Consider the following 53,668-nt stretch of genomic DNA (forward strand, 5'->3'; position numbering starts at 1 on the left):
GGGCGTGGCACGCCTTTAATCCCAGCACTCGGGAGGCAGAGGCAGGTGGAGCGCTGTGAGTTCGAGGCCAGCCTGGTCTACAAAGTGAGTCCAGGATGGCCAAGGCTACACAGAGAAACCCTGTCTCGAAAAACCAAAAAAAAAAAAAAACAAACAAAAATGGGGTTGGGGCAAGATTACATGTCCCCAGTGTGATACACAAGCATGCACGCGCGCACGCGCGCGCACACACACACAAAGAATCGACACAAGGTAGACAGGACAACGTTTATTCCAGTTTTACAAATGAGGAGACAAACTCAGGCAGCCTCTGTGCTCACCCTGGTCAGTGACTTGGGCGACATGGGAACAGACTTCTGACTTAAGTGGCTTAGCACTCATGGGTTCCCTACCTTCCTGCTGCAACCATGACACCAGTTACTTCTCAAAAATGGCAGCACAGGAGCAAGCAAAAGCATTTTCAGCTGTTTCTGACAACCAACGCAGACATCCCCACAACATGGGGCAGAGCTGTGTGTGGCCACACTGCCCTCAATATGGCTGGTCTCATCAGAAACCTGAATCCATACTAGAGTGGAATGCAGGGGGGGAAAAATCAAAACATCATCAATTACTTACAGTCTGAGTTCCATTTATTGAGAGCTTACTCTGTCCAGGCTACTTGACAAGGGGCCCAGAACAAGGCAGACAAACAAGGATTCTGCCTTTGTGAAGCTCATGTTCCAATGGATTCTTCAGCAATTTCACTGTTGGAGGCTCAGTGTCAAAGCATTCGCCCAGTGAGGGGCTGTGGCTGTGGCTGAGTGGGAGAGCCTTTGTCTAGCATTTCCTAGTGAAGGGCTGGGCCATGGCTCAGCAGAACTATTATCTACCCTGCCTGAGGCTCTGGGGTCCGTCCCCAGGACTGCAAAAAAAAAAAAAAAAAAAGAGCAAAGAACAATCCTTAAGTGCCAACAAGACTGATGAGCTGCATCCTCCTACGTCAGTGTTTGGTGCAGTTCACAACAGTGCCTCATTTCAAAGTAAGGTGCCACCATCTAACTTATCTGAAAATGGCAACTTTTGCAGGATAAGTAGCAGCTCCCACCCACTGTGCATCTAAGACACATGCCCACCAGCCCACTGCAGTCTTTACCATTTCCTCCCATCTCACAACCAAGTGACCAGCCTAATTCCCACGTTTGTTACCTACTTGGCTGCCCTTGTCACTAACACTGGAGCAATCAAGGTGGTTTCAGAAAGCGCCAAGTCATCCGAAAGAAAAGCACCAGTGCAACAACAGGACAGAATTGGTGGAAAGGGCTACTTCGGATGGGGTGGTTGAGGAGGCAACCATTTGGAGTGAAAGTTACCAAGGACTGAAAAAAAAAAAAAAAAAGCTAACAAGGACCGAATTGCCAAGTCTGCCAACAGAAAGGATAAATGCTTGCAGCACACAAGAGGGACCAGCCCATATATGGAGTCTGAAAACTGCTTGAGTTAGTCAAAAACAGGAAGAATGGGGTAGATTGGACCACCCACAGAGAAAAATCACAGGAGGGGCTAAAATCCACAGCATTATGCAGGTCACAGAGTTCAGAGGTTTATTTCAAGAATAGAATGAAGCCTTGGAAGCCTTTGGGGAAATAGCATGATCAGTTTTGTTTTCCCAAGGCGGGCTAACTATGTAGAAAAGTGACTTGGAAGTAATGTGCTTGAAAACAGAAGTACTATAACATATAGTATGCAACAGTGGCTAAGACCAGAATGGTGATAGAAGAGACGGAAAGACAGCAGATGCTGCAGGTCGTCTGAATGTAGCAGTGGTGGTGGAAGGAGAGGGTGCCGACAAGGGAGCCATCAAGGTCAACTTCAGGGTTGTGCCTTATTTTAACATTCTGTAGCATTGAGGATGGCTGGAAGAGGCCCTACTTTTAAGTAAGAGATCAAAACTAACTGGGACAGACTTTTTGCTAGATTCAAGCCTTCCTAGATTCCTGATATCTTCCTGACCCCTTGGACCCAAGTAGTCTTCAAATTACCTGTTGGGTATATTCCATTCATCCCTATTATTGTCCTGGAGCCATTATTGTCAAGCTTCATGTCTACATCGCTTGCAACTATGAATGAACAAGAAGCACTTCACAGACAGCAGCCTGAGGTCCTTCCTACCAACTTTTATCTTCGGTAGCAGGCCTAGTCTTGTCTGAATGTGTTACCCAGCATCACTAGCTAGTCCCAGGAAGCAGGCACTGAATTGATGAGTCCAAGGCCTCCAACATAGAGGAACACCATCTTGAGGCAGCATTACTTCTCTAGGAATGTGAACCAAACCACCAAATTTATCCAAGAGGAACGCGCAAACCAAGCCACAGGAAAAGTGTGTTGGTTTGGTTGAGGACCACAGTTTGAGACCAACATTTACCTGGTAGTTTACCTGGTAGTTAATGACAGTGGGCAGCACTGTTATGCTCTATGCCTGGGAACTTTGTAACACTCCAAGCCTCACAGCATCTTTGCAGGAAGGCCACAGAGAGCATACTTCCCCATTTTACAAATAAGAAAACTGAAGCCTAGGGTTAAAAAAAAAAAAAAAGTCAAGGTCTTTTGCCATATGGAGCCCAGGAGGACCTGGAATTCACTATGTAGTCCAAGCTGGCCTTGAACCCTGATCCTCTTTCCTTTATAGAGTGCTGAGATAACAGACCAATCCTTAATAATTTCTTGCTGGTATCAGGAGCCTGGGCCAGATGGAAGAGTCACCTTGCAGCATTATAAAACACATTCTACACCCTAATAAAACAGCAAACTGTCCCCTGGTGACCCTCAGGTTTTACCTCTACACTCACAAACTTCTTTGGGTATTAGGGTCTTTCGTCACACAGTCAAAGGCTTTGCTCTCACTGTCTCTCTTCTCTCTACCTCTCTTCTCAGTGCTGGGTGACAGTAGATTCCAACCCTTGGGCCTATTAAAAAAACAGCACCTTTTAGTCTGGGAAGAGGCAAACAAGAAGAGAGAGAGAGAACGATATCTAAGTATACAAGAAAAGTTTCAATGGGAAAAAGTGTGGGCTACCAGGAAGAAAATTGGTTAGTTCCCCCAGGGGTACTTGGAGAATAGCAGTCACTGGGCCAGCAGCCGGACCCATCCAGAGCCAGAGTCACTTCTTCAGGGCACCCAGGCTCTTTAGGGCCTCTTGGGCCTGGGCCAGCTGTTGCTGCAGCCTCTGGCGAGTACTCTCACTGGATGCCCGCTTCAGGAGGCCCTGCATCTCCTCCACCACAGCCCGGTAGCCAGGAGTGTTGTGGAAGAGCCGCACCACACGGTCCCCACAGGAGGCCAGGAAGCGGCCAGTGATGTCAAAAGTCAGGTCAGCAATAGACTCCCCATGGACACTCTCGAAGCATTCCTCCTTCTCCCCACGCCTGGTGTTGAAGAGATGAATACTGGTGCCAGTGGCCAAGGCCAGGACATGGGTGTCAGGGGAGAGTGCCAGGCGGCAAGGCATGGTGGCTGCCTCTTCAAAGCGGCCTGTCCTTAGCAAGTAGGGGTCCTGCTGCTTCTTGTATTCCACATCTGTGTCCCACAGCTTCCATGTGCCATCCTTGGAGACAGAGGCCATCCTGCAATGTGGAAATCACAGCTAGAGCCTCAACAACCCCAGCTTGGAAAGGCACTAGAGCAGCCTGAGGGACTCCAGCTAGGAAGCCAAGTGTACATCCTGCCGGGAATCAAGCCCTCCACCCTTGTCAGAACTGCAGCCCAGATGGGTAGAAGAACCCCAGACCCACTCACTGCTCAGCCCAGCTTGGTGGTACACACCTATTACCTCAGCACTGGGGACTGAGGCAAGGCAGGAGGATCACTGTGAGTTCAAGGGCAGCCTGCGCTACCAAGTGAGACCCTGTCTAAAAAACACAAACAGAACAAAACCAAAAGCCAGGCAAGTTAGTCCACACCTGTATCTCAGTACGTAAAAGGGAGAGGGGCAAGTAGATCAGGACTTCAAGGCCGGCCTTGGCTATCTGTACTAAATAAGACCAAACAACCACAAGAGCAAAGAAATGGAGATCCACTCACCTCCGAGAGTCGTTGGAGAAAGCAAAACAGTGGACAGATGCAGAGTGGCCCTTCAGTTCAAAGGCTCGCAGCACCTCCTGGAACTCCCCCTTCTTTCCAAAACAGACTTCCCAGATCTTCACATCTGGGGTGAAGCCACACGAACCCACAAACCTGTCATGTAATCCACACTCTTAAAGCTCAAATGTTAAATGGCATTCTGTTCCTAACAAATCTTAGACCTCTCTCCTGAGAAACAGTACTTTTGGGGGATAAGAGGCATGAATCTAGAGTTTCATAAATACAAGGCAAGCAATCTACAGCTACAGCTAGCCATAGCCTAATGATACTTTCGAAAGTGTTTCTGTGTCAGGCATGGAGGTATGTATACCTTGCAATCCCAGCTAGTCTGGAGGCTGAGGCAGGAGGATCTCAAGTTCAAGGCCTTCTTGGGCTAACAGAGTAGCTGGAAGGCAATATGGGTACCTTAGGCCCTTGTCTCTTAAAATTAGTAAAGTAAGACTGGGTGTAGTGATATATACTTTTAATCCCAATGCTCAGGAGGCAAGAGCAGGCAGACTCTGAGTTTGAGACCACCCTAGTTCATACAGTGAGTTCCAGGCTAGCCAGGACTACTGACTGAGATCCCATCTCAGAAAATATAAAACCAAACAGGTGAAAAGAAAAAAGAACAAAGAGGTCCAGGTATGGAGGCACATGTCTGTAATCCCAGTACTGAGTAGACAGATGCAGGAGTATCACAGGTTCAAGGCCAACCTGGTCTACATAGCTAGTTCTAGGCCATCCTAGACTCCATAGCAAAACTCTATCTAAAATAAAAATTTTAAAGCAATGCCGGACAGAGGTGGTGCACGCCTTTAATCCCAGCACTCGGGAGGGAGAGGCAGGCGGATCGCTGTGAGTTCGAGGCCAGCCTGGTTTACAAAGTGAGTCCAGGACAGTCAAGGCCACACAGAGAAACCTTGTCTCAAAAAACATAAATAAATAAACAAATAATTAATTAAATAAAATAAAGCAATAAAAATTTTGTGAAGAGAGGGATGTAGCTTAGTGGTAGAGAACTTGCCTGGTATGCATGAAGATCTGGGTTCTATACCCAGTCCTGCAGGGTAAAGCAAAGGCTTATATACATACTGAGTGTGTGAGTGTGTGTGTTTGTGTGTATGAGAGAGAGAGAGAGAGAGAGAGAGAGAGAGAGAGAGAGAGAGAGAGAGAGAGAGAACACATACTTTTCTTTCCCACTTTTTGAGACAGGGTTTCTCTGTGTAGACTTGACTGTCCTGGACCTGATTTGTAGACCATGCTGGCCGTGAACTCAGACATCTGCCTGGCTCTGCCTGGGATTAAAAGTGTGCACCACCACACCCCTATATATATTCTTGATTCAAGGATATGGTATGCTTTAAGATCCACAGTACAGAAGTATCCCATTTGGGAGAGGACATGTCTAACATGACTAAAGTCCTGCTATCCACTCCCAGCACCATATAGCCCTAGCTTGTGGTATATGCCTATTACCCCAGCACTCAGGAAGTAGGGGCAGAAGGATGGGGGCATGTGGGACGAAAGCATCCTCAACTACATAGTGAGTTCAAGGCCAGCATAGAAAAAAGGAAGATTTCTGTCTCAAAAAAACCCCAAAAACAAAACAAAACAAAAAAAAGAACAAAGATATACTTTTTGTTGTTGTTGTTTTTATTATTTATTTATTATGTGTACAGTATGCACCAGATCACATTATAGATGGTTGTGAGCCACCATGTGGTTGCTGGGAATTGAACTCAGGACCTCCGGAAGCACAGTCAGTGCTCTTAACTACTGAGCCATCTCTCCGGCCCCCTTTTTTTTGGTTTTTTTGAGACAGGGTTTGTCTGTGTAATAGTCCTGGTTGTCCTAGACTCACTTTGTAGACCAGGCTGGCCTCGAACTCACAGTGATCCATCTGCCTCTGTCTCCCCACGTGCTGGGATTAAAGGCATGGCACCAAATTTTTTAAAAGGCCTAGCATGTGCTGGAGAGATGGCTCAGAGGTTAAGAGCATTGGCTGCTCTTCCAAAGGTCCTGAGTTCAATTTCCAGCAACTACATGGTGGCTCACAACCATCTATAAAGATATTTGGTGTCCTCTTCTGGCCTGCAGGTATACATGTAATGTAGGCAAAACACTGTAAACCTAAATAAACAAATCTTTAAAACAAAAAAAGGCCTGGCATGTCAGCACATACCTTTAACCCAAACTCTCGGTAGGCAGAGGCAAATGAAATGAACCCCATAGATGAAGGCTGCATGCTGCGTGGAAGTTGAGTGTTTGCCTAACATACAGTGCTCTAGTTTCCACCCCCCAGTACTGCAAAATAACCACATATGTGAGGAAACAGACACAGGACTATGGGGCACTGTGTGAATCCCTTCACTGTTTGGAACCCCACTCCTTGAAACTGCCTCTGTGCTCTGTGCCTCTGTTCCTCCTCCTTACCTGCTACATGGGGAGATAACAGCGTAACTGTTATTCATCTGGTTGGTGTTGATTGTGGACAGCACCTGACCTTTCAGGTTCCAGATGAGGACAGTCGTGTCACTGGAGGCCGTCATGATGAACTTCCCTGATGAGGAAAGTTGTGAGCCCAGGGATACAAGCAGACCAACTGTCACCTCCCAAAGACACAGTAAGAAGCATCCACACTCCTTTTCCAGGCCAAAGGTTACCACAGGGAATACTGGGCTGAGAAGTGTGGCATACTGCATGGCTCTCATGGACTCTAGGGAAGCATAGGCCCAGAGCTCTTTGGTCACAAGGATGCCAAGCAAAGCTCATTCAACAAACCTGATTCAGACACCAGTAAGATAGCTCAGCTGGTGGAGATACTTGCCACCAAACCTGACGACTTAAGTTCAACCCTCAGGATCCAGTGGGCTGACTGCTGCAGGTTATGACTTCCATTTGTGTTATGACAAACACACAAAATAAATGCAAAAAAGGGAAGATGGAGCCTGAAGAAATGGCTCAGCAGTTAAGAGTACCGGCTGCCCTTCAGAGGCCTTGGGTTTGATTCCGAGCAGTCACATAGCAGCGACCAACTGGCTCTAGCTCTAACCCCAGGGGACTCGCACCCTCTTCTGGCCTCTGTGAGTACTGCATGCAGGCGGTACACAAACATCCATTCAGATAAAACACCATGCATATAGCAAGTCAAAACAACCAAATCTTTCCAACAAACCAAAGAAAGAACAAGTTCTGATGGAGGCCCCTTTCCATGCCTTGAGTAAACTCCATCCACAAGACTCCCCTACCTGTGTCAGCAATGCCGATGTTGATGATGGGTGCCTTGTGCTTTTTAGGGAAGTCCTCTGGGGTGGCTGTGAAAGTATAGCCCCCATCTTCTCGCTTGGACATCTTAAAGACACGGAGGGTGTCTCCATTGGCCAGCCAAACAAGAAAGGCTCTAGAGATAGGCAAAAGAGAAATCATTTCCTCACCTGGTCAGAGGCCTATGTATAATATTCTAGGGAAAATAGAAATTGTTCCTTGTGCCCTACTGTACAGTCTTACAATAGATGCCTTGGTTCAAAATCTTTTAGAGGCTAGATGAGAACATTGGCTTCCCTGAGTCTGGAGTTACAGAGCTGTGAGCTGCCATGTAGGTGCCCGGAATTGAACCTGGGTCCTGTATAAGTCAGTGCTTTTAACCCCTGAACCATTATTCCAGCCCCTCAAAATCTCGTAAAAACCAGAGGGTTAATGAGATGGCGCAACAGGTTTTGTTTTTTATTTTTTTTGGTTTTTCGAGACAGGGTTTCTCTGTGTAGCCTTGGCTGTCCTGGACTCACTTTGTAGACCAGGCTGGCCTCGAACTCACAGCGATCCACCTGCCTCTCCCTCCCGAGTGCTGGGATTAAAGGTGTGCGCCACCACGCCCAGCTAGGTTTTGTTTTTTAAAAAAAGAAAAAAAAAAGCACTTGCTTGGCAAAGCTACTGTGACTTGAGTTCACTACTCAGGAACCCATATATATTGGGAGGAAAACACCCAACTCTGTTGTCCTCTGGCGTACACACACAGACAAACATAAAAAGAACTAAACAGTTCAAGGACAGAGATGGATCTCACTGGTAGGCCCTGGGTTTGATCCTTAGCTCTAAAACAAATAGCCTCCCTAGATAGGCTTTGAAACTTAAGGAGCAGGAAGCTCTGAGAGTCACAGGACTCATAAGACCCCTCCCTCAAGGTGATAGAAATAGTAAACAATTTCTGGGAAGGGAGAACTGTCTGGTGGAGCGAGCAGACTTATAGCTCAATATACAGCTCTAAGAATATGGCATTTTTGAGTCGACCATCACACACATCGAGTTAGGCTTTTTGTGGTTCAGCTCCCAAAGAGTTGCTTCCCCCCACTTTTTTTTTCTGAGACAGGGTTTCTCTGTGTAGCCTTGGCTGTCCTAGACTCACTTTGTAGACCAGGCTGGCCTCGAACTCACAGTAATCCAGCCCTGCCTCTGCGGGATTACAGGCGTGCGACACCGCGCCTGGCTTCTGCTTCCTTCTTATAGAGCAGAACCTCCAAGAGGCCCACGAGGTTCCATACTATCTGGATGTTTTCTTTTTTTTTTTTTTTTAAAGATTTATTTATTTACTATTATGTATACAGTGTTGCCTGCATGTACACATGTAGGCCAGAAGAGGGCATTAGATCACATTACAGACGGTTGTGAGCCACCATGCAGTTGCTGGGAATTGAACTCAGGATCTCTGGAAGAACAGACAGTGAGTGCTCTTAACTTCTGAGCCATCTCTCCAGACCCTGGATGCTTTCTTTACATCACCCCAAAGTTGACTCTTTATCCCCCCCCCCCCCACATCTCACTAAACCCCAAGCGGATATGTGAAGGCCACAGCCAGGAACCGGGTTTGTTTGTTTGCTTGTTTGTTTTTTGGCTTTTCGAGACAGGGTTACTCTATGTTATCTTGGCCATCCTGGACTCACTTTGTAGACCAGGGTGGCCTCAAACTCACAGCGATCCGCCTGCCTCTGCCTCCCGAGTGCTGGGATTAAAGGTGTGAGCCACCACCGCCGGCTCAGGAGCTGGGTTTTTATAGCCAAGCCTGAGGCTCTGTCCTGTCCTACCTGCAGTCAGGGCTGAAGCGCACCAAGGTGGCATGGTCCAGCTCCACGTTGGCTCTCATGCTGCGGTGCTCCCGCTGAAGGAAATCCTTGGTGCTCCAGATGCGGACTGTGCGGTCATCCGCACAGGTGGCCAGATACTTGCCATTGCTGCTGAAGTCCATGCAAGATATATTCCCACTGTGGCTCTAGGGAAAAGGATGAAGGAACTATCAATGATGGGGAGGCTGAACCTACAGCTGCAACTGTGGCTCTGGTGCCTGATGACCAAGAAGCTAGAACAGGACAAAGTAACCCGTGTAGCTGAGTTCTATAACCCCAGCTCCTCAGGAGCTGAAGCAGTAGGATCTCAAGTGCAAGGCCTGCCGGGGCCACAGAGTAAGTCTGAAGCTAGCCCAGGCCATTAGTGAAACTATCTCAAAATTAAAAGTAGGAGGGGAAAAAAGGAGAAAGTGGGCTAGGACTGTAGTTTATTGGTAGAGTGCCTGCCTAGAATCCTCCAGTAAGGTGCTCAACTGCAGAGCACTTATGCAGAAACTGCCAGTCAGGACTGGAGGTGTAACTCAGTGGTAGAGTGCTAGTCTAACAGGCACAAGGCCCCAGATTCAACCCTCAGTACTACAAGGGGGTGGGGGAGCGGGGGGAAAGGGGCCAGAATGGGGTATTTCTAGTCTCTTGATAAGCAGTAATAAGTACATGTAATATGTGCAAATCACTACAAAGGACAAGGTCTGGGGGCGAGACAGTCTTCAAGTACACACACCGCACAAAGTCAGTACCCAGGAGTACTAAGTACCTTCAGTGCTGCGGCCAGAAGGCGGTGGGTGAAGTTGTGCTGCTGAGGCTTCTCCTTGCGACCCCGCTGATTCTGTTTCTGCTTCTTGGGTCCTGATTTCTTAGATTCGCTGGCCTTCTGGCCTAGAAGGAAGAAGGACCATCTCACTTATCCACACACTCACTACTGAGGACCTAGGACTACCCAGACTCTGGGTGGAGCAGCATCACATGACCCAGATATATATGGCCCTTGTCCTTGAGGAAAGTGATGAGTGCAAAAACATGTTGGGGGGGGGACGGACTTAATAACCAAAACCCACATAAAAATGCTAGGTTTGGAGCTGGAGAAATGACTCAGAGGTTAAAAGTACTGACTGCCCTTCCAGAGGTCCTGAGTTCAATTCCCAGCGCCCACATGGTGGCTCACAACCATCTATAATGTGATCTGATGCCTTCTTCTGGCCTGCAGGTGTACATGCAAGCAGAGCACTGCATACAAAATAATAAGTAAATAAATCTTTAAAAAAAAAAAGCCAGGTGTGGTGACTTACACTTGTAATCTCAGCAATGGGGAGGTGGAATCAGGAAAGTCTCCGGGGCTCTCTGGCCAAGCAGCCTGACCTAATCCAGAAGCTCTGGGTCAATATGAGATTCCGTCACAATGGAAGCAGCTTGCGTCCCTAATGATCTCCATGTGGATAAGATGTATGCACATCCACAAGCACACATGTTCGTTTTAAAAGGGGGGTTTGGCTCCCAACACTCAAGCCAGGTTCTAACTCTAGTTCCACAGACTATGGCACCTTGGGACTCCAAGGACACCTGCACAGACACGGACAAATCTGCAGATATATACATGTAATTAAAAAATAATAATAAGCCTTTCAGTATCATTGAGTGGTCTTTACTTACTTCTGTGTGGATTTTTCGTTTTGTTTATTTGACGAGACAGGGTTTCTCTGTGTAACAAGCCCTGGCTGTCCTGGACCTGGACCAGGTTGGCGTGGAACTCACAGGGATCCGCCTGCCTCTGCCTCCCTGGCTGGGATTAAAGGCGTGCGTCTCCACACCTGGCTTTTCTTCTGTTTTTAAAGGCACCTCCAGGACTGAGGAACTAAAGCGCCATGCATGGTAAGGGTGCGTGCTCTCCATCCCTAGCTCTCGTGAGTGATCTTACAGAAGCTGAGTCCTGAGCCTGTTATAGCACCTCTCTGAGCTGACACAGCTGGGTGGGCTCCCAGCCTGACTAGTGTAGTGTGGATCCTGGTCAGGCATGCCAAGGTAGGGAATTGGAAGGATCTGCTTGTGGGTAAATTATTTAACTGTTTCAAGTCTTGGTTTCCTTAAGGAGACATTGAAACCAGGCTTGGTGGTGTGTGTATAGAATTCTAGCACTCAGGAGGTGGAGGCAGGAAGATTTGGGGTTCAGAGTTGGACTGGCTACATAGTGAGTTCAAAGCCCACCTGGACTTCCTTTTTCAAAAAGGAAAACCAAACAAACAAGTTGAGAATTGAAGGAGATAATATAACCATGTTACAAGCCTAAAAAGCACTACATTGATGATAAAGCTCAAGAGAAGCCACAGCCGGTCACAGTGTCACACACCAGTAATCCCAGTACTTGAGTGTTAGGCAGGAGTATTACAAGGATTCTAGACTAGCCTGGGCTACACAGTGACATCCTATATTTAAGTCAACTATCAGGTTATCTGGCAGAACAGAAATGAAGTTCAAGGTAATCTCATAAAGTAAGATGGACACCTGGGAGAATCCTGGGCTGGAGATGGCTCAGCTTGTAAGGCAACTGCCTGACAACCCATTTAATCCCACATGTAGAAGATAACAACTGACTCCCTAAAGCTGTCCTCCAACCCACACACACACATACACAGTGACAAACACAAAACACACACACACAAAAGCAAGAGAGGGCGGTAGTGGTGCACACCTTTGCACCTTTGATCCTAGCACTGGGGTGGGGTGGGGGCGGTGGGAGGACAACGAGGAACCCTGTCTCAGAAAAACATTAATAAAGTTAGATTAAATGAAAAATATCTTAGAGAACCAGGCGTTAGGGGGTAGTAGATGCTCCCTACATCTTACTGGAATTAAAGCCTATTGAACTATACAATCTGCCTCTAACTTGCCCATGATGGCCTTTGGAGTCACACCAGATGCTGGTCTATTTTTCTTTCATGCTTGGGGATAAAACCTAGGGCCTTGGGTATCATAGGCAAAAGCTCTATGGCTCAGCTCTGTTCCAGGCTCCTCACTAGGGGGATTCTAGGCAGATGTTTTAAGACTGAGCTACACCCCAGCTCCTCACCGGGAAGGGGGGCGGTGTGTGGGCTAGACAGCTGGTCTAAGGTTGAGCCATGTCCCACCCTCCAAATGTTTTGGAATCCCTGTCCTCTTGGGTTTTGCCACTTGCAGAACTGTCTTTGGCCTCTCAGGCAAAATCCTACACTGCCATCCTTGAACAACACACGTCACAGACTGGGGGTGTAGCTCAGTGGTACAGCACTTCCATGCGACCCTGATTACGGCCAGTCTGGACAACATAGTGAAACCCTGTCTCAAAACAAACAAACCCACCACAAGTCCCCTACTCTAAACGAAGAGTTCCCGGACTCCGCAAACATCCATCCCCTCAAAAAAAAAAAAAAAAAAAAAGGCAGCAAGGCCATTCACGTTCTCCTCCTCTTTACAGTATTAACTCCCCTGTGAAGGCTAATACACTGTATATTTCGCCTACATTTTCGGATGCTTACAATTCCTATCTACACTTCCACATGCTTCTTACTCACTGAACCAATTAAAAAGACTCCGAGGCTTAGCAATAAGCAAGAGGACCTCAGAAAACGTTCCTGCCGGTCAGGGCTGGCCGACAAGTACTTCAAATGATCCCCATTTTCTCGGGCCATGAACACATTGCGAACTTCGGGAGTCGACTGAGTTTTCGTACCAACCCCGGGGACAACCGGGGAGTGGGGGGATTGGTCACCGGTAATCTAGCAGCGCAGCCCCCAGGTTCCAAGGGAGTCCTGTCCCTGCGGTGCAACCCGGTATCTGCACGGGAAAGTTCCTCTCACAACCGGAGAACCTGAAGTCCGTGAGTCTCCAGGACCCTCAGACCACGCGGCGCCCGAGAGAAAAAGTCCTCACAGAGTCACCGCCCCCCCACCCCACCCCCCGGCCCCGGACACTTACAGACGGGCTGGCTGGCCTTGTCCTCCTTCGCCCACAGCAAGCCCCGCGCCACCGCCGCCGTGGCCACCAGGGCCAGCAGCCCCACCAGCAGGGACAACCCCATCAGCTCCGGCATCTGCGGCAGCTCCATGTCTGCGGGAAGGCTGCCACCTCAGCCTACGACGTCCTCACGTCTCGGCGCACGAGGGGGCGGGCGAAGAGGACAGTTGGCGCGCCTCGAGGGGCGGGACTGGCCGGTGTTGGGATCTTTGGGGCGTGGCCTCGGCCCTAAGCCCGCCTAGGGAGGGAGGCGGGGCCTAACGTTACCACGTCCTATGAGAAGGGACCTGGCCGTTGCGGCTCTCTGCAGGGCGGAGCTTGGCCGCCTTGAGCGCCGGGAGGGCGGGGCCAGGCCGTTAGCCGGTTCTGTGGGGCGGGGCCCGGCGGTTGGAGCGCCCTATAGGGCGGAGCCTGGCCTCCTTCGCGCCTCGAGGGGCGGGCCCGGCCGTTAGCGTGTTCTGTGGGGCGGGGCCTGGCAGTTTGAGGTCCTCGAGGGGCGGGGCCTGCTCCTTGGCGGGCTTTGACGGGCCGAGCCCAATTGCACCTACTGTGAGGCGGAACTTTGCCTTTGAGGCGGCTTGAGGAGCTTGACCCTTTTCGTGTTTGGGGGTGGGTGGGTGGAGGAATAATTGGTATTTTGAGTGTTAGGAGGCGCACAATCTCCTAACATGACCGTTGACGTGACTTGAGGGGCGGGACCTACCTCACCGACTTGAGAGCTTCACGTGCTCGGAGGGGTGGGGCCAAGATGGGCAGGGGCTTCCGGCTAAATGCTCTGAAGGGCGGGGCTTAGTAATTCACCGCACGAGGCAAGGCCTGGCTATTGGACTGTTTTTGAGGGGCGGGGCCTGACGATTAAAAACTGCTTTGATTGAAGCAGTGGATGCAAAGTTGTATTCTAGCAGTGGACGCTGGCGGTCCTGCTCTCCCCTCCTCTTGGTTGTTCAGTAAAAACTTTATTACAACATCGTCACACTGGATCCTTGCCAGGGACGGGGCAGAGGTTCTTATTCCCATTTGACCTGTGCTTTCGCTACTGGGGAAGACGAACGGCCCTTCCGTTGGTGGGGGAGAGCCCTGCAAAGCCATGAACAGGGAGAGGGGCAAAGACATGAACATTAGAAAAAGAAATGGCAGCCGGGCGTGGTGGCGCACGCCTTTAATCCCAGCACTCGGAAGGCAGAGGCGGGCGGATCGCTGTGAGTTCGAGGCAAGCCTGGTCTACAAAGTGAGTCCAGGACAGCCAAGGCTAACACAGAGAGACCCTGTCTCGAAACCCCCCCCCAAAAAAAAAGAAAGAAAGGAAGAAAAAGAAATGGCTGGGGGCTGGAGAGATGGCTCAGAGGTTAAACGCACTGGCTGCTCTTCCACAGGTCCTGAGTTCAATTCCCAGCAACCACATGGTGACTCACAACCATCTATAATGTGGTCTGACGCCCTCTTCTGGCTTGCAGGCATATGCATGCAGGTAGAGCACTGTATATGTAATAAATTCTTTTTTGTGTGTGTTTTTGGTTTTGGGTTTTTTTGGATTTTCGAGACAGGGTTTCTCTGTATAGTCTTGGCTGTCCTAGACTCACTTTGTAGTCCAGGCTGGCCTCGAACTCAGCAATCTGCCTTCCTCTGCCTCCCGAGTGCTGGGATTAAAGGTGTGCGCCACCACACCCGACTATAAATAAATTCTTAAAGAAAGAAAAAGAAATGGCTAGTAAGATCGGAAAGATTTGGAGACCTAGCCAGTGGTGGCACATGCCTGTAATGCCAGGAAAGGCAAGTGGATTGCTATGAGTAAGCCATCCTGGTCTACAAAGCGAGTCCAGGACAGCCAAGGTTACACAGAGAAGCCCTGTCTCGAAAACAAAACAAAAAGACTGGAGACCTTAGAATACTGGCTTCATTCCTGCGCTCTGCTTGTCATAGGAGGACACGGAGCAAAATCCATGGATGGAGTAGTTTGAACAAAGATTGAAGATAGCTAGACATGGTGGCCCACGCCTTTAATCCCAGCACTTGGGAGGCAGAAGCAGGTGGATCGCTTTGAGTTCAAAGCCAGCCTGGTCTACGAAGCAAGTCCAGGACATCCAAGGCTACACAGAGGAATCCCTGTCTTAAAACAAAACAAAACAAAACAAAACCAAAACAAAATAAAAGCAAACAAACCCCCAAAGACTGAAGGTAGAAAGCAAGCCACGGTGGTAAGCTTAACGGTAGATAACTTGCCTAGCTTGTACAGGGACCTGTGCTGAATCCGCAATACTGAAAAGAGAAACAACAAAACCAAAACTTATAATATGTTGCAGCTGGGAATGTAAGTCGCTCCGTGCAAACACATGTGGTAGAATGTTTGCATAGCTTGCAAGAAACAGTTCTTTCAGCACCCCGCAAGCCCAGCGTAGTAGTATTTGCCTGTAATCCCACCCACGCTTGGGAGCTGGAGGCAAAAAGATTAGAAGTTCAAGGTCTTCTTAGGGAGTTCCAGGGCAGTGTGAGCTATGTGAGACTCTCAAACAACAAAAACCAACCAACCAAACTGGAGGTTGGTTGCAAAAATCCTGTATTTGGGGGTAGCCTGAAGAGTGAGAAGAATGTTGAAAAAGAGATACTAAGTTAGTATTATTACTTGGCCATGCTAGAAATGGAACCGAGGACATCGATTATGTTAAGCAGCTGCTCTACAACGGAAGCTACTATCTAGTCTCAGGAAAATGTGTGTGTGTGTGTGTGTGTGTGTGTGTGTGTGTTGTTTTTGCTTTGTTTTTTGTCAATTGTGGTGGCATATTCCTTTAATCCCAGCACTTGGGAAGCAGAAACCAGTGGACGTCTCTGAGTTTGAGGTCAGTCTAGTCTACTTAGGAAGCTCCAGGCCAGAGGAGGCTACATAGTGAGACTCTTGTCTCCAAAAAAGTTTTTTTCTTCTTGCAAATGTATGTATGTATGTATGTATGTGGCATACCTGTGTTTGTGTGTGTGTGTGAGTGTGTGTGTGTGTGTTCACACATTTGTGTGGAGACCAGATGTTGATGTCTGTTGGTTTCGCTATTATCCTCTACCTTATGTACGGAGTACTGGGGCAGGATAGCTTGCTAAATCTGTAGTGTCCAACTTCAGCTTTTCTGACTAACCAATCTGTCCATCTCTCCTTCATGCTGGGACTTCAAGCAGGCTGACATGACACACCCACTGGAGTTTAGGATGGGTTTTGATACCCAGACTCCAGTCCCCACACAAAGTAAATGCTGCACCACTCTGCAGTACAAAAAGATTTTTGTTGTTTTCTAAAACAGAGTCTCGATATTGTACCCCAGATTGGCCTTGAACTTGTGGCAACCCTCCTTAACATTCTGAGTACTGAGATTACAGGAGTTTTTTGGTTTGGTTTGGTTTGGGGTTTTTTTTGCGGGGGAGGGAGGGTGAGACAGGGTCACTGTGTAACTTTGGCTGGCCTTGAATTTGAACCAATCCTTTCACTTCTGCCTCCCAAGGACTGTGAATACAAACGTGTAACAACAAGCACATATTTTAAAACTAGTTTATTTAGCCGGGCAGTGGTGGTGCACGCCTCTAATGCCAGCACTTGGGAAGTAGAGGCAGGTGGATCTCCGTGAGTTCCAGGCCAGCCTGGGCTACAGAGCAAGCTCCAGGACAACCAGAGCTGTTACACAGAGAACCCCTATCTGGAAAAAACAAAAATCAAAACAAGACAAAAAAACCACAAACAAACAAAACTAGTTTATTTAAAAAAAACAATTATAGATTTATAAGGTATTGAAAGAAAAATAACCAGAGCCTGGCATGGTGGCACACACCTTGAATCCCAACACTCAGGGAGGCAGAGGCAGGCAGATCTCTGTGAGTTCGAGGCCAACCTGGTCTACAAAGTGAGTCCAGGACAGTAAGAAAGAGAGAAGAGAAAAATAACCTCTCAGGCATACAGGCACTTAACTGTAATCCCAGTATTCAGGAGGCAGAGGCTGGAGGATCCAGAATTAAAGGCCAGCCACAATGCTTAGCAGATAAAACCACTTGCCACTGACTCTGACAACCTGATTTCGAGTCCCAGCACCCGGAAGACAGAAGGAGGAGAGAACTCCAAGTTGTCCTCTGACCTCATACAAGCATTGTATGCTCACCGTAAGCATGTACCACCCCCTCAACACACAAATACATGAGTAAATGTAATTTTTAAAAAGACGTATACAGTGCTCTGCCTGCATGTACATCTGCAGGCCAGAAGAGGGCACCAGATCACATTACAGATGGTTGTGAGTCACCATGTGGTTGCTCGGAATTGAACTCAGGACCTCTAGGAAGAGCAATCAATATTCTTAACCGCTGAGCCAAACCTCCAGCCCACAGTCAATGTAATTTTTAAGAGGCAGCCTCTACTGGAGAGATGGCTCAGAAGTTAAGAGCACTGGCTGCTCCTCCAAAGGTCCTGAGTTCAATTCCCAGTAGCCACATAGTGGCTCATATCCATCTGTAATAAGATCTGGTGCTCTCTGTACATGCAGACAAAATACTGTATACATAATAAATAGATAAATCTTTTTTGTTTGTTTTGTGTGTGTGTGTGTTTTGTTTGTTTGTTTGTTTGTTTGTTTTTTGAGACAGGGTTTCTCTTTTTAGCTTTGGCTGTCCTGGGACTCACTTTGTAGACCAGGCTGGCCTCAAACTCACAGCGATCTGCCTGCCTCTGCCTCCCAAGTGCTGGGATTAAAGGTATGTGCCACCTCGCCCGGCTAAATAAATAAATCTTTGAAAAATAAAATAAAATAAAAGGCAGTCTCTAGAGAAAAATGGCCAGTGCAGCCTATGGACCTTTGTACTTCATTTTCTCCAATTTGTAGTATCTCAAAAACCAAACCAAAACAAAACAAAAACATAGCCAGATATAACCAGGAACTTGGCATTGTTATAATCCACAGCTTTCACCAAAGAAGTCACATCCTGAAAGATAACATTTTGGATCAGGCCTGTTCCAATATAAAGGAATGTTCCTGGAAGTGGTATGTCTTGTGGGCTGCCTGCACCCCACATCCACAGCGAGCCTAAAAGTCCCAAGATGGGCCATCCAGCCTCCACCACCACCCCCCAAACTGCCTGACCTCACAGTAGCAGCCCCGCCTTCATTACTAGGGCCTTCTAAGGACACGGGATGGCAGAAGTGGGCAGACATAGCTAGACAGACAGATTGGCTCTCTCTGGTGAGGAACTACATCCAGTCAGAGAGCAAACAGAGGAGACGTTTCCTTCCCTTTTGCCCTTTTCTGGGAACTGGCATCAGTTCAGCCCTGGGCAGTGGGGTGGGGAGTGCTGGCCTCTCTGTCATCTTACAGATAAGGCTGGCTGGGGTTCTGTCTTTTGTTTGTGGTGCTTGCTTTTTGTCAACTTGACACAAACTAGAGTCGCCCCTCAAGTGAGAGGCAATCTCAGCTGAGGAACTGACTCCATCAGGCTACCCTGTGGCCATGCCAGTGGGCCATGTTTTTCATTAATGGGGGTGGGGGTGGGGTGACACATGGTTCTACTCCTAAGCACGTGGGCCTGGCTGTAAAGGAAAGGTAGCTGAACAGAACACACTGCCTCTGTGTTAGTTCCACCACCCCAGGAGCTCCTACCTTGGCTCGCCTCAGTGATGGACTGACATGGAAGTCTAAACCCAACAAACCATTGCCTCTATAAATAGCTTTTGGTCTTTGTTAAACGATAGAAAAGCAAACAGGGCCAGGCGGTGGTGGCATATGCCTTTTATCCCAGCACTTGGGAGTTAGAGTCAGGCAGATTGCTGAGGCAGGCAGATTGCTGTGAGTTCAAGGCCAGCCTGGTCTACAAAGTGAGTCTAGGATAGTCAAGGCTACACAGAGAAACCCTGTCTCAAAACAAAAACAAAAAACCAAACCAAACCAAACCAAAAAACCAGAAAAGCAAACGGAGATATTTGGTTTGGTTTGATATTCTGAGACAGGATCTCTATGGAAAAAACAAAAACAAAAACAAGCAGAACTCCCTAGGTAGTCTAGGCTGGCTTCGAACTCACGATCGTCCTCCACCAGCCTTTCTAGCAGTGAGATCACAAGCATCCATTACCATTCCTAGGGCATCAGATCACATTATAGATGGTTGTGAGTCACCATGTGGTTGCTGGGAATTGAACTCAGGACCTTTGGAAGAGCAGCCATCTCTCCATCCCTCCAATGGGCTTTTATTAGTAGTTGGGTTATGATTCTGGGTTGACTTTAGTTCCTCAGCACCCACATAAAAACCAAGCATGGTACTGGGCAAGCCCAGTGTTGAGGATGTGGAGATGTGATGGTTCCTGGGGCTTGCTAGTTAACAAGTCTAGTTGAATTAGTCAGCTCCAGGTTCAGTGAGAAACCAGATCTCAAACGTACGATTTTCTGATCTCACTCTACTCCATGGTGTACCTTTAGGAGCCAGCGCCATGACAGAAGATATCCAGACTAACCAGCTTTCAGAATGACCCTCTGGACAGCTACTTCTTAACCAGAACCAAACCAAAAGCTGCTGACATAAGAGCTTGCCTGGAAGCTGGAGACATGGCTCAGTGGTTAAGAGCACTGACTGCTCTTCCAGAGATCCTGAGTTCAATTCCCAGCAACCACACGGTGGCTCACAACCATCTATAATGTGATCCAACACCCTCTTCTGGCCCTCAGGTGTACATGCAGTCAGAACACTGTATACCAGCCCCCCCCACCCCACCCCAGCCCCTCAGTAAGTTGCTCTACTACTAAGGCACAGCCTCAGCCTCTCCCTGGGAAACTCTAGGCAAGCACTCTAGCACTGAGCTCCATCCCTAGCCCCACCCTACAGTTTAAGACCCTCTGCTAATCTGAGCCCCCAGCATATGTTATTTATACCTCAAAGCCTCTTTTACAAAGGTTCTCGAATGCATGTCAGGATCACCTTTAAAATTATGTCTAGGGGCTGGAGAGATGGCTCAGAGGCTAAGAGCACTACCTGCTCTTCCAGAGGCCCTGAGTTCAATTCCCAGCAACCACATGGTGGCTTATTACCTATCATCAATAATGAGGCCTGCTGTGGTGGTACATGCCCTTAGTTCCCAGCACTCAGCAGGCAGAGGCAGGTGTATCTCTGTGAGTTCGAGGCCAGCCTCATCTACAGAGCAAGTCCAGGACAGCCAGGTGCCGTTGCCAGAGAAACTCCATCTCGAAAACCATTAGCATCTATATTGAAATCTGGCACCCCCTTCTGGTGTGCAGGCATAGGTGTGGTCAGAATAGTGTCTTCGATCCTGCTCTGATCAAGCACTGCATGTTTACCACACATAGTTGGACAGAGAAACGGGTCACTGCATACAAACAAGGAGGCCGATTCAGCTCATCTTGGGTGAAGAGTCTCTATAGGGAGCGATCTTCAGACAATGAACTTCTGAGGAAGGCGTGGCTCACATTTCCTGTATGTTGTAAGCATTCACCCTTCTTGGATCACTGAGGAAGGCTTTGCCAATCCCATGACATCAAAGCAGCACTGGGGTTCTTTTGTCGCTTGTTTTTCGAGACAGGGTTTTTCTGTTTAGCCTTGGCTGTCCTGGACTCGCTTTGTAGACCAGGCTGGCCTCGAACTCACAAAGATCCACCTGCCTCTGCCTCCCGAGTGCTGGGATTAAAGACGTGCGCCACCACACCCAGCTTGGCACTGGGGTTCTTAATACATCCACTCTGACCTTTACCTGCTCCCTACAGGGGAGGGAGGCTCCATCTATGCAGGTCTGGGGGAAGCCGTCACCCTGCTGGATGCAGACCTCCCAGGGTGCCGCTTTAATGTCACCCACTTTCTGTAACCCTAATAACTCAGTGGTACCCAGGGTGAAATTTCTTTTGAAATTAGAACCTTATGAGGAGAGGTATGTATTTCCTAGTTCCCAACTCTGCTACAGAGTAAAAAATCCTGAAACACCATTTTAGAAAATGTATTCCTTTATTTATCAGCAGTTGCGGACTGGACCTAGGGCCTCAAACACATGCAGCACTCTCGACAGTGAGTTACTGTGTGTGTGTGTGTGTGTGTGTGTGTGTGTGTGTGTGTAAGATTTATTTATGTATGAGTGCTCTATCTGCATGTACACCTGCATGCCAGAAGAGGGCACCAGATCTCACTATAGATGGTAGTGAGCCACCATGTGGTTGCTGGGAATTGAACTCAGGACCTCGTCTACAGAGTGAGTTCCAGGACAGCCAGGGCTATATAGAGAAACCATTAATTAAAAAAAAAAAAAGTTTCCTTTGGAGCTGGCCTAGTGGCACAGACCCTTCATCCCAACTAAAGATGGGAAGATTTCCTGTGTGAGGACCAATGTGGTGGCACACACATGTAATCTCAGAGGAGGCTGAGGCAGGAGAATTTTAAGTTTGAGACCAGCCAAGGTTACATAGCTGGATCCTGGATCAAGAAGGAAAAAAAAATGGGGCTGGAGAGATGGTTCAAAGGTTAAGAGTACTGGCTGCTCTTCTGGAGATCCTGAGTTCAATTCCCAGCAACCACATGGAGGCTGGCTCACAACCATCTGTAATGAGATCTGGTGCCCCCTTCTGGCTTGTAGGCATACATGCAGACAGAGTACTGTACACATAAAAATTATTTTAAAAAGGAAAAAATGGGCTGGAGCGATAACTCAGCTGTTCAGAGCAGGAACTGCTCTTACAGAGGTCTCCAGCTTGTTCCCAGCATGCCCATGGGGCAGGTCACAACAGCTAGGAATTCAGCTGCAGGGGATACCACGCCCTCTTCTGGCCTCCACATGCATCTGCACTCATGCACATACCCACAGACAGGCACACATAATTTTGTAAAAAGTTTTTTTTTTAAGTCTTATCTTTACCCAAAACCTGTCAGTAGCTTCCACCTCATGTAAGCAAAGGGTGGTAGGCTGGGGAGATGGCTCAGTAGGTAAAGTGCTAACTGTGTAAACACATGGACCTGAATTCAGAACTGCAGCACCCATGTAAAAGTCGGGAGGCAGGCAGGGCAGAGGCAAGGGGGCGGTGGCATACACCGTTTATCCAGTACTTGAGAGGCAGAGGCAGGCAGATCTCTGACCGGCCTGGTTTACAGAGTGAATTCTAGGACAGCCAGGGCTACTCAGAGAAACCGTGTCTTGAAAAAAACAAAAGCAGCCAGATGTGGTGGCACACACGTCTTTAATCCCAGCACTCGGGGAGGCAGAGGCAGGTGTGTCGCTGTGAGTTCGAGGCCAGCTTGGTCTACAAAGTGAGTCCAGGAAAGGCAAGGCTACACAGAGAAACCCTGTCTCAAAACAAACAAACAAAAAACAAAAGCAAAAACAAAAAACAAACAAGAGTACTTGAAGGTTGTTTTAAGACCCACAGGGTCCTCTATAAAGCCACCTTTTGCTGTTACCAGCTCTCTCAGTGAGTCACGCTGCCAGTCACTCCAATGTCCTTGCAGACAGACTTTGCCTTTATTGATCAAGAATATCTTTATAAAACCCACATACGCACACACACATCTACATACATGCAAGATGCCTGCCCTGCTCTGGTCACCCCTCGCCCTGATCTCTCCTTGAGTCAGACCTCAGTGACCTCACCCAGGAAGCCACCCTGTACCTCCCCATGTCACCAGTGCAGGAGCAAAGAGACAGTTCTGTAGAGCCTCCCTGCTCAGGGACTAAGGGTGGTGCCCTTGGTCCAAAGCAGGGAGTTGTGAGGAATCAGACTGACATCTTCTCAGAGCTCCCTGAGTGGCCTGCTTATGTCCCCGGTGTCACAGCTGCTAATGCCTTTAGGGTCCTCTGTTATTAAACGGAGGTCCACAGATGGTGTATGAGTCACCAGGAGTCACAGCATCAGTGATAGCTCAGGGATGGGAACCCGGCTCTTCTCCATCCACAGGAGGTGATGACTGAAAAACTTGGAACCTGCCAGACTCTCAGGGAGAGAGGGCCAGCCAGGATCAAGAGGGGGAGTGCCCACGGGTTGTCCCTGGAGCTTGGAGACCTTCACCAGGATTATAACGGTCTGCCCAGGGTGCCCTCTGTGACTGCCCGTGTGGCTTGCTCAGGCATACGGCTTGGGTCAGTCAGGATGCTGGTGGATGTGCTGAGCTGGCGGAGGGATCTCAGGACAGCTGGAAAAACAAGGTGAGATGCCTTTGAGGTTAGTGATGAAGTCAAGAACATGGGGGAAATAACTAGTTTCTCTACCATTAGGTGTTTTCGAGACTAGAGGACCATCTAGGGTGTGACATGGTGGAATCCCCTCAATCCTTAGGCTGTATTCAAGACAGACTAGACTTGAGGACCAAGCAGGCCGGGTTTGGACTCTCTGCTCTGAAACCCCACAAGTGTGTGTGTGTGCACATGTGTGCACGTGCATGTACATGTGTGTTACTGGAGATTGAATTCAGGGTTTTGTGCATGATGATGTAAGTGCTCTTCTGCTGAACCACAGGGATTCTAGGCAGGTGCTCTACCACTGAGCCACACCCCAGCCCCTCACTGGGGGATTCTAGACAGGTGCTCTACCACTGAGCCACACCCCAGCCCCTCACTGGGGGATTCTAGGCAGGTGCTCTACCTCTGAGCCACACTCCAGCCCCTCACTGGGGGATTCTAGGCAGGTGCTCTACAAGGCTTCACAATTTAGTGGGCAGCAAGGTGGCTCACGTACTTGGCCGGAGAGCCGGCAGGGAACAGTACTGGTCCAGCCAGGCCAGCGAGGTCTGGTGTAGGCTATGAAAGCTTGTGGTAGACACCATCCCATTGAAGGACTCAAACAAAGGCCGGATGAGGGTGCTGAACTTGGCTCAGAGTCAAGGAGCACACCAGTGGTCTAGAAAGCATTCTATACTTCACACAGAACAGAGACACCTGACCCAAGCGAATGTCAAGAAAGGCCTGTCACTGTCAAACTATGACCCCTATGGACAGCCACTCTACTATACATCCCCTGCTGCCTCCAAGAGTTCTTCACTCATCTCTTAGTCCCTCCCCTTAGTGCCTCCTAAGCCCTCATCCTGTATGAGCCTGTCCCACGTCTCTAGGCTTAGTCAAGAACTTGAATACTGTCCTGATGGCACAGGCCTGTAGTCCAAGCCCTTCAGGAGGCTGAGGCAGGAGGGTCACAAGTTTAAGGCTAGCTTGAATAAGTTAGTGAGAATTTGTCTCAAAATAAAAAGTTAAAAGACAGCTGGGATTGAGCCAGGTGGTGGTAGTGCACATCTTTACTCCCACTACATGGGAGGCAGAGGCAGGTGGATCTCTGTGAGTTCGAGACCAGCCTGGTCTACAGAGTGAGTTCCAGGATAGCCAGGGCTACACAGAGAAACTGTTTCAAGAAAACGAAGAAGAAGAAGAAGGAGGAGGAGAAGGAGGAGGAGGAGGAGGAAGAAGAAGAAGGAGGAAGAAGAAGAAGGAAGAAGAAGAAGGAAGAAGAAGAAGAAAGAAGAAGAAGAAGAAGAAGAAGAAGAAGAAGAAGAAGAAGAAGAAGAAGAAGAAGAAGAAGAAGAAGAAGAAGAAAAAGAAAAAGAAAAAAGAGGGCTCCGACAAAGCTTACGTTCAATTTCTAGAATGGGAAAACAAACACAACTTTACCCTGAACCCAGGAAAGAGTGGATGCCCTGCCTTCTCTAAGCCTCATCTGACTTGGATGTTAGATCCTTCCAGACTATTTTCAAGGGCATCCTCCAACCTCCTCCCCCTACTCACCTAGTCCCACTTGTCACGCAAGCCTGCAATCTCAGGGCCTGACAGTAGAAGGCAGAACCAAAGCCCTACAGCTCAGCCTATGGCCTGAGACACAAAACTAGACTGAGTAGGAGCGACAGCCACCAGCACACCATCACTGTCCTCAGCCCTAAGGCCATCAGCCCAAGTAAGGATACTACCCAGAACTTCCAGTTGTGCAGTGTGCGTGTCCGGACATAGTCGTCAAACATGTCCCACATCTGGTCAAAGCGCTGATGCGTGATGGGGACCCCAGTGGCCGGTAGCTGCTGCTGGCACAAGCTGGGAATAGAAAGGGCGGTGGTGCAGAGAAGGTGAGGATATGTCTCCTTCACCCCAGCCTTGAGTCCTTCTCCCCAACACTTTGTTTTTTCCCCAGACAGGGTCTCTCTGTGTAGCCTTGGCTGTCCTGGACTCACTTTGTAGACCAGGCTGGCCTCGAACTCACAGAGATCCGCCTGCCTCTGCCTCCCCGAGTGCAGGTGTGGGCCACCGTGCCCGGCATGCCCGCGTACTTTTTGTTTTGGTTTTTTTAAGGGGCCGAGGATGAAACCCAGGCCTGGCATGTGCTATGCAAGCACCCTAGGACATTTTAGGCAGTTGCTCCACCAGAGTCACGTCCCCAACCCCTTACTGGAAGATTTTTAGGGAAGTGCTCTTATCACTGAACCGCAACCCCAGCCCTTCACTGAGTCCTTCTAGACAAGGGCGCTACATCTAAGCTACGCCCCTAGCCCACGAAGCCACACCCTCAGCCCCTCACTGGGCTCCACCCCTGCTTACCTGATGGCAGCATTGAGCTCCTCTATCTCATCCCGCAGCTGCTGCGCCTCCTCCTGCATGGCTGCCCGTTCCTGCTGCAGCATCAGGATGTACTCGGCAGTCTTCTGCAGCGTTGTTGCTTTGCTCACCTGCGAGCGCCACCATTGTGGGCCTCTGTGCTGGCAGGCCCTGGGATCTGGTGTTGGGTGTTGGTCCAAGGAGGGGTTCCACGACTCTAAGGGAGTGTACGTCTCTGGCTGGGGGCTCACCTTGAGGCTGGGCTGGGCACTAAGAGTGCTCACAAGTCCGTGAAGGGTGTCAAATCCTAGCTTAATATTGAAACGTCTCTTCTGCTCCGCGGAGATGTGTGTGATGCGTCGGTTCTCCATCTTAGAAAGCAGAAAGTGACATGAGTCTAAGATGGAGAGCTGGCCAGGGAGGTTTGCTAGCCGTTGCATCTTGGCAGGGGATGGGAGGGAGGGGGTGGGAGCTGAGGGGAGCGTGGGTGGGGGGCGAGGGTGTCAAGGGAGTCAAGGGATGACACATACCTTTTTTTCTACACGCCTCCGGCTTAGGATAGTTTGAGGGGGAGACAGGTGGACACCCAGTGCCCCCGGGGGTGGTACGGAGTTGAGATCTCCTGATAGTCGCCGCTCACTGCCTGTGGCAGGGACAAGCCCACAGACAGACCGACACACAAGGGAGAAGGTCCCCTTGCCCTGCCATCCTGACCCCAAGCTCAGTCCCCTTCCTTCCTCCTCCTCCTCCTCCTCCCTACATCCCCTAAGACCCACAATCCCTCTAGCCTCTATTTACCGCTGGGTGCAGGGGGTGACAGCCGCTCTGCTTTGGGGACAATCAGGGACCTGGGAGGAGCCAATGTGGCTGGGCCTCGAGGTGGCCTGGGTGGTGTAGGGGCCGGGATTGGGGGGAAAAAGGCACTGGCACAGGGGATTTCAGAGGTTGTATCCTGCTGGGGTGGGAAAGGGCAGAGAGCTGGAGTAACAAAGCCCCTAGACTGACCCCCTACATCCCAGTGCCCCACCATCTTACCGGGGACTCTGGGGCCCGGAGGAGGGTGCTGGGCACAGTCGGAGGTTCCAGTGCTTGCTCAGGCTTGGCTGGGTACAGGAAGGACTATGAGGGTGACTAGACTGGCCCAATCAAGTCCATCACCAATCAAGACCCTTTCCTGTTCCCCAGCAGCCCCCACGTCCCTATCAGACACAGCCTGTATCCTTAATGTCACTCTACTCTTCCTTGGTCCCTCAAGACCACTCTAAAGCGGCCCCTGCCTTTACAGCCTCCCGACCCCTTTCCGAGCTGGTCCCTCCCAGCACCTCGTCATCCACTGGCCTCTCCCATCCCATCTCACCTGCCCTGAGCAGCTGTGTAAGGCACGGGTTGTTGTCTCTGGCAGTGACACCACCGGGGCTGGCAGTGGCCGGGGCCAAGGTGGAGGGACTGGCTTTCCTTCCCCCAGGGGATGGGGTGGTGGAGGGCCTGCATCTGGGCTGCCCACCCTGAGGCACGGTGAAGTGAGGCGCAAAGGCGGGTTCTGGGTACCTGTGGGGCAGATGGTCTCCGGGGAAAGGGGCGGGGCCAGGCTGTGGGGTGGGGACAAAGGTCGAGGGTGCAGGAAGTGTAGACACTCCTGGAACAGGAGGGGCTGTGGCGAAGGGAAACCTGGCAGAGAAGAGGGGTTCTTCTGGCAACAAAGTGGGGGGTGGAGCAGAGAAGTGGGGTGGGGAGCAGGGCTCTAGGCCGTGCACCTTGACAGCGGTGGGATAGGGAAGGAGAGGAGCAGGCGGGATCTTGGTCTTAGGGTCTTCAGGAAGAAGGAAGTCAGAGCCCAAAAAGGTACTGGGATCCAAGGGTCCAGGGCAGCTGTTTCGAGCCTAGGCGAGGGAAGACAGGGAAGGCAGGGGCTACTCAGAGGACAGGGTACAGAGCATCCACCTTCATGCATCCACCAGGGAGCCTCTGTCTTGGCTATGTACCAAGGACAGTGGAGAACTGATCCATGTGTGTGCACACACATGCACACGCATATACATTCATGCACACGCTGGAAATTGTAATCTAATGTACAACTATAATCTAGTCTTCATTTATCGATCCAGCCGTCCATCCCTCGATCCACTAATCATCCTCCGGTCAGTCTACCCTTCCATTTATCTTTTCTTCATCTATCAAAACACTAACTCATTCACCATTCCTCCCATTTGTCCATTTTTTTTTTAATCCATCCATGCATCCCATCATCTCCCTATCCATTTTTTTTTTATCCATTCACCAACGTATTCTCTCATCTATGAACTCAGCCGTCTCTCTTATTTCAACCCCAACCCCACTAGTCTGGTGGACTTTCAGTTTGGTAGGACTGAGGAATTCCCAGGACATGGGTGAGGTACACCGGTGTTTTTCTGAGGGCATAAACTAAGAGGGTGGGGTGTGCTGGGTTAAATTCCATTGTCAACTTGATTCAATTAAGGAAAGGGTAGTGCATCAGTGAAACACATCTCTTGGGTGTGTCTCCGAGCATATTTCCAGAGAGGGTTAACCAAGAGAAAAGACTCACCCTGGGTGTGGGCAGAACCATTCGGGGGGGGGGGGGGGGGAGGATCCCAGACAGAATAAAAAGTGGGCCAGCATGATGGCTCAGAAACTTAAAGCTCTTGCCGCCAAGTTGATGAGTTGAGTTTGCTCCCAGGAACTCACATGGGGCAAGGAGAGAACCAACTCCTGAAAGTTACTGTCTGACCTCCACTCGGACACCCTCATATACACACACATGCGCACACACACGAAATAAATAATAAGTTGGGAACTGGTAAGATGGTGGCTCGGTGGATGCCTTGACTTGAGTTCAATCTCTGGGATCCACATGGTACAATGGTGCAAGGAGAAAAATGGCTGTGCTCAAGTTGTTCTCTGACCTCACATGCATGCCATGCCATGCATGCCCCTCTACATCATGCCTACACACACACACACACACACACACATACACACACACACACACATGATCATCATTATCATCATCAACATCATCATCAGATAAAAATAGGCAAGCAAGCTGAGCACCGGCATTCTCCTTTCTGCACCCTGACACAGTGTGACCAGCTGCCTTGCTGGGCTGTCGTCATGCCTGCTCCACTGTATCTCTCAAAAGAAACCATCCCTTGAGTTGCTTTTGCCACGTGTTTTGTCAGAGCCATGGAGAAAGTAACCAGTATTGGGGGAGGCTAACCACGGATGCTGAGTTCATAGTCTGGGAGTCCAGGTGGAGTAAATGAGGTGTGGGGAGGGAGTGGACACCATTGAACAAAAGCATCTCCCTCCCCACACCCACCTCTCCTCTGTCTTTGCATCCTGGCTTCTCTGCCCTCTTATACCTCCTTCCCCATGAGAGACTACAACATCTGAAATCCTGAGAGAAAAGAATTCCTTCTCCCGAGGCAGTTTTCCTGGGTGTAGGAGCTGAGCCTAAGTCAGCAAGTGAGCATGCAATCATTTTTCTCTGCTCTTGACTGTAGATGTGGTGTGACTGTAGATGTGGTGTGACTGTAGATGTGGTGTGACTGTAGATGTGGTGTGACTGTAGATGGGGTGTGACTGTAGATGGGGTGTGACTGTAGATGGGGTGTGACTGTAGATGGGGTGTCACTGTAGATGGGGTGTCACTGTAGATGTGGTGTGACTGTAGATGGGGTGTCACTGTAGATGGGGTGTGACTGTAGATGGGGTGTGACTATATATTCGGTGTGATTGTAGATGGGGTGTGACTATATATTCGGTGTGATTATAGATGCGGTGTGGTTGTAGATAGGGTGTGACTGTAGATGTGGTGTGACTGTAGATGGGGTGTGACTGTAGATGGGGTGTGACTGTAGATGGGGTGTGACTGTAGATGGGGTGTGACTGTAGATGGGGTGTCACTGTAGATGTGGTGTGACTGTAGATGGGGTGTGACTGTAGATGGGGTGTGACTGTAGATGGGGTGTGACTATATATTCGGTGTGATTGTAGACGGGGTGTGACTATATATTCGGTGTGATTATAGATGCGGTGTGGTTGTAGATAGGGTGTGACTGTAGATGTGGTGTGACTGTAGATGGGGTGTGACTGTAGATGGGGTGTGACTGTAGATGGGGTGTGACTGTAGATGGGGTGTCACTGTAGATGGGGTGTCACTGTAGATGTGGTGTGACTGTAGATGGGGTGTCACTGTAGATGGGGTGTGACTGTAGATGGGGTGTGACTATATATTCGGTGTGATTGTAGACGGGGTGTGACTATATATTCGGTGTGATTATAGATGCGGTGTGGTTGTAGATAGGGTGTGACTGTAGATGTGGTGTGACTGTAGATGGGGTGTGACTGTAGATGGGGTGTGACTGTAGATGGGGTGTGACTGTAGATGGGGTGTGACTGTAGATGGGGTGTCACTGTAGATGTGGTGTGACTGTAGATGGGGTGTCACTGTAGATGGGGTGTGACTGTAGATGGGGTGTGACTATATATTCGGTGTGATTGTAGACGGGGTGTGACTATATATTCGGTGTGATTATAGATGCGGTGTGGTTGTAGATAGGGTGTGACTTTAGATGGGGTGTGATTGTAGATGGGGTGTGACTGTGAATGGAGTGTGACCATAGATGTGGTGTGACCGTAGATGTGATGTGACCTTAGATGTTGTATGACCTTAAATGTGGTGTGGCTGTAGATGGGTATGTCTTTAGATGGGGTACAATTGTAGATGAGGTGTAATTGTAGATGTGGTGTGATTGTAGATGTGGTGTGGCTGTAGATGTGGTGTGACTGTAAATGGCTGTGATTTTAGATGGATGGGGTGTGGCTGTAGACGTGGTGTGACTATAGGTGTGATGTGACCTTAAATGTGGTATGACTGTACATGTGGTATTCCAGTCAAGGTTCCTGCCTTGACTTCCCGGCAATGACAGACTGTATCCTGGGATTGCAAGCTAAAATTAACCCCTTTCTGCCCTTAAGTTGCTTTTCCTCAGGGTATTTTAGTGAAGCAACAGAAATGAAACTAGAAGAGACATCTAACAGTTACAGGGAAATGACTTCCGAACTGGGCATGGGAGTTCTTGAAACAAGGTGCCAACTCAGTTTCCTAAACACACACACACACACACACACACACACACACACACACTCATCCTGCTTCCATGCACACACTCCCGTTCCTTCCATCTGGCTTGCCAGTCACTAAGACCCAGAACGCTAGGCAGGCATGGTGGTGTACGCCTTTAATGGCTGCACTCCCGAGGCAGAGGCAGGCTGATCTCTACAAGTTCAAGGCTCTCCAGGACCCTGAGACTCCGTCTCAAAAACAAAACCAAAAAACCCTTCTCTGGCTTATTCCCTGTTCTGTTGCTCTTCCATCCTCTGTCTCCTTCCTTTAGTTCTGCTTTGTAGAGTCTTCTTTTCCTGCTGGCTGGGTTCTCCCAGGGCCTCTGCCTGGTGGGTCCAGGAAGTGTCTGGCTTACCTCCTGGCCTCAGGCAGAGCCAGAGCTAGCTCCCACATGCTCTGGGCAGCCTGGGGGCAGAGCAGGATAAGCTTACCTGTAGGCGGGTATTCCCTGAGAGAGGGGTCATCCCTGAGGAGGAGGAAGAGGAGGCTGGAGATGGTATCTCTGGGCCCAGGATCGCACTGCCGAAGAGGGAGTCAGCCATGGGGCCAAAGCTGGGAGGCTCCAGGATGTTTGAAGTTGTGGGCGTCTGCGGGGGGCGGTAGTTGGTGAAGAAATCTGTAATTGGGACACACGGGGTAGCAAATGTCATTAAGACACTGGGCAGAGGTGGGACAGGGACCAGGAGAGTTGGAAGGCTTTCAGGAGAGCTTGTAAAACAGTTCCTGTCACACTCAAGGGAAGCTGCAGGAGAGACAGTGTAGGATGGACCTGGGGGAGATGGTGGGGTTTAGGACCCCAGAAGTTACCCACCATGGAGCCCCACTCTTGGCTTACTTCCCCTCCCTGTATCTGCTCCCCTTTTCAACACTGTTGGCATTCTAGAAAGAAGGGGTCACAGAGAGGTCTGGGAAAGGAAAAAGGTGGGGTGCAGGGGAGTTGCCCCAGTGCCTCAGGAATGAATCAAGGGTAAACAGGTTCACGAGGTCAGTGGGTCGGGAGAGGTGAGGCTTCCTGAAAGATCAGCGAGTCGAGGCTGTAAGAGCTGAGCCTGGGCTGACACTTGGGGGACATAGCATGGGCTCACAGTGCGAGTTGGGGTGTGAATGAAAGGGAGCCAGGAGGCCTGAAAAGCTTACGGAGAGCTGCGCAGGCGAGGCGGCCAGATTGTTCAGGGCTGCGAGTTGTGTAAGTTCTGGGCTATTCTGGTTTTGGGAAGCAAGCTGCTCATGGTCTAACCACATCCCGGGCTGGGGCGACACCCGCCTACCCTCTCCCTTCCGGGCACCTTTCTCTGACCCTAGCCAGCCTGTGTTCTGTGCCCAAGGCCTCCCGGGTCACTCAGAGAAGACTCCACCATGACAGCTCCTCACGGGGTTTGGTGGGCTGAGACTCTCAACTTTCCCCAAAATCCCAAACCAGGAGAGCTGGCCAGAACTTTCTGACATAAACCACCTTTCAAGACCAAGTGAGTTAGATAGAGAAGGTCATAGGGTCAGTGTGTGTGTGTGTGTTATATATCTACATGGTGTATTTGTGTATATACATATGTTGAGAGTGTATATGGGAGTGTGTCGTGTATATGTGTATGTGCATATGCATGTGTGAGCATGTGTGTATATGTGTGTGTGAAAGTGTGCAGGTGCATGCATATGATTACATGTATGGTGTGTACATGTGCATATGCGGGTATGAATACATGTAGGCTTCTGTGCATATGTGTGAGCGTGTATATGTATATGTGTGTTGTCATGTGTATATGTGCATATGCATATGTGCATGAGCATGTATGAGTGTGGTAGTTTTGTTTATATGTATGTGTGTGCACGTGTGTATGTGCGCATAAGCATCTACGTGTGTGGAGGCGTGTGTATACGAATGTGTGAGCATACATCTATGTTGTGCATGGCATGTATGTGTATACATGTCCGTGTTTGTCTAAGGTGATTCTGCCTGGTTCTGAGTATCAGTATACAGTGCCACGAAGCTCCTGTCTACCTCTCTGGATTTCTGTTTGTCTCTAGGACACACCTGGTATGCCTGCCTCTCTCCCAGTATCAGAAGTCGTTTTTTTGTTTGTTTGTTTTTGTTTTTTCGAGACCGTGTTTTTCTGTGTAACAGCTCTAGCTGTCCTGGAACTCCCTCTGTAGTCCAGGCTGGCCTCGAACTCACAGAGATACACTTGTCTCTGCCTCCCAACTGCTGAGATGAAAGGCGTGTGCCACCACCGCCTGGCTCAGAAGTAGTTTTATACTGTCCTGTGTCCCCACTTTTTACAAAGGGATCTGAGGAGGGACCAAAAAGGGGTCACCAGAGTTCCATCCCTCTCCCCCAGGGACCACAGCCCTTGTCAGCAGGCCACTTGGAGCCCAGGGTTAGAGAACAGGACCTTGGCAAGCCAGCATCATGCCACAGCCGCAGGCTAGCCCTTCATTCTGCCCTGTCCAGCGGCCTTCAGAGGGCTCCCTGCCCCCAGCCTCCTATCAAACCCCACTCTTTCCCTGGCCCAGTCCCCACACTGACCAGCCGCAGCCCCTGTCTCTGCACCTCTGCACCCAGCCTCCTACCTCTGTAGAATTTTGAGCCTTCAACAGGTTTTCCAGAAAGAGGACAGGATAGAAACCCTGGTGGCTCAAGGCTCTCCCGGAGCATGGCCAGCTTGAGAGTCTTTGTAAGCATTTAGCAAGCATTTACAGTTTACAATTTCCTGCTCTGGGAGAGCCATGCTTGCCTCCGTCCAACTGTCACCTGGTACTGATCGACAAGGTTCTGAAAACTTCAACCCATCTGCATTTGCCCAGAGCCTGGGTGGACACAGCTTAGCTCCTACCTGTGGTAGGGGTCTGTGAGCCAAGAGGGAGCTGCTCTCCTGGGGGCCAGGTCTGCTTCCAGGGCACTGCCATCAACACTTCTGCCCCTGGCAGACCCCACCCTCCCAGGGCTATGGCCCCAGGGGGTGGTTCCTCATTCCTTAATACCCGCCCCCATAGGCCTCACCTCTTGAATGACAGGCCAAGAACCCTGTAAGGAAGAAGCTGGGAGGTGGGTGTGCCACCGAAATGACCATCTCTCTCAGAGACTTTATCTCCGCCGGTTTGGGTGAAACAGCCTCAGCCCCCATAGCCTCCTGACTCCTAGCATGACTTTAAAAAAAATTTTTTTTTTATTGGTTTTTCTATGCAGGGTTTCTCTTTGTAGCCTTGTCTGTCCTGGACTATGTAGACCAGGCTGGCCTCAAACTCACAGAGATCTACCTTGCCCTCTGTCTCCCAAGTGCTAGGATTAATGAAAGGTGTGTGCCACCACACCTGGCTATCCGGTATGGCTTTAAGGCCCCTAAATAAATGACTGTGAGGGGCAGTGAGGAAAAAACACACAAGGGCTGGGGGCTGGTGGCACACGCCTTTACTCCCAGCACGCAGGAGGTAGAGGCAGGTGGATCTTGGAGTTCAAGGCCAGCTTGATCTACAGAGTGAGTTTCCAGGACAGCCAGGGCTACACAGAGAAACCCTATTTCAAATAAGAGGGTAGGGGATGGATGGAGAAAGTGGAGAGAGGGAGAGGGAGAGGGAGAGAGCACTGGACATGGGGATCCACTCCTCTAATCCCAGTACTCAGTGGGTAGAGGCAGGAGGATCAGAGTCTGGGGCAGCTTGGCTAGACAGCGAGTTTGAGGCCAGCCTGGACTGTATATGGCTCATCGTCTTCTAGTTTCCTAGTTAGCTTAAAAGATGTATTTATTTGTTATGTATATAGTGTTCTGCCTGCATGTACACCTTCTGGCCACAAGAGGGCACCAGATCTCATTATAGATGGTTGTGAGGCATTATGTGGTGGGAATTGAACTCAGGACCTTTGGAAGAGCTGCCAGTGCTCTTAACCTCTGAGCCATCTCTCCAGTCTCTACCTAGCTAGCTTTAACTGTCAACTTGACAATTTCCTAGAGTAACCTGCGAAGTGGATGTAATAGAGGGATTGCTTAGATGTAAACTGGTCAACTGCCATGTCTGTGGGGGAGTGTCTTGACTGTAGGTTGATGAAGGAGGGACATAAGTGTGTTGGCTTCTTTTATGCCTACTTGACCCAAGCTAGAGCCATCTGAGAGGAAGGAGCTTCAGCTGAGAAGATGCCTCCAACAAGATCAGGCTGCAGGCAAGCTTGAGGGCATTTTGTTAATTAGTGATTGAATGGAGGAGGGCCCAGTCCATTGTAGGGGGTGCCAGCCCTGGGCTGGTGGTCCTGAGTGCTATAAGAGAAAGCAGGCTGAGCCGGGCATCGTGGCACATGCCTTTAATCTCAGCACTCGGGAGGTAGAGGCAGGCGGATCGCTGTGAGTTCGAGGCCAGCCTGGTCTACAAAGCGAGTCCAGGACAGCCAAGGCTAACACAGAGAGACCCTGTCTTGAAAAACCAAAAAAATAAAAGAAAGAAAGAAAGAGAAAGAAAGAAAGAAAGAAAGGAAGGAAGGAAGGAAAAGAAATCAGGCTGAGCAAGCCATGAGAAGTAAGCCATGGGGAGCAAGCCAGTAAGCAGCATCCCTCCATGACCTCTGCATCAGCTCCTGCCTCCAGGTTCCTGCCCTGCCTTCCTTCGGAGATGGGCTACGATGTGGAAGTATAAACCAAATAAACACTTTCCTCCCTAAGTTGCTGTTGGTCACGGTGTTTCCTCACAGCCACAGTCACCCTGACTAGGACACAAAGCATGAGTCCTCAGATGAGCCAGGAAGCGGCGTTTTCCCATTCTTCCGTGCTTCCTGATTGAGCTCCTGCCCTGACGGCCATTAGTGATGTGAGCTGTAAGGTGAGAGAACCCCTTTCCTTCCCTGAGCTGACTTTGGTCAAAGCATTTGTCACAGAAACAGAGAGAAAAGATGGACACCTGTCTCAAAAGAAAGACCAAGGGGCCGGGCGTGTGGCACATGCCTTTAATCCCAGCCCTCGGGGAGGCAGAGGCAGGTGGAGAGACGGAAGAGAGAGAAAGAGAGAGGCTTGTTCCCATGGACTCTCACCGACATGGTCAGGGTGTCTGGAAACACCCAGACACATCAGGAACTCAGTAGTCTGAGAAAAGACAGGAGTCTGAGAAACTTGCCACTTTGCAAAATGCTTACAAAGACTACATGCTCCTAAAGCCGACTTAGTGCCACACGCCTTTAATCCTAGCACTTGGGAGGTAGAGGCAGGCAGATCTCTGTGAGTTCCAGTCCAGCCTGATCTACACAGTGAATTCCAGAACAACCAGAGCTACATAGTGAGACCCTATCTAAAAAAAAAAAAAAGAAAAGAAAAAAAAAAGAGATTTGACAATTGGAATTATCTGGTCAGTCACAGTGGTTTATGAACTGCATGGGATTGAACTCAGGGATTCTCCCATACTAGACCATAAAGAAACTGTCTAGAACACCTGCCTAGAATCCCCCAGTGAGGGGCTGGGGTATGGCTCAGTGGTAGAGCCCCTGCCTAGAATCCCCCAGTGAGGGGCTGGGGTATGGCTCAGTGGTAGAGCAACTGCCTAGAATCCTCCAGTGAGGGGCTGGGGTGTGGCTCAGTGGTAGAGCAACTGCCTAGAATCCCCCAGTGAGGGGCTGGGGTGTGGCTCAGTGGTAGAGTAGCTGCCTAGAATCCCCCAGTGAGGGGCTGGGGTGTGGCTCAGTGGTAGAGCACCTGTCTAGAATCCCCCAGTGAGGGGCTGGGGTGTGGCTCAGTGGTAGAGCACCTGCCTAGAATCCCTCAGTGAGGGGCTGGGGGCGTGGCTCAGTGGTAGAGCATCTATCTGCCTAGTAGGCATAAGGCCTTGGATTCCAACTCTAACACCCCACCCCCTACACACACAAATTACAGCACCATTCATCCTCCCACTGGCACAAAGACTTATAGTCTCCTAGAGTTTTTTTTTTTTTTTTTTTTTTTTTTTAACCATCTCAAATGAACCTTTCAGTCTGGCCTGCCTCCTGGGTAAGGACCCGCCTCACCTGATATCTCCATGAAGTCATCCAGGCTGGGCTGCAGCGGCGTCAGGTCTGGCTGGATCATGTCAGCATTGCCGACATAAGCTGGAGGAACAATGGTGAGGTTGGGAGACGGAGATTGGGGAGACGTCTGAGCTGCTCTTCCCCTTCCCTCCCCGCCCCCCCCCCACTCCCTCCTCACCTTCCTCTGGGGGCAGCTGCAGGGACGAGGGGCTGGGCTGGGTCATGGTGAAGAGCGTGTCGGAGATATCGGACAGAAAGCAGTCCAGGTCCAGAAGCTGTCGGCCCCCGGGTTCCTCCTCGGAGCCCCCAAGCAACACGGGCACCACGCTGGAGAAGAGCTGTTCGCACCATCGCTCTGGTGGCGGCCACCCTCCTTCCACCTGGCAGGACACAGAGGTCACCGCCCTGATGCTTCATGTTACTCCTCGCCTGGGGATGAAGTGGTTCCCCATCCTGGCTAGAAAGCCTCTCTAAATGACACCACCTCACTTTTCTCCGGAGAGCTTGGTTTATTGTCTAGAATGCCAAGTGGCCTCTAACTATTCCCTCTAGCAAGCTGACCAGGGCATTCTTTCTTTCCTTTTTAAAATTTTATTTATTTATTTATTTATTTGGTATTTCGAGACAGGGTTTCTCTGTGTAATAGCCCTGGCTGTCCTGGAACTCACTCTGTAGTCCAGGCTGGCCTCAAACTCACAGAGATCCACCTGCTTCTGCCCACCCCACCCCCCAAGTCCTGGGATTAAAGAGGTGCACCACCACTGCCCAGCTGCTTTTTAGTTTTTTTGTTTTTGTTTAAAGGTAGAGTCTCACCAAGTAGGCTTGGCTAGCCTGGACTCATTATGTAGATCAGGCTGGCTTCAAATCCACAAAGAACCAGCTGCCTCTGCCTCCCAAGTGCTGCAGTTTAAAACATGCACCCCCATGGAAGCCGGGTGAAGTGGTGCATGCCTTTAATCCCAGCACTCGGGATGTAGAGGCAGGTGGACTGCTGTGAGTTTGAGCTAGCCTGGTCTACAAAGCCGAGTCCACGACAGCCAGGGCTGTTACACAGAGAAACCCTGTCTTGAAAAACCAAAACACCAAACAACAATAACAAAAAAACCCAAATAAACAACAAACAAACACACACACACAAACATAAAAAACAAAAACAAAAAAAATATGTGCCATAGGTTGGAGAGATGACTCAGAGGTTAAGAGCACTGTCTGTTCTTCCAAAGGTTCTGAGTTCAGTTCCCAGCAACCACAAGGTGGCTTATAACCATTTATAATGAGATCTGGTACCCTCTTCTGGAGTGTAGGCACACATGCGGGCAGAGTACTGTATAAATAATAAATACATCTTTTACCAAAAAAATGCACCACACAGGCAGTGGTGGCAGTGGTGATGCATGAACATTCTTAATCCCCACACTCAGGAGGCAAAGGCAGGCGGATCTCTGAGTTCGAGGCCAGCCTGGTCTACAGAGGGAGTTCCAGGACACCCAGGGCTACACACAAAAAAAAGCACACACCATCACATCTTGTTGGCTTTAATTTTGTTGTTGTTTTGAGACAGGATTTCTCTATGTAGCCTTAAATGTCCTGGACTCACTTCGTAGACCAGGCTGGCCTTGGACTCACAGTGATGCCGCTGCCTCTGCCTCCCCGAGAGCTGGGATTAAAGGCGTGTGCCATCATGCCCTGCTTGCTGGCTTTAGGTTTTTTGAGGCAGGTTTCGTGTAGCCCAGGCTAGTCTGGACTCTCTGTGTAGCTGAGGCTACCCTTGATCCTACTGCCTCTACTTCCTTAGTGGTGGCGTTACTGCTATGCACCATCAAGCCAAGATAGTTTTACTTGGTTTTTATTTTTGTTCTCAAAGACAGGGTCTCCAAGCTTGCCTCACACTTCTAGAAGCTGGTCTTAAATGTGCAATTCTTTGGCCTCGGCCACTGCCTGGCTTTGTGTCTGGTTTCTTCTGAGACTTCTTTTCCTCTGGACCCTTTTCCCCTAGGCCTGCTACTACCTGCTTGCCTTTTTGTTTTGTTTTTGTTTTTCGAGACAAGGTTTTTCTGTGTAGCCTTGGCTGTCCTGGACTCACTTTGTAGACCAGGCTGGTCTCGAACTTACAGCGATCTGCCTGCCTCTGCCTCTCGAGTGCTGGAATTAAAGGCGCGCGCCACCACCACCCGGCTTCTGCTTGCTTATTAACACATGGAGCTCTCACTATGATGCAGCCCACACTGCTGTTGGGACTTATTATTCTACTCAGGCTGGCCTGGAACTCACTGCAATCCTCCTGCCTCACAACTGTATCTTCCCCCGAAGAGAAAGTTACAGCGTTCACCCACGCCAACACCAAGACTTCCGCCGTTCTTCTCCTACCCCCTCGCCTCTACCAGCCCCTGCCCTTGGTCAGCCAGGCAGACATTTTCAGTTCTCCAGTTTCAGCCTCGGGAGCGCTGGAGGCTGAGGCAGTCGGATCTCTGTGAGCCCGGTCAATAAAGTGAGTCCAGGACAGCCAGAGATAAACCCTGTCTCAAAACAAACAAATAAACTAACTAACAAACAAAACTACAGTTTCCGCCTTCCTAGGTGCCCTTCCCTGTTCACTCACCTGCTTCGGAGCCAGGAAATTCCCTTCAGTACTGGATTTGCGGAGCTAAGGAGACACAAAGTTGAATACTGAATCCCTCGTCCCCACTGAGTTCCTCTCCCTCCGCCCACATCCACCCGAGCTCCTATTTCCGCAGGCCCCGCCCCTTTCCACCACCCAGGGAGAGACGCTGGCACTTGGGGGAGACCCCGTGGCCCCAGTGGAGCTATCATGCTGGGACTAAAGAGGTGGTTGGGGGGGTGGGCTATGCGCTAAGGTAGGGTCATGGGATCCCCTCCAGAGCTTTTTCTAGGCTCCAAGAGGATGCTCTGCCCCTGCCAGTCCCACTGACCCGCTTCTTGTAGTAGATTCTCCACTTGTGGTACTCCCGCATCACCACCTCGATGCGCCTCTTCCAGTAATTACCCTCCAGGACCACAGCCTGGGGAAGGGCCGGGGTCAAGGCTCAGTGCGAACGGTGATACCCGAGATGGTCGATCTCCCCAAACCCCACCTCACACCCGATGCCCACCACGAGAGGGAACGTCTGGGTGGATAAGCAGACGGGTGGGCAGTCCATGTCTTCCTACCTCAGGTTTCCGGTGCTCATCCGCTTCAGACCCCTGCAGCGGGGTCACGAAGCCACACACTGGGCTTTTCCTCCGTTGGACATCTGAGGGAAGAGGGCCAGGTCAGAGGCACCCAGACCTCTCATCCTCTACGCAAGGAGACCGGAAGTCGAGTGGCACACTTTATAATCCTGCCTGACCCCTTCCTTTCCTTTGTTCAGACATCTTTCCCGGTCTCAAACTCATTCGGGAGCTAAAGATGACCCTGAGCTTTTGATCTCTCTGCCTCAACCTCCCAAGTGCACCACCCTGTCCACTCTGTGAGTCCTGGCGAGGGAACCCAGGGCTTCCTGCATGCTAGAAAAGCGCTCTGCCCACTGAGCCATCTCTCCCTTTCCTCTCTCCCCACCCCTGTGCCCCATTCCTTCTATCCACAAGCTCTATTGCTGGATCACACTCCAACCTCTCACAGGGAGATTCTAGGCTCTGTATGGCGGAGCCACGCCCCTACCCACAACGGAAAAGGCCTGAGGAGATACAAACCATCAGGCCTTGGTAAATTACTTTTTTTTTTTTTTTTTTTTTTTGAGACAGGGTTTCTCTGTGTAGCCTCGGCTGTCCTGGACTGACTTCATAGACCAGGCTGGCCTCAAACTCACAGTGATCTGCCTGCCTCTGCCTCCCGAGTGCTGGGATTAAAGGCATGTGCCACCACACCCAGCCTACTTTTTTTTTTTTTTTTTGACATGGATTCTTGCGATTTATTATAGTTCGGGCTATCTGGAACCATTATGTAGGTCAAGGCTGTCCTCAAACATTTTTTGTTTGTTTGTTTCAAGACACTCTGTAGACCAGGTTAGCCTTGAACTCACAGAGATCCGCCTGCCTCTGCCTCCAGAGTGCTGGGATTGCAGGCGTTGTTTTAGCTCCAGGATGTTTTCTACTCCCCCCATTTTCCCTCCCCCTACTCCTTTTGTGTTTTTTTGTTTTGTTTTTTTTGAGGCAGGGTTTCTCTGTCCTGGACTCACTCTGTAGACCAGGCTGGTCTCGAACTCATAGTGATCCACCTGCCTCTGCCTCCCCAAGTGCTGGGATTACAGGCGTGTGCCACCACTGCCTGGCTTCCTCTTCCCTTTGTTACTCTAAGAAATGGACACCCCACTCTTCTCTTGCTCCAGTGTCACATGGGCCCCCACCCCTCCACCCCACCTTCAGCTCTGGAAACGCAGTATGTACCCAGAAGATACCCAACTCCATCCTTCTAGCCCCTGCCAAGCACCCAGCTCCTCTGCCAGGAGCTTTCTCCCTGATCTGCCATCCCGCGGCTCTCTGATCACTCCTGAATTCTCTTCCTACCCATATTCCAAAAAACTTCCCTACCAGCTCTCAGACGTCCAAGTCCAGTCGTCCACAGACCAGCCCTGTCAATTCATCGGGCTCCATGACAGTCCGTCCCCCGCCCCCTCCCCTGCACCCTTCCACACTCATCCCGTAGTCTGAGTCATTCCTTGCACCAACCTCCCTAGGTCAAGTCTCAGACACACTCAGCTGTTCCTCTGCTGCTACAGTTCTACAACAGGTACTCTGCTACTGAGCCACACCCCAGCCCCTCACTGGGGGATTCTAGGCAGGGGCTCTACCACTGAGCCACACCCCAGCCCCTCACTGGGGGATTCTAGGCAGGTGCTCTACCACTGAGACACACCCCAGCCCCTCACTGGGGGATTCTAGGCAGGTGCTCTACCACTGAGCCACACCCCAGCCCCTTACTGGGGGATTCTAGGCAGGTGCTCTACCACTGAGCCACACCCCAGCCCCTTACTGGGGGATTCTAGGCAGGTGCTCTACCACTGAGCCACACCCCAGCCCCTCACTGGGGGATTCTAGGCAGGTGCTCTACCACTGAGCCACACTTCAGCCCCTCACTGGGGGATTCTAGGCAGGTGCTCTACCACTGAGCCACACCCCAGCCTCTCACTGAGGGATTCTAGGCAGGTACTCTACCACTGAGCCACACCCCAGCCCCTCATTGGGGGATTCTAGGCAGGTGCTCTTCCACTGAGCCACACCCCAGCCCCTTACTGGGGGATTCTAGGCAGGTGCTCTACCACTGAGCCACACCCCAGCCCCTCACTGGGGGATTCTAGGCAGGTGCTCTACCACTGAGCCACACTTCAGCCCCTCACTGGGGGATTCTAGGCAGGTGCTCTACCACTGAGCCACACCCCAGCCTCTCACTGAGGGATTCTAGGCAGGTACTCTACCACTGAGCCACACCCCAGCCCCTCATTGGGGGATTCTAGGCAGGTGCTCTACCACTGAGCCACGCCCCAGCCCCTCACTGGGGGATTCTAGGCAGGTGCTCTACCACTGAGCCACACCCCAGCCCCTCACTGGGGGATTCTAGGCAGGTGCTCTACCACTGAGCCACACCCCAGCCCCTCACTGGGGATTCTAGGCAGGTGCTCTACCACTGAGCCACACCCTCACGCCCTCACTCAGGGATTATAGGTTGGTGTTTTTCCTCCATCCACCACTCTACCTAACCCTTTGTACCTTTGCAGTGGCCAATGCTGGGATGAGAGACTCGGGGGTCGGGGCGGGGTGCGGAAAAACCAGGGCTGATCAGAGCACAGGAGATAAGGAAAACAAACAGGGGATAGACAGTGCAAAGTGGAAAGTCCCTCCTGCCGGGTGAGAGGTGCAAAGTGCTCTGAGGAGAAACCAGGAGGCTTTGGGGGGCGTGGAAGGAAGGACAAGGTACAATGAAGCTGTAGACCTGGGGCGGGGCAGTAGCGCCCTCTGCTGGGGGGAGATGAGGATGGCACTTTCTGCAAGAAGACTTTCTTCTACAGGGACTTGTCTGCCATCAACTAGGGATTGAACCCTACAGCCTCTACCACTGAGCTACACCTACAGATTTACCATTATTATGATTATTAAAATTTTTATTATATTTATTTATTTTGTGTGGCGGGGAGGAGGAGCATGGGTGAGCCATAAAGGACATGTGGAGGTCAGAAAAGAACTTTCTGGTATTGGTTCTCCCCCTCCATCTTCATATAGGTCCAGTGAACCCAATTCAGCTCATCAGCCTCAGTGGAAACACTTTTATCCACCAACCCATCTTTTTTTGTTTTGTTTTGTTTTGTTTTTTCAAAACGGCGTTTCTCTGTGTGGCCTTGGCTGTCCTGGACTCACTTTGTAGACCAGGCTGGCCTCGAACTCACAGAGATCCTACTGCCTCTGCCTCCCAAGTGCTGGGATTAAAGGCGTGCGCCATCACGCCCAGCTCACCAACCCATCTTGCCTTCATCACATGCACACACACATGCACACACACATGTACACACACACACACATATGCACGCACACACACAGTTGGTGCTTTTATGCAATCTTCCTGAGTAGTCTAGACTAAACTTAACTTTTCACCCTCCTCCCTTGGCCTTTACAGTAGCTGAAATTACAGGCCTACACATCACAGTCACTGGGCTTTTGTTTGGGTTTGTTTGCTTTTTGTTTTTCAAGAAAGGGTTTCTGGCTGGAGAGATGGGTGAGAAGTTAAGAGCAGTGGCTGTTCTTCCAAAGGTCCTGAGTTCAGTTCCCACATGGTGGCTCACAACCATCTATAATGAGATCTGCTGCCTTCTTCTGGCCTGCAGATGTACATGTAGACAGAGCATTGTATACATAATAAATAAATAAACTCTTAAAAAAAAAAAAGACAGGGTTTCTCTGTATAACAGCCCTGCCTGTCCTGGACTCATTCTGTAGGCCAGGCTGGCCTCTAACTCAGAGATCCGCCTACCTCTGCCTCCCAAGAGTGCTGGGGTTCAAAGTGTATGCCACCACTGCCTGGCTCACAATAACCTTTAAAAGAATTTTTTAAGGGACTTGGGGCTGGAGAGATGGCTCAGTGGTTAAGAGCACTGACTGTTCTTCCAAAAGACCCAGGTTCAATTCCCAGCACCCACATGGCAGCTCGCAACTGTCTGTAGCTCCAAGATCTGACACCCCTACACCAATGCACATAAATTAAAATTAAATAAAATATTTAAAAAATTTTTAAGTCTTTTGAAGGTTTATTTTCTTTTACACATGAGTGTTTTAGCTGTATGTATGTATATATGTGTGTCTGGTGTCTGCGGAGGTCAGAAGAAGGCATTAATCCTCTGAAAATGGAGTTGTAGGTGGTTGGGAGTCATGGGTGGGTCCTGGGAACCAAACCCAGGGCCTCTGAAGAAGCAACAAGTGCCCTTAATCACTGAGGCATCTCTCCAGCCCCCAGAAACTCACGGTGGGGAGAAGTCACAGTTTCTAGCTTCCTACTTTTTCAAATTTATTTATTTATTGGCTGATTTATTGATTGATTGTAGTGCTGGATATTGAACCTGGGGCCCCCTGCATGTTTTGCAAATGTGATGCTTTGAAACCATGCCCAGCCATGACCCCAGCCCCTCACTGGGGGGTTCTAGGCAGGTGCTCTACCACTGAGCCACGCCCCAGCCCCTCACTGGGGGATTCTAGGCAGGTGCTCTACCACTGAGCCACACCCCAGCCTCTCACTGGGGGATTCTAGGCAGGTGCTCTACCACTGAGTCACACCCCAGCCCCTCACTGGGGGATTCTAGGCAGGTGCTCTACCACTGAGCCATGCCTCAGCCCCTCCCTGGGGGATTCTAGGCAGGTGCTCTACCACTGAGCCACACTCCAGCCCCTCACTGGGGGATTCTAGGCAGGTGCTCTACCACTGAGCCACACCCCAGCCCCTCACTGGGTGACTCTGGGCAGGCGCTCTACCACTGAGCCATATTTCTGACTTCTGTTACCAGAACATTCGAAACAGCTTACTCAGTGAAGGGCCTACTAAATGGGTCTTGAACTGGCACCCACATTGGAACCTCCTTCAGAATATTCAAGGTGCCCTCCACTGCCCTTGTCTCATAGGAGAAAGTGACCTTTGCCAAGCATTCCTCAAGACCTTCTGAAGGCCGGAAGTTGCTCAAGGGTCTTTGCACTGTCGGCTTGCTCTCCCCCACAAGGCTGGCATCATGTACTCCACAGGTCCTGGGTTTGGGTTTGGGTTCTGCGCAGAAAGCCCTCTGGTTAGAAAGAGTCCTCCCAACCCCAAGGGAGCCACGGGCAACCACTCACACTGAATGTACCAGGCCCTCCAGATGGCGTTGTTCAGGCGGATCTTGTCCCTGCAAAGCAACTTGAGGCCTTTGAAGTTCTTCCACTTGGGAGAGACCAGCTTGCCACTGTTGGAGATATCAGGATATCAGGGTGGGGTGGGGAAAAGAGAAGATAGGAGCATTTCTTTCTTTCTTCTTTTTTAAAAATATATTTATTTATTGTGTATACAACATTTTGCCTGGATGTAAGGCCAGCAGGCCAGAAGAGGGCACCAGATCTCATTGTAGATGGTTGTGAGCCATCATGTGGTTGCTGGGAATTGAACTCAGGACCTTTGGAAGAGCAGCCAATGCTCTTAACCTCTGAGCCATCTCTCCAGCACCTGATGAGAGCGTTTCTGCAGTCGCCTTCCATCTGTGGCTAGACTTTCTCCAATAATCCTCAAATCCCATCTATTCTCTAACATGTTTGAAATTCCTTCCCTAAAGTCAAACCTTATAAATAGCGCACGTGAGGCTACACAGAGAAACTCTGTCTCAAAAAACAAAAATATAAAAATAAAATAAATAGTGCAGATGCCGTGCCAGGAGGCAGTAGCACACAGAGAGGCAGAGGCAGGTAGATCGCTGTGAGTTCAAGGCCAGCCTGGTCTACAAAGCGAGTCCAGGGCAGCCAAGGCTACACAGAGAAACCCTGTTTGGAAAAACAGAAGTTACAAACAAAAAAAGAATAAATAGCCATCCAGACCTTACCCCTTGTTTATTGCCTATCTTCCCTGACCCAAAGGCAGGTACTTTTTTTTTTTTTAATCAACTGTCTTTAGATTAACACTGTCCATTGGCCTCAAGGGAAGAATTTGCACATTCAGTGTGTGTGTAGAAGTGGAAAGAGTCTGTCTGTCTGTCTGTCTGTCTGTCTGTCTGTCTGTCTCTCTCTCTCTCTCTCTCTCTCTCTCTCTCTCTATCCGCCCCCCTCTCAGATTTATTTATTTTTATGTGCATTGGTGTTTTGCCTGCACGTACGTCTGGGTGCCAGATCCTCTGGAACTAGACAGTTGCGAGCCACCATGTGGGCACTAGGAACTGAACTCAGGCAGTGCTCTTCCGCCTGCGCCATCTCTGTCTAGCCCAAGAGTCTCTATACGTAGCCCAGGCTGGCCCGGAATTAGAAGTCATATTATCTCACAGTCATAGAGACTCTATAGGTCCCGCCCCACCCTATAGGCAGTTGGTAGCTGCTGGGGGTGGGTGAAATGGCTTCTACAGTAGTATAGATACTAACTAGGACCTATATACTGTATAACATAGATATGGGTATAGATATTGATGCCCATGCTTCTATAAATAACCCCTCAGCCACGAACCTGTAGCAACCTTAGACTCTTTGGGTAACAACAGCAAAGAAGGCATGAGGGCCAGGTAGACAGCTCAGCAGGTAAGGGTGCTCGCTGCAAAGCCTGAAGACCTGAGTTTGGTTCCCATGACCCCCATGGCGGAAGGCTGTAAACTCCCACAAGTTGTCCTTGGACCACACCCCTTACCCCCCACATTCCCGCTCCCTATTACCGACCCCCACTGCTCCTTGCACACATACAATAAATAAATGTTACTCTAAAACGTGGTGGTGGTGGTGGTGGCTCAGGCCTTTAACCCCAGCACTTGGGAGGCAGAGGCAGGCGGATCTCTGAGTTTGAGGCCAGCCTGGTCTACAAAGCGAGTTCCAGGACAGTCAAGGCTCCACAGAGAAACCATCCCACCCCCATCCAAAAAAAAAAAAAAAGGAAGACATGAAAATCGAAGGGAACTAAGAGGAGGAAGAGACTGGGAGACGATGAGAGTTTAATCCAAATACATTCTCTCCATGTGTAAAAACGCCATAATGAAACATGCTCTTGTATAATTGATGTGTGCTAATAAAGCCTTTTAAAAACACAAGGGATCCTTCTGCCTCAGCATCCTCAGTATGGAGGGTACAGCCTGCATTGTTGTGCAGGGTTCTCGCATCTCTCCCTTTCTTTTGTCTTTGAGAGAGAGCCTTAATGTAATCTTCAGGTAGCATAGAATAAGTCTTGAGTATATAATCAAATGTAGCCAAGGCCTGGCCTTGAACTCCTGATCCTCCTATCTCTGCCTCCAGGATGCTGGCATTACAGGTGTGCACTACCATGCCCAGCTTCTCATACCCATCTTTTAATAACTTTTAAAATTGTATGTATGTATGTATGTATGTATGTATGTATGTATGTATGTATGTGGATTTTTGAGACAGGGTTTCACGTGTAGCCCTGGATGTCCTGGAACTTGCTCTGTAGATCAGGCTGGTTCTTATGTCTTTTTAAAAATAAAAGGTTTTCTTCTTCTTTTTTTTTTTCGAGACAGGGTTTCTCTGTGTAGCCTTGGCTGTCCTGGACTCACTTTGTAGACCAGGCTGGCCTCAAATTTACAGCGATCTACCTGCCTCTGCCTCCTGAGCGCTAGGATTAAAGGTGTGCACCACCACACCCAGCCAAACATCATCCATTTCTTAAAGATAGGATGAAATGATCTTCCTTATGGTCATGGAGGGAAAGAGACACTTCCAAAAGGATACAGTGAGTCTTACTGCACCTCAGTGTGTATCCCTGGCTGTCCTGGAACTCACTCTGTATACTAGGGTAGCCTTGAATTCACTCTCTAGATCAGGCTGGCCTTGAACTCACAGAGCTGTCTGCCTCTGCCTCCGAGTGCTGGGACTTAAGGTTTGTCCACTGTGGTCCACTTCCAGTTGTCCATTCTTGCCTGTCAGTCTCACTGGCTCCCATGGTTCCGTGAGAGACTTAGGGGGAAAGGGACAGTTTGCCTGGATCAGAAGGAAGTGCCTATAGGGCCACGGTCCATGTGTGGTCATCTGGAGTGGGCAGGAAGCCATACATTTCTCCCAGGGAGTAAAGTGGAAAGACCCATCCAAGCCAAAAGAAGACAGTATGTAAATTTAAAAAAAATTTTTTTTTTTTTTGGAGACAGGGTTTCCCTGTGTAGCCCTGGCTGCCCTCTACCCCCTGAGTGCTGGGATTAAAGGTGTGTACCTCACAGCCCATCTGGGAAGGGAATCTTTTTTTTTTTTCTCAAGACAGGGTTTCTCTGTGTAGCCTTGGCTGTCCTGGACTCCCTTTGTAGACCAGGCTGGCCTCGAACTCACAGCGATCCACCTGCCTCTGCCTCTCGAGTGCTGGGAATAAAGGCCTATGCCACCACCACCACCTTACCCTAGGGGTCCACGGAGTACATGCTGTGAACGAGTTGTATACATAGGTAATGGCTTCAACGCTAATGGTCCCTCTGAGAACAAGCCAAGTGACTGCCCCCTGGAAGCTGCCCCAAGATGCCAAGAGGAAAGTGACCAAGGGCTTGCACACCTGCCTCCCTCCCCTTTATTCCTTCCTACGTCCCTGTCTGTCAGCCAAGTGTGCATCCAGGTCCCTGTGGTCTATCTTTCCACTCTTTGCTCAGTTTCTAAGGTCTTAACCTTCCAGGAAGCTAGGCTGGGGTCCCCCAGTGAGGGGCTGGGGATGTGGGTCACTGACAAAGAGCTTTCTCCGCCATTGGACAAACCTAGATCCGTCCTCAGCCCTGTGGATACGAACTCAACATCAGGCCTGTTCTCCCAGTGGCTCCCTTCATGTTACTGAGTAGGGGTGAGTAGGTGACCGTCTGATTCCTCCGTTTCTTTCTTCCTGTGCTACCTCAAGTGCATGGGTCACTGGGTGTCCTCTCCTTTCTGGTCTCCAGGCTCCAGTATTTGCTTTGGGCTAATGGTGGCTGCCAGGGTGTGGGATGCGGGGTGGCAGGGGCTGCCATCCCAGGAGACAACAGGCTTCATTACCCAAAGAGGCCACCCTAGCCTGATGGTTGGCTCCTTGCCTCCTGTAGCTAGATAAATACCATCTGTCTGGTAAGGCAACATGATTAGGTGGCTGGTCCTTCCTGGGCCAGCTTTTTGTGCGTGTGTTTGGGGTGGTGGAGGGGTGGGGTGGGGGGTGGGGTGAATGGGGGACACTCCTGAGTTTGTGACCCCTGTCTGTATCCCAGCAACCATTAGGTTCTGCTCACCCAAAGTCCTACCCCAGCCTTCTGCAGTTCCTCCTCTGGCTCCCTCAGAGGGTCGGTAGCTTAGGCTGATACTAGCTGGTGATACTAGCTAAGCCAAGAGGAAAGGATTTGGTTGAATGCACGCAAAAGGAAGAGTCTGGTTTGGTGTAAAACGTCTAGGGCCAAAGTTCGAAAGCTTTGTGCAAAGGGGGAAAGAGAAAACCTCAGAGAGGTGGGAGGAAAGGAAGGAGGAAGAGAGGGAGGGAGAGAAGGAGGGGGGGGAGAGAGGGAAAGAGGGAGAGAGGGAGAAAGACGCATATGCTTGTTGACAGCAGAGGACAAACTCAGATATGGCTCCTCAGATGTTATCTACCTTGGTTTTTGAGACAGTCTTTTGTTGGCCTGGAACTTGCCAACAAGTTAAGCTAAGCCGGCCGGCCAGTGAGCCGCAGGCATCCGTCCTGTCTTCAGCTGTGGGATCACCAGTGCACACCAGCAAACCTGACTCTTTTTTTTTTTTTTTCTTTCTCCTGATGGTTCTGGGGTTTGAACTTATGTCCTCAAGCTTGCAAGGCAAACACTTTACAGACAGAAGTATTTCCCTAGTCCCTCTTTTTTTCCTTCTTCTTCTTCTTCTTCTTCTTCTTCTTCTTCTTCTTCTTCTTCTTCTCCTCCTCCTCCTCCTCCTCCTCCTCCTCCTCCTCCTCCTCCTTCTCCTCCTCCTCTTCTTCTTCTTCTTTTTGGGTCAGTTTGTTAATTTGTTTAACACAGGGCTTTGCTATGTAGTCCAGGATGGTTGGGATCCTCATCCTCCTGCCTCAGCCTGCAGAGTGCTGGGATGACAAGCCTGTGCCACCACTCCCTAGACAAGTGCCTTCTTGGAACTTTTACAGCTGTCCTCCCTGGGGCTTTCACCCACAGAACCAGGGAACACAGTGTGCTCCTTGGCACGGGTGAGGCGGCCAGGCGGCTGTAGCCTCTCTTCATGCTGTTCTTCTCCCAGTCTGACTGACCAGTTCCACCCACCACTGGACCCCCTGCCTGGTTCCCCCACCCCCACCTTTCTAGCCGCTCCCTGGAGATGCTCACCCACTGAAATCCCCTTGGCTTCAGAGAACCTTTATCACGGGGGTCTTCGGAAGGCTTCCAGTCTGAGCATGAATTTGTTTGTTTGTTTCTCTATTTGAGACAGGATCTCGTGTCTCTTAGGCTGGCCTCAAAACCTTGAATTCCTATGCAGCAGAGAATTAATCCCGACCTTCTTGACCGTCCCACCCTCAGCCTGAGTTCTGGGACTCCAGGCATGCTCAACCACACACATAGTTTATGAATGCAAGCGCGGGGTGTTTGCTTTTGTCTTTGTTTTTGTTAATTATTGGGAGGGGTGCGCGTGCGTGGCACGTGGAGGTCGGAGGAGAGGCAACTCCGTGGAGTCAGTTCTCTCCAGCCACTTTCATGTGCGCCCCAAGAATCAAACTCAGGTCCCCAGACTGGACAGCAATCACGCTTGCTGGCAGAGTCATCTTCCAGCCCATACTTTATGTTTTCTCCTTTACCAAGGACGCACAAACCATAGACTCCTGTGTAGTTGGCCACTCTCATCCTTGGTGCTCAGAACTCCACTTAAGAGATGTAAATGTCCGGACTCTTGGGCGTGGGGCAGGGGACACAGTACTCTCCACCCTCGCTGCCCTACCACTGCAGTTACTTGGCCTCAGTCAGCCTCTAAAGAGAGCAGTTTTGCGAGTGTCTTCTGTCCCTCCCTGTAACTTCTCCCCTTCTGTGCAACCAAGGTCTGAATCGGGAGGCCCACTAAGCCAGCCCAAGTGGAATGTTGTGTAGACAAAGCAGGAAGGCTGAGTTGGGAGTAGTTGGGAAATGGGAGACCTTTTGGGAGCAGGGGAGAACCTGGGAACCCTAGGCTTTTTTGTGGCTTATGCCCGTGATGCCAGTACTTGGGGAGACTGGAGTAAAATTGGTACAAATTACTCCAAGCTAGCTAGGTCTACAGTGTGTGTGTGTGTGTGTGTGTGTGTGTGTGTGTGTGTGTGAGAGAGAGAGAGGGGGGGGGTGGGGAGGGAGGGAGATCTTCTCTCTTCCACGTAGCCACAATAATTAGAAGTCTTTGATAACTAAGACACTATCCCAGTGTGAGTGGCATCTGGTGTTCTGAGACCTTAGATGCTCCCTTCCCGGGCAGTCTCCTGATGTCCAAGGGCGGGGGAAGGGGGGAAGGGGACAGGGAATTTGAACTTTCCACATCAGTCTCAGTGCCCTGAACTATCAGATTGCAACATGACCCGGGCTGGAGGCCAGAACATATGGGCCAAGGTTACACTGCCTCTAGCCAATGGGGTCGCTCTGTTCTTCTGCCACAAGGTAGGCCACGCTTTTCTGCAATCCCCACGCGCGCTCTGGGTCCCCTGTGGGGCTGGAGGTGCCTGTCTACAGCCAGGGGTTCTACTAAGAGGAGGAGGCTCGCTGAAGAAAAGTGATATTTGCAGAGAGGAAAGTTCAAGGCCAGCCGATCTCCTCCTTTCTCTCCTACTGTTTTCGGTTGATAATTTATCCTGGTCCCTTTGCTCCCGGGAACTTTGCTCCAGGGCACTGGGCCAGGACCCCAGTTCGCTCCCTCCTCTGGGACAAGTAGGTGGGGCTGGAGCTGGGTGCGGCTCTGGAGCTGTGAACCTTAGCAAGGGGGTTCCTGGCTGTGTTACAACCCCCCGCAGTTACCGGGTTTGGGGAGACCAGGCTTTCCCTGCCCGACCTAAGGCGGACTGCAGCACCCCCTGCTGGCTCTGGGCAGGTCGGGGCACCATCTTCCCGCCAACTTTTACATAGCGTTCTAAATTAGGCATGGTGGTGGCTCATGCCTGTAATCCCGGGATTTGGGAGGCTGAGATAGGAGTCCAGCCTGGGCTATCTAACTCCGTGCCAGCCTGAATTTCACTCACCAAACAAAATCAAACCAAACAAATGGTGTCCGGGCAATCAGGAAGTGGGCAAGGAACTGTTTCCATATAAATTGACACTGGCTACGAGGGCGACCACGGGAGAACTGCCCCGTGTAGGAAAATGAGTGGGGTTTGGGGGGGACTACTGGGGATGGACGAAACAGTGCGGCAATCACACGACTGGAGGGAGTGGATGGGATGGTTTACAGTTTGGGGAGTGGGAGGGACCCTTGGCATTTCTTAAGGGCAGAAGCAGAAGAACGTGAGAGAGGGGCCCAACTGCAAGAGACCCTGCGGAGATGGAGGGCAGGAGTGTCACGAGCAGGTGATGGGACGCAAATGATTCACGAGGGTCAGTGAACTGGCTCAGGCCCCGGGGAGAGAGAAGATGCCTAAGATGTGTCCAGAGACCCCTCCATAGCTGTTTGGGACCAGAGTCCCAGTGCTCGGTCCCACCACGGAAAGCTGGGACTCGGGCTCCCGCCCTGCCCTGCCTCCCCGTCCACCCTCACCTGTAAGCGAGGCTCAAGCACTCGAAAAGGCGGGTGAGTGTCGGATCGATGCTGCGCGGCCCGAAGTCGGCAAGCCCCACGGGCCCCTCTTGGTCGCGTCGCCGAGTTAGCGAGTCGCTATGCGGCGAGGACACCATGAAGTGTCCGCTGTGGATGACCTGTGATCGATGCAGGCCACCCGCGCTGCGCCGGGGACTCGGATCCTCTAAGTCTGTATCCGAGTCCGAATCTGGGCTGGGGACGACCCGAGGTACCTGCAAGTTTATGGCTAGATCCGCCAGCGCGCCCGCCATGGTCACTCTACTCGCCAACTCTACTGCGCTCCGGGGAGCAGCTTAGCCCGTGGAGCCTTATTACTGTGGCCACGCCCCCGCCCTCCTGATAGGTCCGTGTAGTGGGCGTGGTCTTGGATAGGTTGGGCTTAAATTAGCATAACCAGTGAGCCAGGTGTGAAACCTCTGGTCCTGGAGCTTTGGCGGTGCAGCCGTATTCTTTCTGTTACAAGCACTTTTTAGTCTTTACTTCTCAGGTCTCAGAAAATGCTGGCTGAGGCTGGGGCTGGGGCTGGGGCTGGGGCTGCAACTCGGTCCAGTGCTAGCCTGACAAGCACGGAGCCCTGGGTTCGATCATCGGCACCACAGGAGGTGGAGGCAAAAAGATCAAAAGTTCGAGGCAACAAGATAGATGGCTAGCTGGTAAAGGCGTTTGCGGCCGTGCCTGAGGACATGAGTTCTAGCCCCAGGACCCACACGACGGAAGACTATATACTTGACTTCTTTAACTTGATCTTTGAACTCTACACGTGCACGTAGCAATGCGTTCCCAGACACATAAACAGTAGTACATAAATGAATGAACGAATGAAATACCAAAAGTTCAAGTCATTCTCTACTTCATAGCGCACTCAGCATATCTCTCACCTGCCGTTTCACTTCTCCAGGGCCCTGTGTGGTTGACTCCCAATACAAGATTACACCCAGATCTTCGTATGATTGCCCTATACCTGTATAGCAAAGTTCAG

At 50.4% G+C, this 53,668-nt stretch overlaps 2 protein-coding genes across 5 annotated transcripts; both read right to left on the reverse strand.

The window, feature by feature from the left end:
* Nucleotides 1-255: 255 nt before the first annotated feature.
* TBL2 (transducin beta like 2) lies at nucleotides 256-13,584 on the reverse strand. Its single transcript, XM_084764643.1, has 7 exons — nucleotides 13,165-13,584; nucleotides 9,974-10,095; nucleotides 9,181-9,365; nucleotides 7,351-7,502; nucleotides 6,536-6,662; nucleotides 4,061-4,213; nucleotides 256-3,603 (listed from the first exon to the last, which is right to left on the reverse strand). Exons 1-7 carry the CDS (start codon nucleotides 13,292-13,294, stop codon nucleotides 3,141-3,143), a joined length of 1,332 nt encoding a protein of 443 aa, XP_084620769.1. The 5' UTR covers nucleotides 13,295-13,584; the 3' UTR covers nucleotides 256-3,140.
* An 8,784-nt stretch (nucleotides 13,585-22,368) lies between these two features.
* On the reverse strand, nucleotides 22,369-52,984 carry MLXIPL (MLX interacting protein like). 4 transcript variants are annotated; one of them, XM_084764597.1, is made up of 17 exons: nucleotides 52,648-52,984; nucleotides 45,133-45,239; nucleotides 39,997-40,079; nucleotides 39,759-39,848; nucleotides 39,428-39,472; nucleotides 37,007-37,208; nucleotides 36,829-36,909; nucleotides 31,289-31,473; nucleotides 27,069-27,591; nucleotides 26,747-26,814; nucleotides 26,510-26,663; nucleotides 26,242-26,354; nucleotides 25,963-26,082; nucleotides 25,715-25,842; nucleotides 25,090-25,213; nucleotides 23,877-24,006; nucleotides 22,369-23,334 (listed from the first exon to the last, which is right to left on the reverse strand). In XM_084764597.1, exons 1-17 carry the CDS (start codon nucleotides 52,938-52,940, stop codon nucleotides 23,216-23,218), a joined length of 2,565 nt encoding a protein of 854 aa, XP_084620723.1. In that variant the 5' UTR covers nucleotides 52,941-52,984; the 3' UTR covers nucleotides 22,369-23,215. The 4 variants fall into 4 exon arrangements, with proteins under 4 accessions (XP_084620723.1, XP_084620722.1, XP_084620721.1 ...); XM_084764596.1 differs by having other exon boundaries at nucleotides 26,510-26,666; XM_084764595.1 differs by having other exon boundaries at nucleotides 25,715-26,082.
* Between the last annotated feature and the right edge of the window lie 684 nt (nucleotides 52,985-53,668).

The sequence above is a fragment of the Acomys minous genome (genome assembly GCF_964271855.1).
Source record: "Acomys minous genome assembly, chromosome: 16".
NCBI classification, from domain to species: Eukaryota; Metazoa; Chordata; class Mammalia; order Rodentia; family Muridae; genus Acomys; species Acomys minous.

Coding starts and splice junctions, on each gene's coding strand:
- MLXIPL (XM_084764594.1), bottom strand. CDS start 52,940: ATGGCGGGCGCGCTGGCGGATCTAGCCATAAACTTGCAGGTACCTCGG. Junction 45,240..52,647: donor TGCTTGAGCCTCGCTTACAG/GTGAGGGTGGAC, acceptor TATCTCCAACAG/TGGCAAGCTGGTCTCTCCCA. Junction 26,355..26,509: donor GTCACCCCCTGCACCCAGCG/GTAAATAGAGGC, acceptor TCCCTGCCACAG/GCAGTGAGCGGCGACTATCA.
- TBL2 (XM_084764643.1), bottom strand. CDS start 13,294: ATGGAGCTGCCGCAGATGCCGGAGCTGATGGGGTTGTCCCTGCTGGTG. Junction 10,096..13,164: donor CAAGGCCAGCCAGCCCGTCT/GTAAGTGTCCGG, acceptor TCTTCCTTCTAG/GCCAGAAGGCCAGCGAATCT. Junction 9,366..9,973: donor TTCTGGCCGCAGCACTGAAG/GTACTTAGTACT, acceptor CCTTTTCCCTAG/AGCCACAGTGGGAATATATC.